The sequence below is a fragment of the Ixodes scapularis genome, unplaced genomic scaffold (assembly GCF_016920785.2).
Source record: "Ixodes scapularis isolate PalLabHiFi unplaced genomic scaffold, ASM1692078v2 PGA_scaffold1__304_contigs__length_218370807, whole genome shotgun sequence".
Taxonomy (NCBI): Eukaryota; Metazoa; Arthropoda; class Arachnida; order Ixodida; family Ixodidae; genus Ixodes; species Ixodes scapularis.
In genome coordinates, this window is record NW_024609846.1 from 213,731,540 (window position 1) to 213,803,628 (window position 72,089).

The window sequence follows — 72,089 nt, forward strand, 5'->3', positions numbered from 1 at the left end:
ATTATCTGTTTTCGGTGCTTGTCAGTCAATTGCAAGCCGCCTCTTTGATGGCAGACAACGCAGCGTTGTCTGCTGGGTCGTTGCCGGCAAGCACTTCATAATTATGGGATGGTTGAGGTTCTCTCACCCTCTAGCCAAGCTGTTGAGTTCACAGTTGGCATCGGCATCGAAAACATTGAAGAACTAAAACAGAATTATGATTTCTTTGCGAAATTAGAGGACGACATTTTTAATTTTATGGTGGACACTTCTTTTTCGCAGATGTGCCACAGATTCTTGCAAGCCTTCAGCATCGTGAAGCAGCGGGCCCCATGCTTCCAGGAGTGCCCGGGAATGTGATGGAGAACACGGTATGTAGACATTCTCTGTTTACTATATGTTTGAACGGAGCCGTACATTGGAAGAGTCTGACCAGTGGGTGGCGGTAACGAAGGCCTGGAGAGGAGAAAAGTAAAGGATAGGGAGGAGAGCAGTGATGGTGATTGTTGCGCCAATTGCGCCAAACTGCGCCAAGGGGCTAACCCTGCTACATCCTGCTACATATTGCCAAGATATGGGTAATTGTGCCAAGCTTGTGCCAAAGGACCAATTTTAGTTGCCTTTCAAAACCGAAACTCAACTAAGAACCGTAATCGAGCTTGCGTGAGCTAGATGGCGCAAGCGGCCTCCCGACTTACCGTACCCTGCATCAATCGTCTATCCGGTCTTGCATGGTTTTTCCCGCCGTCTCGCGTTTCGCGCTCTCGTCGTCTCATGGATCTCGTCTCGCTTCTCGCGTCTTTTAAAAAAAATATTCAACGATAGACGCAGGCGTTTGCGGACGGTCCGACGTCAGTGTGCGGGGAGCCGGACTTGTCGCCATGCTTTGAAAAAAAACCATCAAAACCACGTTTTTGCGTGGCGAGGGTTATTTCCTGAGTTGAAGCGCTCGCGCGACCACAGTCGCCGTGGTCACGCGACGTCGCGTGTTGCCGTCTCCACATTGCTGCAGATATGGGGCTTTCTAAACTGAAGCGCATCGAGATTCCTGTTGTTTAAATCATACACTGCTACAAAAATCTCTATTTAACTCTAAGGCTGCTGGCGAAGTATTGACTACCTAGGTTTCTCTCGATGGGCTTCCTTTCGAGAGGGACCCCGGTACGTGAAAAATCTACCGCGAAAGAAGGTTGATGAAGAGAAGTGAGCTAAAGCAAAGAAGGCAATGTCTGCACGCTGAACCCGCACAGCGCGCTTGTTTGTCACGAGTTCAGTCATTGCATACAGCGCTTCAAGAACTTTTTGACCCTGGCTCGCGATGTGATATATCGGTGCGCTCATGTTCTTTTTTTCTGTGTGTTTAGCCTGTACCTCGCATGCCGGCCTGGCAAGCACGTGCGCTGGACTGTTTATTGTCGTGTGCTTGACAATTATATTTTGCATACTTTTTTGGGAACCAGTTGGCGACGGAGCGGAGTGGCATGGTTTCGGTTTCGATTGAACAGCCGTTGTCTCCACTCGCGCGACGAAGCACGTGCAAGTGCAAGCCTACCGAATTTGCCCTCACGTGCATGCGAACATGATTGCACGACAGATGCACCAGCCGGGACGCTTGCAATTCATTGTTTAACGGTTACTTACTTTTTATAAAAATCTGGCACGTCAGGAGCCAGTAAAACGATGGCAAAGGTTTTTTTTTTTTTGTTTTTTTTTCGAAATTGCTTGGCAGCGCCTACAGCACTGTATACTTGTGGGATGTCTCGTCAGTAAAAACAGAAGCATCGTGTTCCGACACTGCTCGTCACATCAGAAACACAACACAACACAAGGTGCCTTTCGTTTGTCCAGCACTTAAAACAAATATTTATATTTCTAAGAATATCTGCTCCAAAAGCCATTTTTTTTTCACCGAAACACTGTTTTGGCTTCTCCAAAACACTGTTTTGGCTGCTCCAAAGGCCACTTTTGCTGCTCCAAAACACTGTTTTGGCTGCTCCAAAAGGTTCTCCGAAATGGCTTAGGCCAATCACATCACTGGGAGAGTGCTGAAGGAGCGAGGGGGGAAGAGTAGCAGTTAAAGCGCGCGTTGGCTGAGCGAGCGCTTTAGCTGCTACTAGCAGCGAACTTCCTCGCGCCGGACGCACCGAGCGAGCAAAGATGGCGGTGATAGCTTTCAGGACACCAAGAGGCGCGCACTGCCGAAGCTTGGGGAGCGTCGAGCGAATGAAGTAAACACATAGGAGTAGGCCTCGCCCCTCGGCTCACTTCCAGGCAGTGCAGCCTGTACCGCGAGCCACGCGCTCCTTTGTTTGTATTTCATTTTTCCCTATAGTACCTAAATAGCCAGTGAAAAAAAACATTGCCAGGCAACTAGTTGCATGATGCCTATGGTTGTGATTTGCACCCCTAGTGGACTTCCTTGAGTGTCTCTAGGGGTGCAAGTTCTTGTGCATTGAGGGGTTAGCTGAAAGGTTAAGCTGCAGTTGACCATGCTTTAGAGGTGTGTGACAGCCAGTGTGCGTGTAATCTTGAGGGCACACTTGCGTGGCTGTTTGGAATATTTAACGTCGCGGTCTGGCTCTGTTCATGATGCACTTACTTACCACCAGCATGTTAAGGCTGTGCATGCATGCATGGACTTTAATCTAAAAGGATTCATTTGGATGTGACCACTATAGTTGGTTCTATTTCTATCTTATATTTCAGGTACACTTCTGTGATATCGTATTGACCGACGTGCAGATTAAGCGGCTCGACGGAAAGCCGGCATCCCTGAACACACAGGACCTGACTGTGGTGGTGTTCGGGAGCGACGCTTTGGCAGAGTGCTGCCTTTCCGGCTCTGTGACCAAATCATCCCTACCTAAAGAGCCGGTTCAGGACCTGATAGGTCAGTAAATTGCTGTAAAGAAGACCCTAAATTATCATACCAAAGTAATGGCAATGTTTAAAAAAAAAATGCATCGGCTACATAAAATCTGACTTTCTAACGAAATATCATAACAGGTTGAATTTTTGCAGTCTTAATACTTCACAAATTGTCCGAAATGCTATGTTCGGAATTCTACAGCAGCTAAATATCACTCTCTGCATCGAACTGATCATTGGTTCTCACGTATGCTAAAATTATGGGGACAAAAAATAAGTATACCATATTTTCCGGTGTATCAGTCGCATTTTGTTCCAAATTCCGGTCTTGTACAATGGTGCGACTTGTTTAGAAACGTTTTCATGAAAACTTCTCGTGGCTGCAGCAAGTACTCCATCGCCCGCCAAGGAGTGCGAAAGGCATGATAGATAATGGGACAGTTTGAAGGCCACCTGGCACCAGTCTGTTTCATTATCTGTTGGGCCTTCATCTATCCTGAAAACACAAAGCCAAATGCGGAAACTGCTTCATTTGCGTTTATGTTCTTGAATTGTATCGGTGCCGTGCCAACCTGCCGCGACCGACAGCGCGAAAAGCTTGCAGCAATGTTGTGGTGCGTTCCAATGACTTTGCGTGACGCCCCAGCGATGCTGTGGTGCCTTCCCGCATCTCAGTGCACCATAAGACAACTTTATGCGTCATTGCTCGCAATAATGCGTTGGTGGCTGCCACTTGGCCGAAAGAGGGTCGCTTCGACGCGCCGCGTTTCAGTGCGCCATACTACAAACGCTCTGGTGGCTCCCACGCGTCGAAGGAGCGTCGCTGCAATGCGCCGTGCCGCAGAGCCGCCGTGCCGTGTTGCAGTGCGCCTCCTGACAACTTTAGAGACACCACTTGCAACAACCCTGTGGTGGCTCCCACATGTGCCACACGGCAACTTGACACACTGCCGCTCGCAACGACGCTGTATTGTCTCCCACATATGCCACACGGCAACTTTACTTGCTGCTGCTCACAACGGCGCTGTGGTGGCTCCCACACGCGTCTCCTTCCAGTGTGCCGCACGGTAACTTTACACGCTGCTGCTTAGAACGACGCTGTGGTGGCTCCTACATGCACCGAAAGCGCTTTGCTGTAACTCGCCACGCTCCAGTACGCCACATGGCGACTTTATGCGCCGCCGCTCGCAACGATGCTGTGGTGGCCCCACACGCGGCGAAGGAGCGTCGCTGCGACGTGCCGCTGTGATCTCGGAGACAAGCGCGACTTTATGCCAACTTTTTCGTGAAGATGTTTCAATATTGGAGAGCTTATAGTCTGGAAAATACATTACTCAGTGAATCTAAAACTGGATATAAGATGACACTGTTGTATAGTTATAGTTCCTAAATTTTGTGTTTCGTTTTCTTTTCAGATCACGTGATTGCCAAATTTCCAGGGGAATCATCGAAGACGGTGAAAGAGTACCTGAGGAGAAAGTGCAGCAACACCTCACACTTGCGAAAGAAGAATATAAATTAAGAAACAAGACTAGCTTTTTTTCATTTATTTTCAGAAGTTCAGAGATTTTAGTTTATAATGATTTTAGAAGCTTTTAAATTATTTTAGAATGTTCCATGTTTAAGGCAGCGGCCCCACGACGCAAGCTTTAATGTTGGTTTTTTAGGTTTAATCTTTTGGGGGGTACTTAAGCAATAGCTACAGAGCTGTTGTTTTGGAGCTATGTTTCTAATATCGGTGGGTAAATTACAGCAACACGTTATTGACATAACTAGCTTATGTGATCAGAAAATTGGAAATTTAGAAATTGTTTACCACTTTCAAGATTTCTCCTTTAATATTAGAGCTTGCGTTACCATTTTACCGCTCGCATTGTCACGGCTACAGGCTTTGCTCTATGGAGCCCGTTTCTGAAATTTCAATTAATAGGTCAATCAAGTTTGGTTGCAATTTACCCACCAATATTAGAAAAATGCCTGCAAAACGACACCTCTGTAGTTATTTTCCAAGTATCGTAAAATATAAAATTTTAATCGACAACAGTAAAGATGGTGGCCGTGATACTGCCGGCTGAAAGGGCAACTCCTCTTCATTTTTGTTTTTGAAAAAAATGATGCAGTCCTCATCAGTATCATTTAGGAAGGGACCACACGTCAAATCTTGCGATGAAGTTCTATGTAAATGTTTCTTAAACGGTCCGGCAAACATTGCAACTTGCCATATTGCCGAAATCTGCTGAATCGAGCGGGCAAATTGAGGCGCAACCAACAGTGCAGTCAAGGCTACTGCGTGGGCATAGCAAACATTGAGCTAAGCATCATCACCATTTTGCTTGTTTTTACTTCTCCGGGCAAGCACAACAGGGGATGTCAGTAACGTTTCTTCTCCGTGCACCTGCGCAGCGTACTTCTTGGGAGCTGCCTGGCCTCCCCACCGTTACCTCCGTCTCCCGCATCACAACCGCCGTTGTCGTCTTACCGTTTGTGATTATTGTCCCTCGGAGTATCGTCCACACTACGGACACCATGTGCGCAGACTTATGCCGCAGTTATGCAGACGTCGTCGAATGTCTTAGACACCGGAACGTGGTGAAGAGTGCGGTGCAGACGACACTTGCGCCTGGCACACTGCTGACCCAATCCCTCCCGTCCTTGCGTAGAGGATCACGTGACATCTCATACCTCGTGATAGCCATATTCTTGGCGGCTCGAAGACACTGTTGCTGGAGGGAGAGTTTCAGATTTGATTTCTGGTCGTGTTTACTATTAGATTTAAAAATGTACCTCTTTTTTTCGCGGAGCGGATGAAGTAGTGCATTTTACAAGGGCTTTTTAATGCGAAATCACTCATTATCCCGAAATCTTTGGAATTGAGCGGAGTTGCCCTTCAATGCTGTTTTCAAACAAGTCTGATATTTTTATGCTTTGTGTTATATTTGTAACTATCTGAAGTGTTTTTTTTTATACAAGTGCAATATTTATTTATTGAAAAACGTGTAAACAAGTCTGATCTTTTAAACCCTTGTGATATTTTTATGCTTTGTGTGATATTTGTAACTATTTGAAGTGTTTTTTTTTTTACACATGTGCAATATTTATCTCTTGAAAAACGTGTTTTAACTTTGTGAGTTATAAAAGGCAGTGTGACATTAGAGGGAAGGTTAATCCCCAAGGTGGTGTAGAGGTATGAAAATATAACTGACCTCCACTTCAAAGGAACATAACTCACGTGCTCTGGGCGAGAGGCGAACGTCTAAAACCATTCACCTGTGACTTTGTCTATTTTTTTTTTGGCAACTGGCTGAACGGGCTTTATTGGAAAATATGCATTTGTAATGATTTTATTCGATTGTTTTTATTTCAATAAAAGTTCCTACTGCAGTTAATCTGTATTTAATTTGTGCCCTTATTCCATGTCATTCTCTGTAACATAATATGGATTTTATTAGTTACAACAGGGTAACTGGAATTTCAAATTATATTTTATGAAGACCCTGATATATAATTAGTCATGAATAAATTATTGAAATGCTTTAAAAGCCCTACTGGTACCCCAGAATATACCTGGGAGGCTTACTTCAAGGAGCCTAAAATGCTGCTTAATAGCATACTAATAGGCTGCATTAAAGCATCCTAAAGGCCGCTTGAAAGTTTACAATTAACCCGCTTAAAAGTATACTAATAGTCCGCTTGAAAGCATACTAAAATGCTGGCTAAAAGTATCCTAAAGTGCCATTAAAGTAGAAGCAAACCGAATCTTGAAGCAGTCTTCAAGTGTCTTAATAGTATGGAGAAATGTTACTTGAAAGTATGTTAAAAGCTTACTAAAAACCGGCCAATTTAGAGCAACAAGCATACTTTTGGAAGTACAAATAAAGTATACTTTAAGAGCCACGGTTTTCGCTAAGGGAAGCTGTCATTTGCCGAACCGAACACTGAACGCATCACAAGAATGCCTTGGGCTTCTTTGAAGAAATCGCTTGTTGCCGACATAGGGGTAGGACTTTTCGATCGGGATACCATTTACCATAGAAGGGTGATTTCAGATAAGATCGACCAAAGGATGGCTAGTCGACATTTTAAAATCAACTGATGTTTTTATATGTTATTGTCTAGTGTCTGGTATGAACGAATCCCAACTTAGTTTTGACTAGAAAAAATACTTGGGGACAGGAAAAATCGTAAGGCATGAGGTGGTGGACAGTTGCATTAACGCGCACTGATGGAGGGGGCCCGTTTGAGAGTGAATAACTAAAGCGATAACATTAGGAGAACTATAATACGTTTTAGGCGCAAACTGTGGGTATAGCTTGCCTGTAATATAAAGTAATCTAATTTATTTAAAATTCATTTATTTTTCTAAAAATTGACAAACACGCCTGCTTGAACGACAAATGGCAAATTTGGAGGTCTGTATCTCATGAAATAATTTAATCATTATGATAGAATTCGCAGATATTATTCTACTAATGGATAGCTAATATTTAAAAAATAACTAAGGTATCTGTGGCATACAATAGTTAGGATATATTTAGTCAAACATGGAAAAAAAATCAAACAAAGAAAGATTCCGATGCGAATAAAAAAAAAACACCACCCTCGATGTTTTTTTAAATTTAGGTAACTTGTTATACTCTATTTCGGCATTCATTTCCATTAAAACATGTTGCATCATTTTATTGATAAAGAAGATACAACTCCCCAAAGTAGGGTCCGTTTTCAAAGCCTACACTTAGCAGTGTTTCATACAAGAACTGACTCTGAGTTCCAGTTTCATGAAACCAACACACATCTTTTATATATTTTTATTCAGATGAGGCCAATGATAACTAAAGAAATCGTTCACACACTTAAATTAAGGAGAAACTACTGTGTACAAAGAGGTATCATATTACGGACTAGTGATCCGAGAAAAGATCATGCAGCCATCGGCCACTAGGAACTTTGTTTACTTTATTCTCCTGCGACACTATATGCTATTCCCTCTTCCGCTCTACCTTCATCTCTCTCTCTCTCTCATATATATCCCTGATATATATCCAGAACAAAAACATGTTCAAGCATTCCCTTTCTGCGTGGTAGTGTTCTGTGGCTAGCAAAATCCATTTCCTCGCTAAGCTCACGATTATGGCAAAATAGTTGCCGGAAACCACAGACGACACTCGTCGCTAGTTCTGGCAAAACGGCCGATACAATCTTTTTTCGCATTTCCCCGCTCGCTGTCAAGGACAAGGGGGTTCGCTTCAACCAGCAAAACATGGCCGCCGACGCCTGTTTACTGAGCAGTCATGCCTGTCGCCATCTCACTCGCTGGCGTCACGGGCGATAATATCAGGCACAAAGGGGCACACCAACCGGCAGCATTATCCCCAAATACTCGAGCCTCGCGTAAATACATAGAGTGTAAACTCTGTCGCCATGTTATCGTAGTAAGACCGCCCCCCCCCCCCCCCTCCCCCAACGGGGGACTGCAGTACGCGACTGCGTACTAACACAACGGCGACGATATCGACATCGCGGGCTCCGAATTTTCCCATAGTTCTACTCCACGGGCATTTCTCGAAACGCTTGATATTGTGTACGCCCGCCTGGAAGGATTTCAGGCGCGTAGTTAAGATAAGGCGGTTCTCCGCGGCAAAAGAAAGCAATTTCACAAAAGCTTAAAAGCGGCGGCGACGCGTGTGCGGTGAACGCTTGTAGTTTTGGTGTAGACAGGGTGTGTGTGTTCTCGTTGTTGACACCAGCCGGCGATAAGGCACTGCAGGCGGTAGCTCAGTACAGCAAGGGCTAATCCGAGTGACCATCAACGTAACCCCACCGCCAACCCCTCGCGAACCGGTCGCCGACATGGCTCAGGCTGTGTCATGAACCACGTGGTAGAAGCTCGGGTGCTTTCATATCAGCGCGTGGAGGGACGACAGTGCGATTCCGGAAAGTCTTTTTCGAAGGCCGCTGACCACAATTTTTTGTCTGGAGACTTTCCCTCTTTCTTCCTTTGACGTGGATCAAGCTTTGCCGACAGCCTCAGTTGTGACCTCTCTTTTCAAATGTACGTTTGCAGTCAGTGAGCTCCTCAGCCTCAGACTTGTCACTTGTGCACCCAGTAGTTCTTTCACTTGGCAATTATATGCCATCAGTTGGGGTTTAATTTCTATTATTTATGTATACATTATGAAGACGTCCTGGAGCTCCGAACGAGTGTTTTGTGCAGATTACTTTTGCAAACAGAAAAAGACTATACCAAAGCAGCGGAATTTTCGAAGTGTTGGCGAGTTGGACCTAAACTCGTTGAAGCAAATTCTTCCGCCTGACTGTTCCACCAAAGTGAGTGCGACGGACTACCTGTGCTACCATTGCTTCATGCACATCACTAAGGAGATCTCGATGCGAAGCTCAGAGCAGTGCCCTGACATATTTGTGCCAGCTGAAGAAGCAATTGAAGATCTAAATCGCAGCAGACTACCTACAGATGTGTCGCCACTGAGACAACCAAGCGTCGTAAGAAGTCGGGACAGGCCTGCCTATGTCAAGAGAAAGCAGACAGAACTGGAGCAGGTTGCTGTCAAGAATATACGCTCAAGGCTACGTATTGCGTACGACAGGGACGCACCATCGGGGTCGTCCGAACCAACATGCTCCACATGCACTGAGTGGGTGGACAACTTTCGGCAGGCCTTTGAAACCGCCACCTCTCTCCGGGAACGTTGTCAACTGCTTACACTCCTGCCGTCAACACTGACGAAGAATGAGGTTCAAAAGATGATTCCACAGGCCTCAATGTACCTCATCAGTAAATCCCGAAAACTCAAGGAAAAGCATGGCGTGTGGTATGAGCCGGATCCTTACACGAGGTGCAAGGTGAGCCCTGAGGATCTGTCTGCTGCCCTAGAGTACTTCACGAAAGACGAGCTACAATGTTCGCGCCAAAGTCCCAACCAGAAGGACCTCATCTCTGTCATGCTCAACGGAGAGAAAACGTTCGTGCCAAAGCGCTTCATGACACGCTCAATACGAGAGGCCTTCCGTATATACAAAGACAAGCATCCCGATTCCGGCGTTGGGCTAACGAAATTTTATTCGTTGCGCCCTAGATGGGTTCGATGTATTCCACACCAGGAAGTGTGCGTTTGTGTGCGCTGCGCCAATTATTATCTTTGTATTGCCGCTCTAGAGAACGTTACAGGCTCAACATTCAACACTGGTGAAATGAACTTGGCATTTCTGTGCGACCCAGCAACAGAACTCTGCCTTCAAGGAGACTGTGATCACTGCCCAAAAGGCCAGTTTCTTACACTCCAGGAACTTGATATCCCGGAGGATGAAGAGATTGCGCTTGCAACATGGGAGTCCGGCGACCTTGTGAAAAAAACTTTGGAACCTGAGACTTTCCTAAAAGTCATCCAAGTGACGGTTGGAAGTTGGGTACTTCACAACCATATCCGGCAAACGCAAGGTAAAGCGATCTACGATGAAAAACAGTGCATGCAACGCGGGAGCATTGTCTTTCATTTTGACTTTGCTGAAAACTGGACCATCGTGCTTCCTGACGAAGTGCAAGCATATCACTGGAAAAAAAAAACAAGTTTCGATATTTACATGTGTAGTGACGACAAGAAAATCTACAAACAGCTTTGCCATCATCAGTGACGACCTGTGTCACGACGCCGCTCACGCTTGCTTGGCTCTAGAAAAAGTGAAGGAGTGGGTTGAAGACAACGTAGCGGTATACTCGTACGTGACGTACGTAAGTGACGGCGCCGCCAGTCATTTCAAGAATCGCTACCAGCTTCACCAAATTGAAAAGGACGATTGCCCACAAGCCCAGTGGTTATTTTCTGCATCTGGACATGGGAAAAATGCATGTGACGGAGTTGGCGGACTCGTGAAGCACCAGGCCACGCTGAACAACCTGAGAGAACGTTCAGTAAGCGCAATTCAGACGGCCAGGACAATGGTGAGCGTTCTATCAAAGAAACTGAAAGGCGTGCATTTTGTATATCTGGACGAAAATGAGGTTGTTCGGTATCGTGAACAAAAAAAAGAAGAGTGGCTGACGGTGCGCGCCTTCCCTGGCATTCAGTCTTGGCACGCGTGGCGGCCCAGCAAGTGATCAACAGAAGGGACCTGTGACGTATATGTAGCACGGACAGTCGGATCTGCTTCGAAGCAACTTTATTAAATGGGTACAGCGAGGAAAACATTAGCGTAAAGTGCCGAATTTGATTTCCCAACGACTGCTCATTTTGAATGCAGGGACATCTTATTTATCACATTTTTCTTCACGGGGTATTTAACATACTGTTTTTGTTGGTGGTTACTAATAATTTTTATCTGATCACTATAAAAAAAAATCCCAAAATGTTATTCTCGAGCAGGATAAAATATATCGGCTTGCCAAGATTCATTCATACACCGAGAGCATCGAAGCTGCTCCAGTTAGGCACTATGGCATCCGTCAACTGAAATCGTTTGTAATCGTAAATACACAGCCAACCTAAATATTTTACTATTATATTTTTGTTTTTGTGTGTGGAAGTAAAGTTATTTATTTTACTCTATATGTAAAATATACCGGAAGGTACAACTTCACACTGCAGCATCTTTTCTCAAATCATTAGTCTCTAATATGATACCACTTTGTACGCTTATGTAAAATGCTGTATATAGTTTCTCCTCCCTTTTACTGTGTGACCGATCGCTCTTTTCATCAATGACCTCATCTGAATAAATGTATATAAAAGATTTGTGCAAGTTTCATGAAACTGGAACTCAGAGTCACTTCTTGTATAGGACACTGCTAAGTGTAGGCTTTGAAAAAGGACCCTACTTTGGGGAATTGTTTCTTCTTTCACAGTGCAATGATGCAACATGTTTTTAATAGAAATGAATGCCGAAATAGAGTATAACAGGGTACCCAAATTTTAAAAAAATCGAAGATGGTGTTTTTTTTTTATTTGCATTGGAAATTTTCTTTGTTTGATTTTTTTCCCATGTTTGCCTAAATATATTGTAACTATTGTGTCACTCAGATACCTTATTTATTTTTTCAATAATAGCCATATATTAGTAAAATAATGTCTGCAAGTTATGTAATAATGATTAAATTATTTCATGAGATACAGATTTCCAAAGTTTGCCATTTGTCGTTCGAGCAGGCATGTTTGGCAATTTTTAGAAAAATAAATAAACTCTTAATAAATATTATTACTTTATATTACAAGCAAGTTGTACCCATAGTTTGTTTGTAAAAAGTTTTAAAATTCTCCTAATTTTATTGTTTTAATTATTCACTTTCAAACTTGGCCCCTCTATCTGTGCGCGTTATTGCAACTGTCCACCTCTCCCTGCCTTACGATTTTTCTTGTCTCCAAATTTTTTTTCTGGTCAAAACTAAGTGTGGATTCGTTTATACCAGACATTAGACAATGTCATATAAAAACATCAGTTGATTTAAAAATGTCGACCAGCCACCCTTTGGTCGATCTTATCTGAAATCACCCAGAAGCGAAATCCACAGCAGCCCCGCGGGTCACAGCAGCCCCGCGGGCCACAGCAGCCCCGCGGGCCACAGCAGCCCCGCGGGCCACAGCAGCCCCGCGGGCCACAGCAGCCCCGCGGGCCACAGCAGCCCCGCGGGCCACAGCAGCCCCGCGGGCCACAGCAGCCCCGCGGGCCACAGCAGCCCCGCGGGCCACAGCAGCCCCGCGGGCCACAGCAGCCCCGCGGGCCACAGCAGCCCCGCGGGCCACAGCAGCCCCGCGGGCCACAGCAGCCCCGCGGGCCACAGCAGCCCCGCGGGCCACAGCAGCCCCGCGGGCCACAGCAGCCCCGCGGGCCACAGCAGCCCCGCGGGCCACAGCAGCCCCGCGGGCCACAGCAGCCCCGCGGGCCACAGCAGCCCCGCGGGCCACAGCAGCCCCGCGGGCCACAGCAGCCCCGCGGGCCACAGCAGCCCCGCGGGCCACAGCAGCCCCGCGGGCCACAGCAGCCCCGCGGGCCACAGCAGCCCCGCGGGCCACAGCAGCCCCGCGGGCCACAGCAGCCCCGCGGGCCACAGCAGCCCCGCGGGCCACAGCAGCCCCGCGGGCCACAGCAGCCCCGCGGGCCACAGCAGCCCCGCGGGCCACAGCAGCCCCGCGGGCCACAGCAGCCCCGCGGGCCACAGCAGCCCCGCGGGCCACAGCAGCCCCGCGGGCCACAGCAGCCCCGCGGGCCACAGCAGCCCCGCGGGCCACAGCAGCCCCGCGGGCCACAGCAGCCCCGCGGGCCACAGCAGCCCCGCGGGCCACAGCAGCCCCGCGGGCCACAGCAGCCCCGCGGGCCACAGCAGCCCCGCGGGCCACAGCAGCCCCGCGGGCCACAGCAGCCCCGCGGGCCACAGCAGCCCCGCGGGCCACAGCAGCCCCGCGGGCCACAGCAGCCCCGCGGGCCACAGCAGCCCCGCGGGCCACAGCAGCCCCGCGGGCCACAGCAGCCCCGCGGGCCACAGCAGCCCCGCGGGCCACAGCAGCCCCGCGGGCCACAGCAGCCCCGCGGGCCACAGCAGCCCCGCGGGCCACAGCAGCCCCGCGGGCCACAGCAGCCCCGCGGGCCACAGCAGCCCCGCGGGCCACAGCAGCCCCGCGGGCCACAGCAGCCCCGCGGGCCACAGCAGCCCCGCGGGCCACAGCAGCCCCGCGGGCCACAGCAGCCCCGCGGGCCACAGCAGCCCCGCGGGCCACAGCAGCCCCGCGGGCCACAGCAGCCCCGCGGGCCACAGCAGCCCCGCGGGCCACAGCAGCCCCGCGGGCCACAGCAGCCCCGCGGGCCACAGCAGCCCCGCGGGCCACAGCAGCCCCGCGGGCCACAGCAGCCCCGCGGGCCACAGCAGCCCCGCGGGCCACAGCAGCCCCGCGGGCCACAGCAGCCCCGCGGGCCACAGCAGCCCCGCGGGCCACAGCAGCCCCGCGGGCCACAGCAGCCCCGCGGGCCACAGCAGCCCCGCGGGCCACAGCAGCCCCGCGGGCCACAGCAGCCCCGCGGGCCACAGCAGCCCCGCGGGCCACAGCAGCCCCGCGGGCCACAGCAGCCCCGCGGGCCACAGCAGCCCCGCGGGCCACAGCAGCCCCGCGGGCCACAGCAGCCCCGCGGGCCACAGCAGCCCCGCGGGCCACAGCAGCCCCGCGGGCCACAGCAGCCCCGCGGGCCACAGCAGCCCCGCGGGCCACAGCAGCCCCGCGGGCCACAGCAGCCCCGCGGGCCACAGCAGCCCCGCGGGCCACAGCAGCCCCGCGGGCCACAGCAGCCCCGCGGGCCACAGCAGCCCCGCGGGCCACAGCAGCCCCGCGGGCCACAGCAGCCCCGCGGGCCACAGCAGCCCCGCGGGCCACAGCAGCCCCGCGGGCCACAGCAGCCCCGCGGGCCACAGCAGCCCCGCGGGCCGCACGACACGCGAAACGCACGACACGCGAAACGCACGACACGCGAAACTCACGACACGCGAAACTAGGTCCGCAAGTAGCCTCATTCCGGGATTGGCAGCGGTTAAAGCGTCATCCATCAAACCACGTAATCACGCTCCTTCCGTTACATGCGCACAGAGAGCGGAGTGAAGCGATAAAAAGTCTACGGTTGATTGGTTTGCCGAGTCCGCACCTTCTGCAATGCTTTTAGCTTAGGGAGAGAGAGAAAACAGAAAAATTGAAAAGCAGAGCTCCTTCAAGGCCAGAACGGGGGTGCGATCACAAAGACTAATCCTCAGGGGCATACCAACAATGAACACCGCGAGAGAATGTGTCACTTATATGCTTTTGACAGTTCGAGCCAAGGTTGATAGTGCAGTGGATGCTATGTGTTTCCTTGGGCTTAAAGGGGTACGGAAACCAAATTCTGGAGCTCATTTCTTTGTTTCAACACGACGCAGGTAGCAGCACAACCACAGAAACATAAATATTGCGCTAGAAAACGCAAGAAAACATATTTTAAAGTGAATTAAACGATAATCAAAAACCACCTGGTAGTTGGTTATGAAGCTTCAATGGAATGTCGTGACGACAACATGCCTCTGAAAGCAGCGCCACAGCGGTATGTCCGCTCACTGGTATAGATTGCCTAGGCCTGAACGCAATACCGAGGCGTCTTGGTGGAAAGAGCCAAAACGAAGTGAGCCACCTTGGTTTCAGCTCTCGCGCGACGTGCAAACGCGTGCTTCGGTTGTTCTCAGGTTTGGTGCGCGTGTCTTTGTCGTGAAGTTTAACACGCATCATTTTTCTGCGAGGTTTTTCGGCGACTTTACGACGGGATGCCAAAATATTGTGCGGCAGAGGGTTGTGGGAACAGTGTTGTTTGTTGTGAGACGTCGGCACACACGTTTCCGAAGGACGAGAAGCTCTGTTACCTGTGGAGTCGTCTCGCTCGCCCGTCCTTTCCAACGTGGGTTCCCTTGAAAAGTGATCGTCTATGCAGCGAGCATTTTCGAGATGAGGACTACATCAGGAGCCCCAGTGAACTGAAGAGTGTGCATTTGCCGACCAAACACAATCGGTTGAATCCAGGAGCTCTTCCGAGTGTGTTTTCGAAAAAGCGCAAACCGGAACACCCGGTATAGTGTAGAAGATCCAGCACTCTGGTTCGTGCAGGTGGAGAACAAGTTCCGCCTGCACCGAATAACCTCCCAGATAAGGCAGCACGAGCTCCTCATCGACGCCCTCCCACCCCAATCGGGAGACGACTGCGTGCGAAGTGCTGATTTTAGCTGCCTGTGAAGGCGTTCCACGAGGCCATTTGCTGCAGGATGGTAAGCTGTTGTGCGCGTACGGGAGCAGCCGAGGAGGGACGTGAGTTGACGAAATAGAGCGGACTCAAATTGGCGTCCTCGATCGGTCGTCACCGTGGAAAGTACTCCGAAACGGCTTACTCAGGTAAAAAGGAAAGCTCTGGCGACCGTCTCGGCCGTTATGTTCTCGTTTACGAGGAGATTAAAGTTTCGCAAGAAATCGGCACCGACGATCGCGTGCTCTACGTCAGCTACCCAGAACAACCACTGACCCTGGACCTCGGTCTCAGACGTCGGTTTCAGTGAGATTCGGGGTGACGTGGTGCACGGACGTTCTACGATGGCCCGCTCCTGCATCGCAACTAACCATTTGTAAATATTGTAAATATAAATGTAGTTACACAAAACCAAGCACGCTACAGTGTTATATAAAAACCTTTCTTATCTGGTAGTTTTACCAGTTGTGGATATTAAATATTGACTGGTGACAAAAGCATGATTTATTAGTCTTCCAATTTCACTAACACCCTCTTTAACATGCCCCCCCCTATCATTACAATGTTACATGCAACTTTCCCCCTGTTGAGAATAGTGCTGCAGGTTACCATGTGCTAACCCCTCTAGCAGAGATGTAATTTTTTCCTTTACCTTTTCTGCAGATTCTGCATTGCCATTTTTCTTATCGGTGACATGGGAGTATTCCAGTGCAGAAGTTGTCCGGTATCCAGACTGTACTAGAAAATCGAGGTCTTATCACATGTGATGATTTTTTTTTAGAAAGTTGAGTTTTGCTGTGAATCGTTCCATGAAGTTAGTACAAATGTGTTTCCAGGTGCCTTTCTGTTCCTGACTGAGCAAAACGTGAAAATTAGTAAAATTTTCTGCAACAATTGGTGATCAAGTATTTGTTGGTAACAGACATGGGAAGCGCACTTGAACCGAGTTAATGGGAGGACTTGCAGCAGAACCAGACTCAGTGAGAAAGGTCAAGACGTGTTGCAAGAAGTATATTTTTCAGTACAATACGGAAACGGACCATCTTGTATATTCGACCTACATCACCCTGTTCTGGTTTTGTGTTGTATAATAAATGTGTGTTGATTCCAGGCCGTTTTTGTCTAGCCACATCAGTTATAGCATGATGTAAAGGAGTTCTTCGTATGGCAGATACCTTTTATTTCTTGAAACCGACATAACTTCCATCGGTGGATGGGAACTCTCGTCGAATTCGTTGCACGGCGCAACTGGGCAGTGGCATCCGGTTACCGCGCCCAGGGCCGTAACCAGGGGGGGGGGGGATAGGGGGTTCTGACCCCCCCCGAAATTTTTTTCTGTGTACGGCCCTGGTCGGTGCACTTGCAGCCAGCCGATTTTAATCTCCACCTCTGCGCACGCGCACTGGCGCCGGTCGGCTACCGGGTACCAAACCGGGACCGGTTCTCCGGTTTGCTATAACTCTCCATTATATGCCACCGATGCACATGATTCATAGGCGAAAATAAGACAATAGACATTTTCAAAATGGCCGCCGTTTTCCCCGAAAACCCCCCCCCCCGAAATGTTTTTCTGGGTACGGCCCTGGCCGCGCGACAAGAGTAGTGGCGCACTAAAGTTATCACTCCTGGAGCAGGTACAAGGCTGGGGCTAGATAAGAGGCGGGAAAATCGCGCGGGCGCCTTACCGCATGTGTCGCGGAGGCATGTTTGGGGAATTTTACAAAGATTGGATCGACGAATAATAAATATTAGTTGGAATGTCGTTTTACCGACTTGCATATATATCACTATATATATATATATATATATATCGAAGTTCTCTTTTGAATACTTTGAGAGTGAGAGTGGTTCAAAAACGCCACACACGAAAATCGTCAAATCCCACCATTGGCATTTGCTCTTTTTTGGCATATTTAGAGGCTTAAAGCTCGAAACCAAGGCAAATACCTCTACCGGAATGTATTCTGGCTAAAAGAAGGGTGTAAAAAAAACGCGACGCGAAAAAAAAAAAAAAAAAATTAAAAATGTTTTTTTTTTTTTTTTTTTTTTTTATACAGCGTGCTGAAATTGAACGAAAAGTGAAAACCCTCTGTTTCATAATTTATTTCTCAGTACTCGTACATGATAAAAACGCAAACTTTGCTTAATTTGGAAGGCAATGAAATGTTCTACACGTGATATTATTTTAAAAGCGATACTAAACATAGTCGACTCAAAACAAAATCCGCAATTTAGGTCACAGTTGTTCGTGGAGGCATGTTTAGGGATTTTTACAAAGATTGGAGCGACGAATAATAAACAGTAGCTATAATGTCGTCTTTCCTACTTGTATATATATCACACAAAAAAAATATAGACGTTCTCTTTTGAATACTATGAGGTTGGGAGCAGGGCCGTAACCAGGGGGGGGGGGGGGGATAGGGGGTTCTGACCCCCCCCGAAACTTTTTTCTGGGTACGGCCCTGACCGCGCCCCAGGTTATGGTGAACCCACCAAGTGAATTGCCGGAAGGCAGTGTAGCGGTGCCTCCTAAAATGAGATGATTGCATGAAGTACCAGTCAGTTGCCAGTTCAAGAGAATATAATAGAACCTAACTGCAATTTACAAAAATTTTCTCAATATCTAGTTACATGGTAGCAATATCGATAATGCAGGAAGAAGCATACCTTTGTATTTTTTTATTACTTGTCATCACCGATGTCAATCAGTCATTGGCATTTATAAAAATTTACTTCTCGTTACGCAATTTTGTTATTTTTTCCTTGAGATATCGCACCCAACCATGCTGCAATGATGACCTGTATATGTACCAGTTGCTATCTGTATTATCTGAAATGCTATGAATACAGCAATGGACGAGCTTGAAAGCAAATTTTTATTGAGTAGTAAACTCTTCATAGATTGTGCATGTTTACACATGCGTTTTATTTGGTGACAACTATTTTCTGCCATGTTGCAAAAGATAGAGTAGCTGCGATAGTGCTTTAACTGTCAAAGCTAGTTGTGCGATAGCATTTGATTGAGAATAAACACAAAGCCATGTGCTTTTGCAGCAGTGTGTAGCTTAAGCACGGTGGAAGCTACATTTGCCTCGACAATGCAGCACAAAACAGGTGATGCCGAGTACAGTGCAGGCAATACAAGTTACAGAACTCTTCTATGGTGGTTTATCCTTTTATCTTACAAATCCAGAAAAAAATGGAGCATAAGAAAACTGGAATCATGGAATGTTGATTTCTGAAGGAGAGGCAGTATCAAGTGAGAAAATCATCTTGCTTACATCATGACTTCTGCTAGAATTACAATATACATACTCTTGTGGGCCCCTTTCTCCTGCATCAAGAGAGCAGAAGTACCGGAGCTTGAGGTACTCTAGGTCCAAGATGTCGGTGTTTAGGCAATACAGCTCGAACAAGGGGTGCTTTGTTACACAAGGCACCCCCTGGTCACTGCACATACGCACCACATTGTGCAACTCCCTGCAGCACACCGACTCCTCGACTGTCTGCATTGGTCTGCAGACGCTGCCACAGGAGCACCTGTTAGTACAAAGAGATTTGTTTTTCTATTTATTCACCCTTAATATTCTCGAGACCTACAAAGTGTGTGGTATGTACAAATATGTTCGTGAAAAAGTACTAAATTCGCACAACCTTCACAACGTATGTTCTTTACATCTTTGGTTTGCAAGCACTCACAGTAGATTACACTCCTTCAGGGAAGATTAGTAGCCGAGCATGTTGAACGGAACATGAAATCGCAGAACCAGCTGGGGATGCTGGGCTCTGTCCATCCCTCTCCTGTTCGATCTCGATGAGCATCGTACCGCCGTGTACCGTTACTACATGACATATTGCACTGACGCAATGTCTCGGCTACAGTGTGAAGCACTGTTGCTGCACCACGGCAGGCAGTCTTCAGCGATAAGTGTGAGCGAAGATGCTACCAGAGCGAGCGCGATGCTTTGAGCGGGACCGCTGCGCACGCGCGAAGGGGAAACGTCGTGCAAAACCACCTCGGGCTTGTAGCATGGTAGCACTGGTTACGTACGCACTTGCGGCGGAGCACCCGGGCAGATTGTGTTGCTACATCACGAAAATAAAAAGCGCGAAAGACGAGGACAAGTGGAAGACTACACAGGACAAGGGTTTGTCCCGTCTAGTCTTCCACTTCTCCTTGTCTTTCGCGCTTTTTTTTATTTTTGTGATGTTTACCCAACTAGGCCAACAAATTATTTCGCTAAAGATTTTGCCTGCACGATCCAGCCCACGCGCGGGGAAAGCTCTTTCGAAGGCCACACGCGCTTTTTGGTTCGAAACTTGCGTTTTTATACATCTTTCAGTCCTTCCATAAAAGCGTTTCGCGGCACATTCATTGCCGTGTTCGTGCGTACGTACACTTTTGGATAGCCGCCGTTGCAAGCGTACTTTAGCTACTGATCTTTGTTAACGCGAGCGCTCCTTCGACAAAACCACGTTTCGCAAGCTTACGAACAGAAGTTACACGCTAATACAACGACCTGCTTTAGACAGCGTACTTTCATCATTCATGACAGCGCGGCTAGCGCGCTGTCATTAAATCGTCTCGCTGCTTTATTACACGTGCGCGCGCGAATGCATTCGCGGACTCTTCTGTGACTAGGCTCACCTAGTGTGCCTCAATGTCCTTCTGTTTAGGGTGATGCCACCCTTTGTAGTACCCGATGCCGACAGCACGCGCTCACGGGTAAAATACAAAGAAATCGACGAAAACAAAATGTCGCCGGAGCACAGTCAGCGCCACGAGCGCGTGCAGGGACACGTTCTTTCACGCGCTTCTGAACAAAAAGTAAAAATAAAAGTGTGAGACAAAATGGCCAGATGTCTCCACCCTAAGCAAAGCGCACATGAAGGCACCCTATAGGCTCACCAATTCGCCGTGCCGACGCGCCGGGCTGCTGGTGGATGTGGGCTGCCTGGCCAGCCTGGCGTTTCCGGAGAGTCGGACGACTCCTCGTCTGTTGCGGACGACGATGCCGAAGGATCGTACAGATATGGCTCTAAGCCGAATCGCTTTTCCCCCACCATAGCCACTAGCGATCTGTTGACGTCTTCGTCTTCGCTAATGTCATCGTACCCACTGCCGCTGCCACCACTCTCGTCATGTAGACACGCCATCGCACACCCAAGGCAGTTGAAGCAGCTCTGACACCCCCGCCCCTCCGCGCCTCTGCTGCCTCTGCTGGCCCCGCGATATCTACAGCCCTTGGGTACTTCGACAAAGCGAGATTGTAACGCGTTGACGCCTCCAAGTGGCAAAACTCGTCTCTACGGTACGCTTGGTCGTCCGAGGCATGATGACGTCAAGGCGTCTGCCGGATCTCCCGAGATGCACCGCGCTCCTCCATGGCTGATTTTGAAGCGCTCGCCAAAATCGCGGCATTTAGAGCATAAAATATAGCCATCTGCTCAAAATACAACCGTGCGATTATTCATTACAGGCTTAGCTGATGATATTGAACTCATTTCTTGATGTTTTCTCTATATTTCAAGTTTCGATTCCGTATCCCTTTAAGGCAGGTGCCGTGTCTAGCGTTATCACCAGCTTCGAGACAGTTGTCACGGGACCCTAACCGGAGACATGATTGGCCTCAAACACGCATAGCGTCTACGCTGCTGTCTTTACCGAGTGAACAGGACAGCTCCATGAAGGCCCCCCAGCTTTTGGACTTCTTTCTAAAGCTGCACTTCCCAGAAGTGACCCAAAACGAGGCAGGTTTGAAGATATCATATTTTACGCCGTGTAGCCCACATTATATTTTAAAATAAATAATTGATGTCGAACACTTTTTTTTTGCGCAGTATGTCCACAAATAAATAAATAAATATCTATATATATATATATGTATATATTGTGAGGGTGTTTTTGGTCGCTTCAAGAAGAAGACAAATGCCGGTTGTTTCCTGGTCGAGATCTATATCAGCACGCGCTACCCGAGTCTCGTGTCCCAGCCCCAGCGGCGCGCAGTCCCGCGCACTGACGATTGTGCTTCCCACGCCACAAATGCCCCCTTCGAAGGAAAGGCCATCCTGGCCTTAAGAGATCAGGAGGGAGGGAGACGCTGATAAAACATCTTGAGGCGGCCAACATGTACGATGTGTCGACCGGTGGTTCGACGATCAGATGGTGGGTTGACAGGCTCAACTAGGTAGTTGACCGGGGAGGTCTGACGAATGACTTTGTATGGGCCCTTGAACTTTGGGAGAAATTTTTCGCAGCGACCAGTTTGACGGAACGGGAAGAAGATTAAAACGAGGTCACCTGGAAGATAGTGTACGTCACGGTGTTGGGCGTCGTAACGACGTTTTGATGCGTCTTGGTGTTGCAGTGTGCGAGATCGTGCAAGCTGACGAGAAGCTTCGGAACTGGACGTGAATTGGGTCATGAGGTCGTTGTCGGGATGTTCGTTAGGATAAGGTAGGATTGTGTCGAGGGTTGAGGATGGGTCACGGCCGTAAAGCAAATAAAATGGGGAAAATCCAGTCGTTGTCTGAACTGCCGTGTTGTAGGCGAACGTAACAAAGGGAAGAATAGTGTCCCAGTTGGAATGGTCCGAATTGATATACATTGAAATCATTTTTGTTAGGGTGTGATTAAAGCGCTCGGTGAGGCCGTTTGTTTGTGGATGGTAAGGCGATGTCGTGCGATGGTCCACCTTGCATGCTTGGAGGAGAGCTTCGACTGTTTGTGCCAGAAAGGAGTGTCCCCGGTCTGTGATTAGGACCTGGGGGGCGCCATGTCGTAGGATGATGTGGTGCAGGAGGAATCGTGCAACGCACTCGGCAGTTGCATCGGGAAGGGCTGCCGTTTCCACGAATCGAGTGGTGTGATCGATGGCTACGAGGATCCAACGGTTCCCTGTGGTGGACTGGGGAAGAGGGCCAAGGAGGTCCACGCCCAGTACGTCGAAAGGTTTTGGCGGTGGAGTTAGCGGTTGCAGGAGACCAGTGGGTGCCGATGATGAACGCTTGTAGCGTTGACACTGTGGGCAGGAACGGACATATTTGCAAATGGTGCGGTACATACCGGGCCAGAAGAAACGGTTGCGGATGCGAGCGTAGGTCTTGAAAAGACCAAGATGTCCTGCAGTGAGGTCGTCATGAAAATGATGAAGGATTTCGCTACGGAATTCGGATGGAACAGCCAGTAACCATCGCCGACCTTCGGGCATGTAATTCCGGCGATAGAGATGACCGTCAATTAGACAGAAGTTTTGAGTCTTCTTAATAAATCTCTGTTTAGTAGAGGGTAAGGTTCCATTGAGGTGTTGAAGTATTGGTCGTATCCAGGGGTCAGAGTGTTGGGCGGAGAGAAAGTTGTGAGATGAAATGGTCGCGAGAATCGAAGGTAGGACGGTGGTCGACACTTGTGCGTCGTGCATAGTGCTCGGTGGAACAGGGCAGCGTGAAAGTGCATCGGCATCATTGTGTTTACGCCCCGATTTATGTATTACTGCGAAGTCATATTCCTGAAGACGAAGTACCCAGCGTCCAAGACGGCCGGAGACGTTCTTGATGGACGAAAGCCAGCAGAGAGCGTGGTGATCGGTTACTACCTTGAAGTGGCGGCCGTATAGGTAAGGTCTAAATTTGTTTATTGCCCACACTACGGCAAGACATTCTCGTTCAGTAGTTGAGTAATTCGTTTCTGGTTTCGTTAGGGTTCGACTGGCATATGCAATGACCTGTTCTAGAGATGAGTTATTTTGCTGCTGCACCAGCACAGCTCCTAATCCGTGTCCACTTGCGTCTGTGTGGAGGGCTGTAGCGGCCGTGGGATCGAAAAAGCACAAAACAGGCGGTGATGTGAGTATGGCTTGAAGAGAAGTAAACGCAGTTGAGCAAGGTTCGGTCCATACAAATGGCACGTCTGTTTGAAGCAGCCGATGCAACGGAGCTGCGATTGTTGCAAATGCTCGGACGAAACGACGGAAATAGGAAGCGAGGCCTAGGAAGCTTCTCAGTTCCCTCACGTTTGTGGGGCAAGGGAATTGGGTAACCGCACGAATTTTTTCAGGGTCTGGGCTAACACCTGCCTCGCTGACGATGTGGCCGAGAACTTTCACTTTTTTGGCACCAAAGTTACATTTCTTGGTGTTGAGCTGAAGACCCGCATTAGTAAGGCACGACAAAACTTGGGATAGTCGAAGCAAGTGATCGTGGAACGTAGCAGAAAACACAATAATGTCGTCTAAATAGCACAAACAGGTCTTCCATTTCATGCCGCGAAGAACTGCATCTATCATTCTTTCAAATGTGGCGGGTGCGTTAGAAAGTCCGAAAGGCATTACATTAAATTCGTAAAGTCCATCTGGCGTCGTGAAGGCAGTTTTCTCTTTGTCTTTCTCGGCCATTGGGATTTGCCAATATCCCGATCGTAAGTCAAGTGATGAGAAGTATAAGGAACCTTGTAAGGAATCCAGGGCGTCATCAATACGTGGAAGCGGATAAACGTCCCGGCGGGTAACTTTGTTTAGACGGCGGTAGTCAATGCAAAAACGTACCGACCCGTCTTTTTTTCGGACTAAAACTACAGGTGATGACCATGGACTTGACGAATGTCGTACAACACCTTTTTGAAGCATCTCGTCAACGTGTTCTTGAATTATTTTACGCTCGCTGAGAGAAACGCGGTATGGTCGGTGTCGGATAGTTGCGGAGTCTCCGGTTTCAATGCGGTGTTCTACGAGATTGGTTTTTCCGAGAGAAGGGGATGAGTTGTCAAATATACTTCTGTATTTGTTCAATACAGTAAATAGCTGGTGTTGTTCTGCACTGGATAGCGATGAATCAATTGTGTTCCAAAGTAGGTTTGATGTAGACGGCGAGAAAGGCGTTTTAGCCGACGTTGCAGCTTCCTGTTCATTGAGCGTGGCGATGGTTGCATTCTGAGTAGACTCAGCATTTGCAAGAGAAAAGCTGACTGGTAAAAGTACGCGTTGATTAGTCGTGTTGGTGGCGGCGAGCGTAACACGCCTCGAAGAAACAGTGGCGAGTGTATAGGGCACAATTATTCCCTTTCCCAAAAGGACTTCGTGGTGTGGTGCCAGGAGGATATCCCCTGTCAAGTGAGGGGGTGTCTTCAAGTAAAGCAACGACGTTTGGTGGGGCAGAAGTTCTATATCTTCGATGAGGCGTAGCTTGTTGTCTTGTTCTGAATGAACCGCGTGAGCGTACGTATCTGCGTCTGTCGATAATTCTAAAGTTCTGTAATCAATGATCGCATGTGCAGATTGAAGAAAGTCGCAACCAAGAATAATGTCGTACGCACATTTTGGCAAAACTATGAATTCTACAACGTAGAGGCGGTCTTGGATGACTATGGTGGCTGTGCAAATGGCGGAGGCTGGAATCAGCTCGCTTCCAGCGCTGCGTAGGAAAGAGTTTCTCAAAGGAGTTTTTACTTTGCGTAGTTGGTTGCATACGTCGATGTGCATAACAGATACTGCCGCGCCGGTATCCACAAGTGCAGTGAAATGATGATTATTGATTGTAATGTCGATGAGGTTTGTGGGGGAACGAGGAGGGTTATATTGGAATTGAGTGCTTGCAGTTTTACCTCCGGAAACTGCAAGGATTAGTTTTCCTGACGAGAAGACGATCGGTGGCGTGCGGGGATCATTGGCGAGATTGACCGATGTCTACGACGAGGAGACGGTGATCGTGGGCTTTCGTAGCGTGGAGGTGAGTCTGGGCGCTGGTGTTCGTCGTTGTAATTTCTGTTGAAGTAGTATCTCTTCGGCCATGTTTGAGAGGGCTGGGAGTTGTAGTGTCTTTCGTAGCTTGGTCTGCTTTGCCATGTGGTATTTTCATCAGCCTGACGACGTCGACAAAATCGTGCTACGTGCCCAGGAATGCCGCAATAAAAACACATTGGGCGGCTATTTGGTGTCGTGTACGTCCTGAATGATGAGGGACGTTCGTAATTAGAGGAGGTAAAAGCTGCGACTTGTGGGATATGTGATGAAGCTTGGTTTGGAGTGGGTGCTAGCGGCGGCTGCCGATTCTCTTCGTAGGCGGGTGGTTGTGGGGTGAATGACACAGGTGTAGCAATGGAAGGACGGGCAACCTGCGTAAGTTCATCTCTAATAATGGTACGCAGTTCCGCGGTGGGAGAGGTGTTGAGGGTTGGGAGGGGTCCAAAATATCGTGCGAGTTCCTCTCGGATGATGGTTCGGATAGTGTTGTGGAGCAGATCGCCTTGAGGCAAGGGAGAAATAGCTGCCTTGGATGCCGGCAACGTATCGGTGGTGGAGATCCTTTGCCGTCGTGCTGCCTCTAATGATTGGCAGAGAGATCGGATGGAATTGACGTCAGTGGGAGGCTGCAGTACAAAAAGGTGAACTGCTTCTTCGGCAATACCTTTTAAAACATGGCGCACACGGTCTACTTCAGGCATAGCAGGGTCGACTTTGCGGCACAGGGTAAGAATATCTTCAATGTAGGAAGTGTATCCTTCAGTCGGAAGCTGGGCTCGGACAGTCAAGCGCCTGCGCGCAGCGGCCTTACGGTCCTCAGGGCGTCCGAAGACCTCGTGAACACGAGATGAAAATGCCTCCCATGATGTGATATCGGATTCATGATTAAGGAACCATGTCTTGGCGACGTCGCTGAGATAGAAAACAACGTTCGCCAATTTAGTGTGGTCGTCCCACTTGTTGTGGAGGCTTACTCTTGAGTAGAAATCCACCCATTCTTCGACATCTTCGTCGCCGATGCCAGAAAACACACGGGGGTCTCGTTGGCGAGAGGACATGTAGAGCAGCGGTGGCTGCGGTGGAATGCCCATCAGATGAGGAGGAGTTGATCCGAGAGTTCCCGTTGCCCCGATAGTCGATGTGAGTGGGGTTTGTATTGCCGGGGTGAGGGTAGGCGGGGAGGTGGTTGGTACCGTGAGCGGTGATGAAGAAGTGGACGTCATGACAGGAGATGTTGTCGACATACCTTGTGCTGGGGGTAGTGTCCGAGTTCGTAGCTCCAGGTTGGTCAAATGGGAGCGGAATTCAGCCGATCGTACTTTCCTCTGGAGTATGGGAAGGAAAACTCCGCACCTCCACCAGATTGTGAGGGTGTTTTTGGTCGCTTCAAGAAGAAGACAAATGCCGGTTGTTTCCTGGTCGAGATCTATATCAGCACGCGCTACCCGAGTCTCGTGTCCCAGCCCCAGCGGCGCGCAGTCCCGCGCACTGACGATTGTGCTTCCCACGCCACAATATATATATATATATTTTTTTTTTATTTTTACCAAGCACTTTTGAATTATGTGTACACTCTTAGGTTCGCATTTTTAAACTTCAATTTTGGAAATCTTTGCATCGTTGTGGCATTTATGATTGCGTGGTTTAAGAAATTTGTGCCGTAATACGTTTTTCATCCGTGAGTTCAGTCTATATCACTGTCATCAATTACAATCTCTGAGCACCATGATGACACATGGTGGGGATGCGTGCTCCAAGAAGCTCTAATGACTTTAATGTCTCATAATTTAAAGAAAAAAGAAGAAAAATTAGCCACAGCGCTTGCTGATTTGTTGAATTCGCAGAACAGAGAGATAATAGGACGCACCTAGGGCAGCGAGTGCCTAATGATACTCATTTTTTTCGGCTGTTATTTGTGTATATTTCACCGTTCTCGACATGGGCGTCGACGGACATTGCACCGCTGCTTACGCCCCTGCCGGGGTAAGCTTTTTTGTTGTCACGACACTCTATCGCGCTATAGACGCGTCGATTTAACGCTCATGAAGCCTCGAGAGAACTGTAAATTGTTTAGCCAGAGCAACGACGCAGCAAACGCGAAGTGAGAGACGACTGCGCCTCACTCTGATAAAATGTGAGCGTGGGACTCTCGAGCAGCGTTAACTTGCTGATGATGCAGGACGCTGCTTTGTCGTTGAGAATCTTTGTCCTGCGAACGCCGGCGAAAACGTTCCAGTGCTCGGCGTACCCTAGGCAGCAGCGCCTGTCAGCGACCGCCCGCGCAGCATCGCAACCTTCCTGGAGCCTACAGGCAGTCTGCGAGCGCCGACGATTTATCGTCGCGACTTGAGTGGGAGCATTTTATGAATTCCAGCGACGAACATGAAACACCGCGAACATAAACTCCCGCGAACATAATCCCCGCGACGGCGAACCGCCGGCGCTCGCAGACGGAGGGTTCCGATGCTGTGCGAACGGTTGATGGAGGACGCTGCGTAGGGTATACGCCGGGCGCTGGAACGGCTTCGAAGCCATTCGAAGCGCAAAGAATTTGCGGGGACCAAGTAGTGTCTTGCATCTTCAGTAAGCTAACGGGGCTTGAGAGTCCCAAGCTTACATTTCCACAGAGCGAGCGCGGCCGGCCAGATCGAGGCGCAGTCAGCACTCGCGTCCCGATTGCTACGTCGTTGCTCTACCTACACCGATGACATGTGCACCGGCATTCGAAACCACCCTCCCGAGACTTTATACGAGTCCAATAGACGGCTTTATAGCGCGATAAACCGTCGTGACAAGAGTAAAGCTCACCTCTGTTGTGGCGTAAGCAACGGGTTTATGTTCGTTGACGCCGCGTCGAGAACGACGAAACATACACAAAAAACATTGAATATATTTAACACAGCAGGCAGAAAGAAATACAAACATGGTAGGGACACGGACAAAGTAGAAGGCGCGCTACGAGATACATATACTTACAAAATACACTGGAAACGACAGATAATTAGAGCTAAAAAACGGAAGATTGAGATGACGTCAACGCCGAAAGAAGGCAATGCGCAGGGAAAGCAGCCGGCAAAACTGCAATAGTCCTATAGGCAGCTAAGGACGCTTTTGGGATAGCTTTGGTGACATAGAACACTATTGATTCGGCTAAAACAAATTCAATGGTCGCGATTCTATAGATTTAGGGACATACACCACTCTATAGTCGGCTAAAGCACATTGAATGGCCGGAGGCCTATAGCTTTGGTGACATAAAACACTATAGGGGCGGCTAAAGAAAATTCGATGGTCGCAAGTCTATAGATTTAGGGACATACACCACTCTATAGCCGGCTAAAGAGCATTGAAAGGCCAAAGGCCTATAGCTTTGGTGACATAAAACGCTATAGAGTCGGCTAAAGAAAATTCAATGGTCGCGGTTCTATAGGTTTAGGGACATACTCCACTCTGGTATTCATGTTACAAGGCGCAAAACCACGGACACGAGAGATAAAGAGACAAACAGGCACCACTCACAACTATATTTGAAAAGTGCAGAAAGAAAGGAATACAATCCTCGTCATCTTCATCTCGTCCACGCACGCGCTTAGCCATGTGACATACGCTTATCGCCCAATTTACAAAAACTTATCAAATAATCTAACCTCGGCATTGTAGAGTGCAACAGGTGTGTCACTTACGCATTGTGCACCAAGTTTTTCTAATGAAATACGCCTCTAATAACTCGCGCTTTTTGGCACTTGCCTCTGCCCAGAATCGCTGTCTCAGAAAGACGTGGCTCACACTGGCATTTGCTGCAGTGTTCAGGCAAATGTGCCCCATCATTCTTTTTTAAGTTTTGCGCGTGCTCCCTTAGTCGGTCGTTCGCACACCTGCCCGTCTGTCCTACGTAGGACTTCCCACACGTAAGGGGGATTTCATAAACCACCCCCGTGGCACAATCAACATATGGCCTGGCATGTTTTGTGGTGCAGCCTTGCCTCTTACCGCTGCCACCGGTGATACGAGAGCATAGTTGGCCGAGTTTGCTCGGTGCTGAGAAAACGAGCGGCACTCCAAAGCGGTTCGCCACCTTCTTGATGTTGTGCGACATTCTGTGCACATACGGTACCCCCTCAGGTCTCATTCGACACCGCGCCGTTTTCGCCTTTGCCGTCGTGGTATGGCCTTTTACCTTTTGAAGAATGCCTTCTACGACACTCGTCACGACCTTTTCAGGGTAGCCCGCTGACAATAGCATTGTCACCTGGTTCTTAAAGCTTGTCTTCATCCGGTGTGAGCACGACCTTTTAAGAGCCGACTCTAGGCATAGCATAGCGATACCTCTTTTTATCACCTTAGAGTGCGCAGAATCATACCGCAAGAGTTCCTTTTGGGACCGCGGGGCGTACATCCAACACGTGTGTCGTACTAAAACCTTAAAACTTAAATCTAAAAACTGTAAACTACCCTGCTTAGGCAGTTCATGGATGAATGTTAATCCTTTCCCATTGTGTCTAAAAGCTTCTAAAACAGAGTTTATATCGTCAAGGTACGTCAAGGACGAACGGTCATTAAAAAGAATAAAAAAATCATCTACGTATCTAAACACTTTAAAAACGTTAAAATCACTGAGAGTTTTTTCAAGCGTGCAATCGATCGTTGCTAAAAAAATGTTACACAGAATGGGAGCCACGCACGACCCCATGCATATGCCTCTTTTTTTTAAAAGCAGCTGGTTATCGAACGATATGAAGGTGCTATTAAGGTACGCTTCTAGTAGAGTTAAAAAATTGTCAACAGTCACTCCTGCCTCATTCTGGAAAGGAATGATGCCACTTTCATCTATACATGCCCTTATGGCCTCAAACAATTCACAGTGAGGAACCGAATAAAACAGATCCTCAATATCTATGGAAAAGGCATACCCTATGCATTGGATATCTTTGAAGAAATCAGCCACCTCGTCAGACTTTTTCGTGATGAATGGGTCTGTCACCTGCAGGCTGTTCAACGCTTTCAAAAAATACCGACTTACATGCTAGCTGTTGCCAAGTGCCTTTTTCACTCACAATGGTACGGAGTGGCACATCCGGCTTATGAGTTTTAGTGGAAAAAAACACACTTAGCGCATCATTTTTACATTTGGATACATCTCTCGCCAGCCTATCCAAATCTAATCCCTTACACAGATTGACGAAAGCACTTTTCACTCTCGAAGACTTCGTTAGGGCCTGGTTAAAGTTTTTTCTTATAGCAGCGTCCTCCTTTTCACCAAACGCACCTTTCGTTATTGCCACAAATCCACCCTCTTTGTCCGACTCCAGAAGGCAAAGGTCATTATCTTTAAAGTACGGGACCACACCCTGTAAGGGACACCGCCCCGCACTGTCTTAGGAGCACACGTCAAAAGACAATCCACACCTTCGAGTAGACAGCGTTCTTGATCCTCTTTCTCTGCCTTGGTGGCCACTCTCCGGTTCAACGCCACACGTTCATGTGCCGCAATATTGTGATTGACCCCATACTTGGACCTTTTCCAAGAAGGTTGGAGATGTTCTCTGGTATTTTTCCGGGGTTATCACCTTCGCTTATCACCGTAAGACCACTCCCTCGCACGTCCCTCTTTTTTGTCCTGTCAGATAATTGCAGTGCTTGGCTAAGAGTGAAATTCCACCAGTACTCCGTCATCCGGGCAGCGAAGCTTTTCAGCCGAAGCAACTTTTGTTCCGCGAGCCATGAAGACAAGCTTTAAGATGGATGAAGACAAGCTTCAAGAACCAGGTGACAATGCTATTGTCAGCGGGCTACATTGAAAAGGTCGTGACGAGTGTCGTAGAAGGCATTCTTCAAAAGGTAAAAGGCCATACCACGACGGCAAAGGCGAAAACGGCGCGGTGTCGAATGAGACCTGAGGGAGTACCGTATGTGCACAGAATGTCGCACAACCTCAAGAAGGTGGCGAACCGCTTTGGAGTGCCGCTCGTGTTCTCAGCACCGAGCAAACTCGGCCAACTATGCTCTCGTATCACCGGTGGCAGCGGTAAGAGGCAAGGCTGCACCACAAAACATGCCAGGCCATATGTTGATTGTGCCACGGGGGTGGTTTATGAAATCCCCCTTACGTGTGGGAAGTCCTACGTAGGACAGACGGGCAGGTGTGCGAACGACCGACTAAGGGAGCACGCGCAAAATTTAAAGAAGAATGATGGGGCACATTTGCCTGAACACTGCAGCAAATGCCGGTGTGAGCCACGTCTTTCTGAGACAGCGATTCTGGGCAGAGGCAACTGCCAAAAAGCGCGCGAGTTATTAGAGGCGTATTTCATTAGAAAAACTTGGTGCACAATGCGTAAGTGACACATCTGTTGCACTCTACAATGCCGAGGTTAGATTATTTGATAAGTTTTTGTAAATTGGGCTATACCCTACCAAAAAATCCGGTATAACTTTTCGCTATCCGGATTATGGAACCGGAAATCTATCTGGATTCTATCTGGAGTCTATCTGGAATTTAGGTTTTCAGACATTATTCCTTTGTCTGCAATCTGGATTTCGGGTTTCCGGTAAGAAATTTCCGGTTCCATAATCCGGATAGTGAAAAGTTATACCGGATTTTTCGGTAGGGTAAGCGTATGTCACATGGCTAAGCGCGTGCGTGGACGAGATAAAGATGACGAGGATTGTATTCGTTTCTTTCTGCACTTTTCAAATATAGTTGTGAGTGGCGCCTGTCTGTCTCTTTCTCTCTTGTGTCCGTGGTTTTGCGCCTTGTAACATGAACACCAACGTTTACCAACTAGCCCAACTACAAGTTCTTATACTCCACTCTATAGCCGGCTAAAGCACATTCAATAGTCGCGAATCTATAGCATCAAGGACATACATATTTTTATAGCTCGCTAAATAATATTGAATAGTCGCGGGTCTATAGCTGCATAGTCATAAATTATTCTATTGCCAGGTATAAAAATCGGAATGGTCGAGAGTCTAAAGCTTTGAAGACATACATTTTTCTATATGTGGCTATAGCGTGTTTTATGGTTTCTTATGGCTGACCATAGAGGGCCATAGAAGGTGATAGCTCACCGTAGGCTTTTCCATAGACGTCCATAGACCATTTTCGTATGGTTTTTTTCAGGGCTCTGTATTAAAAGATGGGGGCTATTCCAAGAGACAATTCAAATAATGTATTAAGTACGATTAATATTTGCTCCGCGTCTCCGTGTTTTTGCGACAAATGATGGGTCCCCGGCAAAGTCGGATTCAAAAATTAGACTCCCATCATATATACAGCTAGTGAGAACATAGCGTTTGTATATCTGCGTTGTTGCCGCTCTGTGGGGAAGTGTTCTGCTTGTGTTCTGTGTGTTCAGAGATGTACGTATGCCTATACATAGATTTACACATATATCTATACATAGATATACATACACCATGTAGCGTTCACAAGTCGGGGAACTTAAAGTAAATTTTTTTTTTAGGATTTGCTGGCTAAAGAGAGCCATAGGGAAAGCTATAGAGAAGTCTTTAGCCAACCTTTAGAAAAGCTAAAGAGCGCTATGGCTGGACAGCGATAGGGCCATGGACAAAGCCAAAAAGCCCATAAAGGCGACCATAAAACATGTTAAAGACAGCCACAGGAAATTCTTTAGCTAATTGGGCCAAATAGCTAAAGCCGATTATACAAAGAATTTTCTATAACCGACCATATAGGACATTTTTGTATGGGGAGCAGGACCGCGAGAGCAGCCGATGCCGTTAGATAACAAACCGAAACCTCGAAACGCGTACAAATTGAGCGCTTTCACGGAACGCCGTAAAATGCTGCCCCTGCCTCATATCTTTCTAAGAAGAGTTGATTTAGTTGTTTTCAATGATGCTTAGAAAGTTTCTCGGTGGAACCATATGTTTATTTTCACTGACTAAAATATTAATTAGTAAATTTAAGTTAAATATATCGCTAATTAACATGTTTCTGCAATCATTGACGTCCGCCAAGCCTGATAGTTTGTTCCAGCACAGAATCTGTTTTCCCTCGAACACCATATTTTTAGGAATTTTTGAAAGCTTTCGCAGGAACACCCTGTACACCTAAGATAAACTTTCGTTTATAACACTACCAAAATATTTTTTTCAGGGAAAAAAAAGATATACTGATGCGCGAAAAATATAAAAATGTACGAAAATTCCAATTTTTTTAACGGCTAGCTGATATGGCACCAGTGATTTACCTTGTCATAAGAGGTCACAAGACCTTTTAAGGCACTCGGGTGTAAACAGTCGCATGTCTGTGGTTTAAAGAAGAATAACGTCAGTTAAAAAAAAAATTGCCTTTTTGCTGATACCCTTTTGCGGATTTGTAAGATTCCTTACAATTACATATGTGAAGGTAAAAGTTAAGGTTAGATAAAATCTGTCTAATTTTCGGGTCGCAAAACCGCATAGAAGTATTAATCTGAATGCACCGCCGATACACGTTGCATTAGATGCATTGAGGGATATATGTGCACGACGTTTGTACACTACAGTCGTCTAACGGGTGTGAGGTACGTTGTTTAGTGATCATTACCTTTTTCAAATTACGATTTCCAAACCATTTCATAAATCAAAATGGGTAATTTTGCGCGCGCGCCCCTACGCGTGCATGCGTGTGTGTGTGTGTGTCACCGCGCGTGTGCGTGTGTGTGTGCGTGTTTGTGTGTGTGTGTGTGTGTGAGCGTACATGCGTATGAGCGTGTGAGTGTTTAATGTGGCGTATTGTTATTATCGACTCTAGATGTATTTCTGTTTATTTTCTAACACCTTAATTGTTTCTGGTTTTTGTTTATATACGTTATTTTTTACTCGAGGAAACAATCTTTCTTCACACCTACCTCCGTCTCCGCTAGATGGGCTTCATAGAAGTCTTCCGAAAGTTAATTTAATTTCCAATTTCTTTCCGTTTTTTTTTCTTAATTTCGATCTTTGTAGCGTGAATGCTTTATATACTTTCTGTTCCCTTGGCCTTACATGTTTTTTTAACCTTTTCCACTTCTTCCTCATTTTCAGAAAAAGAAAGGTAACACCTCTATCCCAAATCGTTTGTCCGCTGATGTTGTGTTTTCTTGTTTCTTTTTCTACTTGATTTTGTTGTCGCTTTCCCTAGATCCCCCGAAGGCCAGCTATCCACTATGTACGTTATTCCCCTTGACGTACAGAGGCATCGATTCGCGTCGACGCCGTCAAATCCCCGAGCAACAGAAGGTATACATTTTGGCCGCACACACTCACGGGCAGTGCGCCTACATTCCAAAGTGCAGCCAACTGCTCGATCGCGAACCCTTGTCTTATGGGCCGCGTTTGCAATACGAGCTGCAAAGAGTTGACCCAAAGCGGCGTTGATTGTCCGCCAAGCAGAGCTGGCAGTAATGCAATTACTGTAATGAAATTACAGTAATTTAATTACTTGTTCCAGTAATTAGTAATGTAATTCATTACTTTTTGGAGCAGGTAATTTAGTAATGTAATGAATTACTCCAGCGACGGTAATTGTAATTAAATTACCTAATTACTTTTTCGCACCAGGCATATTTTTTGTGTCCACAATACACAAGAGCGCTTTTCTTTTTATTTTAACCTTTCTTTTTCCTCTACACCTTTCCAAAAAACGCTCTTTGGCCGCCGCTATGTTGCTGATGCTGGGGGATCGGTGGCCGAGTGGGCTAAAGCGCACACCCAGCTCGACGCACGTGGAGCAAAAACTCGCGCTGCAGAACCCAGGAATCCTGGGTTCGAGCCCCACCCCTGCCCGTTTTCATCTGGATGAGCATCGTAACGGCGTGCGGTCGTGTATCACTACTGCGTGGTGCACGTTAAAACCCCAGGCTAGCGGTTGTACCGCACTGGCTAAATTGCTCATATACAGTGGGTAACAATGTCGCCATGTTCTGGCAGACTAAACTTCTGCTGTATAAACAACTAACGACTGATTTGTTTTTTGCTGATGCTAATGGGGGGGGGGGGGGGGGGCGGCTGGTGCGACTCTCGCTCCCGCTATCAGCTAGACATTTTCTGCCACTCTCTTGAACTGTGAAAACCCCCTCAGTGCGATTCTCTACCTATGTTTTGCGGTTTTGCATTCGACGTTTTCTGGCCCCTCTTGAAAGTTTCCGCTCACTTTTTCTGATGCATACTCCGTACCCTCTCTGTGTTATCTTCCACTGTAAGAAATAGGGCTGGTAAGTGCCTTCCATTCGAGCTTTTCTGCTCGACATTCTCGGGAAACGAAGGAGGGGAGGTAGGTCGAACTAAGGCCCCAGGTGGAACGGCCCTCGACGCGATTTTGTCATTGTTCTCGCCCCTCCCAGAGATAACCCGCGAAGGGTCCTCAGTCATCTCCAAAAATAGTTGTCCGGGTTGGGGTGGGAAACGGATCAGTCGCGTGCGTTCCTCTGTCCATCGGTATACATGCAACAGAGTTCTAGCTGTGTGCCATGAACTGTGTAAATAATGTAAATAAAGTTATCTGTAAAAGGAAGTTACCAATAGCTCCTTTATATTTAAAAGTATACAAAAGTAATGCGAAAGTAATGTCATTACTTTTAAAAGTAATTTGTAATAGTAATTAATTACTTTCTGGCTGTGGTAATTTGTAATGTAATTTAACTACATTTCAGCAATTTTCAGCAAAGTAATTAGTAATGTAATTTAATTACAAAATATGAGTAATTTGGCTAGCTCTGCCGCCAAGCGTCTCCGCCCCGCTTGCCGCTCTCCTCCTCGCCTCGCAACAACGCAACGCCTGCACACTTGCGACCGATGCTCGAAACAGGCGTCCGCCATTACATTGCAAACGGTCCCCATGGTTTGAGCTGCTCACTCTCTTATATCTAGGCTCTTCACTCAGAAGTAAATAGGACCCCCACGTTCTGTATCTTTTTTCCCCCCTTTTTTTTTCTTCATTTTATTTATCTCTGGCTCTGGTCTGACCCACGAGTAAAAACGCAGAAAAACGACACTCCCGATTTCCACTTTGTTGTCATTTTGGAGCCTCGCACCGCTCGCCCGTATTTACTTTTGGGGGTTCCTGATACTCGCCATTTATTAACGCCTTTTCGACTCCTCGCACACCCCTCGCGAAGAAGCGGGCACCGAACGGAGTGGGGACCTAAACGAATTTGGCAGAGGCGGCGATGGCGGCCTCCCGCAAGGATACAAGCCCGGTCGACTGAACGCCGCGTTTCGTTACGCAGTCGATCGTCACGCATCTTTATTTACTTATTTTTATTCCTCCATCGTTCCTGGTTTTTTTATTATTATTACTTTTTTGTTTTTATTTCCGCGCCTGTTGGTTGCCGGGGATAGCTACATGTCGAGAATGTTCTCGCCTTGTTCGATACGTTCGTGCGTTCGTGCGCTTGTTTATAGCACGTATGCTCGTCGATACCTGCATCGGTCTATTTTTTTTTTTAAGGTAACGTTTTTGGACAACGTTGATCGGCAGTTTTCTAAATTGATACTCGTGAAGAATCGTAGAAAACTAAAACGATAAGGGAGGCTCGGTACTGGAGCCTCGGTACTGAAGCAGAGTATAGCGTGAAAAGTGTATACCCTTCAGGCCATCATTTGGATTCAAACTTGTGTGTGCATTACTAGTTCGTTTTTTTTTTCCTCTCTTGCGTTCTCTGCGTAAATGGCGTGTGCTGGAATACATGACTTGAGCCATACACTCTAAGCTCGGTAACCCTCATTATAGGTGCACGTTTTCAAATTTTAGTATACCTTTATTTTATAAGATACATTGTAACCATTAGCGCTGTAACCTTTAGTATAATGCTTCAGATGTTTTAGAGGTTACATTATAGGCTTTTATTGTTTGCCATTAGTTGTAACCTTTAAACGGTGCAACAAACAGAAAAGTTACAAAAATATTTCTTCCACAACACAAAAATAAACATATGGTGAAACTTTGATGAGACAATGCTTTAGAGAAATATGCTATCTTGACAAAGCTCCTTCGAATTTAATTGACTTGTTTTAAGCATACATAAGAGCCCATCCGCTAAAATATACTTATAAAAAACACATCCCCTAAAATACGAGTCAACTTTGTCACAAAAACATATTTTTCTAAGTAGTGTCATCAAACTTTCACCACAATTTATGGCGTCATAAAAAATGTAGTGGGCCGTTCCGCCAATATTATGAATCACAGTGCAAAAAAAGATAAATAGTAAAAACATTTATTGGTAAAATCGGCTTAGATAATATGATACACTGCAGCAAAATACACTCTCAATGTGGCTCTTGCACGAGACTTTCCGGTATTAAATCATAAAAAGAAAATGCAGCAAAAGTATAAAGCTAGAGCTCGCTGAAGAGGGAAAGCTGAAGGTTGACAAAATGAATCGTGGGTAGTCACTTTTGCTTACATGTCTATGTAAACAGAACTCAGAGAGGGCCCTGTTGAGCTGACTTAAAGTAGGCCATGATGCTTTCCTGACCATAAACTCGCTAAAGAGTGACAACTCAGAGGTGACAACTTCCTCTAGCAAGATATGCATAGCGTCGTACAGAAGGTCTGTCAACACTGAAAAGTGAGTGATATGTGCAAGAAAAGACCTCGAACAAATTTCAAATTGTGCTGACAACTCCACCAACGTTTTATTTGACTCTGTTTTTGCAAGTTGCAACAACTGTCCTTTATACTGGACCTGTGTGCGCAGTGGACGCTGTATCTCAAAATGAAAGTTGTGAAATGAACAGTGCATGTTCTGCAAGCTAAGCCAACATTCTTGCTGAACAATTCCTTAAATCCTACTACATTATGGCATGCCAAGGAATCGCCATAGTAAGCAAGAGCCCAAAAAATGTTTCTTCGCCACACATGGTTTTTAGCTTGCATTCTTTTTCTAGATCATTTACAGTGGAAATGAAGTCTTCAAGGAGCATGCTCTTTTCTTCTTTTGACTTTAGGTCTTCTGATTTTCCAACTGCGAGCAGAAAAATGTTGCTTACTTTAGATCTTTCTGATGGTTCTATATTTAGAAATGACACAAAATATTCTGAGCTTGCTTTTAGATCCTTTCTTCACACCGAGCGGATTGGCCAACTCAATGCCATCACAGTGCAACACCATAGATAAAATTTGTCATAAAAACTTGCAATGGGGTGTTTTTTGAAATTGGGTTCCATCGCTAAGATCCTCCAGCAGGTCGCTGTTTGATGCCTCAAGCTTAGATTGAAAACAGCTTGGAAAACTTGGATGATCATGTTGCAACGAATTTTCAAGACGGCTTTTTCATGGCACAAAGTATGCCTTTCCCACAGATGGAAGCAGTACTTCCTGTGGAGCGACACAAATCCCTCAATATCAGTAGAGCGCCTTCCTTGCCTTGTGATTATCTGCGACTGCAGAAAGATTAATAACACACCCGGCAGGCGCCAAAATGTCTGCCACTCCATTCACAAGCACATCAATGGCAGTTTTCGAACTGCGGTGCTTTGATTGGAGATGTCTAGCCAAACATAACAGCTTAGTGAGCAAATCTGGGCTTGACAGGGTTTCTACATTTTCCACGGAGCTGCCCAAATCCACAGTTCCAAAATCGAGGGATTCAGTTTAAGAGCTGTTCTCAACAAACACAGTTGGAACATTGGATGCTCGTTCATCAGTGTGAGCAGAATCGATTTGGTTTTGAGGTATGCCCGCAAAACTACACACTTCTATTTTTTCAGATGTTGAACAAACACTACCAATATGACATTTGTAGTAGGTTATGCACAAAAACCGCTTGCGACATGTTGTGCACACCAATGTGACATTGTTCATGTGCACATCCTTCATGTGGCGTGAAAAAGCATAGAAATGTCTAGTGGTGAATCCGCATGCGTGCAGACGTGTTTCCCAACCTTGCTTCTTGTTGGCTGTCTCGGAAGCTGGCTCTTGTTGTTACCAGCAGCAACGTTTGGGGGGCGCGCTTGTTGTGGCCCTGTGAACAGAGACAGTAAGTGTCGTCATAAAACACACATATATATCTTCACACAATTTCCAAGCCCTTAACCCAGTACCATGCTTTTAGTACGGACTTTCCCAATTTGGTACTGCAACATTAATGAAGGGCCAGTTTCACCCAAGGAAATGATGCCGAAAGGAAAGTGCGTTGTTTTTCGTCACGCAACAATAAATACAGAGACCAAATTAGTCCAATGGTGTAAAAGACAGATGTACAGGGTGGCACAAAAACAAATTTAGTTTTTTTTTTGTTTTTTTTTTTGTTTTATCACAAAAATAAATTAGGCATTGCCGAACGCTCATTCTCCGCCCAAAGGTAGCGCTAAGGTTTTAGCGAACGCGTTTTTGAAAAGTATTTTCACGAAATACCGGGAGAATAAGAAAGTGTTTTACCGGAAGTTGTCCCGTAATTTCAGACAGCCAATGGGAGGTGAATGCCGTTACAATTTCGGAAAATTATTCTCCCGGCTAGCGGGAGAATAGATACCGCCTTATTTTAAAACATCAGTTGATTGAACAACTGCATTACTGCGAAATATTTTTTAACACTCTAAGCGCACTCGACAAAATGCTAGAGAAACTGCAGAATACAGCCAGAAAGTTGTTCGATATCAACGCTGCCGACGTGTAAATGCCCGTTCAGCTGCGGCGTCTGGGGCGCGCGAATTACGGCGTGGAAGCGAAGCAGAGCTTCGGGAGGCGAAGTCAAATCAGTAAACGTTTCGGCAGGTTGAAAGCCTCTGTTGTCTTCAATGTCCCTCTTTCGTTAGAGTCAACACGCTCAACCATCTACACGCCCAACGAGTTCACGCTCTTTTGGTTTCCCACCACCGCCAGCCACGTTTATATCAAAACGTGCAACCAATCGACGCGTTACCGGTAAAACGCATCGCGTGTAAGTTCATCATCGGCCTATGCAGTTTGAAGGAGCAAACGAAGCCAGCACATTGAATCAAAAGTCGAAATCAGTACCACGTGTACATACTTACCCAAGTCGCATATCTTCCCGTGCACGTTGGGACAGTGGTCGCAATAATCGCACTTAATCTTCAAAGGGCCGAGGACCGTGTAGCACTGGCAGTCGCAATGTGACTCGTTAAAACGGCCATGAGTCACACCAAACAAATCTTTGATCGTGAGAGCCATTCCTGGACATGTTCGGACTCGAGAAGGAAGAGAGGCCGTGTTCCAAAATGCATTCGATCTCATTCCAGAGTGAAGGTCTTGTGCCCTTGCGTTCGAAAAACTTAGAACATAGAGCATAGTTTTGTTTGAAAAAAATACATTTTTGAAAGTACAATAGCGAGCCGGTGAAAGCCTCAAGGGCTTGTGGACCTGGCTCGGCAGGTGGCGATACAAAAGAAAGACACATTGTAGTAAGGTACGTTCTAAAAAAAAGTGGAAAAAGTTATCTGACTTCCAAAATTTACACGTTCTCGGAATCACAAGGTACACTTGTAGGGCTAGAAAAGAAAAGAAAAAAACTTTGATAACCATAAAAAAAAAACAAAAAAAACAACAACAACAACAAAGCTTAACCTCACAGCTCTAAATTCCGTAACGCCTTCCGGAGCTTTTGCCTCGAAGTTATGGATTGAAAGGATTCCGGTAGGCTGTTAAGTATTTGCGGAACGTAATGCACTCTCGTGCGCTCACCATACTTCGTTCTGATCCGCGGCATTTGGAAGCGGAGCGATGGCCTCATAGGTCGCTGCGCAATGTAGGCTTTAATAAAACTAGAATTCCCGAAATGACGGAGCACAACAGTTTCCCTAAAAAGACCCCCGAAAGATGGCAAACAGAGCTCTTGAAATATAAACGCGCTTGAGACATCTGGCCTGTCAAACGAAACACTTTTCAAAATACCTCTTAGCAAGGAGTCGATTCTCGCACGTCAGAAGAGGGAGCACCCCATAAAGATGGTAACACCGTATCGCAAATAGCTGTAAGCCACTGCACATATGCGTTACCATTTTTTTTTGCACAGAAAAAGGCAGAAACATTTTAACATTATACAGACAGCATGCAACACTTCTTAATTTTTTACATAGATAGGTCATATGCGTGCACCAGGACAAATCACTGTCGAAATATATTCCTAGGTATTTAACTGTTTTCACATATGGAATAGTTTCGCAATCGCACGATGTGCAATTGGAAGTGTGCAGCGCTACTGGTACGGAAAGTTCGACATGCTTTAGTGGGGGCCTAAAACAGACAAGTTTTGTTTTCGACACATTTACTTCAATAAAGTTTGCCCGAAACCAGTCCATTGTAGAGATAATATCATTTTGAAGATTTTGAATGGCTACATGATAATCTAGATGATCCGACACTAACAGCGTGTCATCGGCGTATTGAAAAATTTTACATTTAGAAATAACAGCGGGTAGATGGTTCACGTATAAATTATAGAGTAATGGCGATAGAACTGAGCCTTGCGGGACTTCAGCAGTTAAAAGGGCCTTACTGCTCTTCAGATTTTTAACCACCACCACTGGGAATCGACCTGAAAGATAGCCTTTGAGGAGTGACAGAAACGGACCTCTGAACCCCACTCTGTACAGTTAAGAACAGTGGACGTCATGACTTATGCTGTCAAATGCTTTCGAGACATCCAAAAACACTGCACACGTAAACACACTGTTATCAAAACCAGTATTCAAGAAATCTCCAAAATCTTCCAGTAATGCCTGAGTACCCCGCTCTGCAACAAAACCGTACTGACGATCGGAAAGTAAGTCGAACCTTTGACAGAAGCTAGCCATTGCCCTTAAAACGTGTTTTTCCAGCAGCTGCGAAATGCATGATAAGATTGAAATGGGACGATAGTTCTTGAAATCATTCGTCGCCCCTCCTTTGTGGAGCGGTTTTACACTAGCAATTTTCATTCCCGTTGGCCAATTTCCGGTTGCAATTATATCATTCAGCAGAGCTAGAAGTGCATTTTTAAGTTTTTCAAAATTTCTACGGAGATCCCGTATATGAATTTCGTCAATGCCAGAAGACTTTCTTTCCTTGGAAGAAAATAAATACTCACGCAGCTCGTGTTCTCTTATCGAAGGGAGATACGCAGAAGCTAGATTGTAGTCGTGCAGCGTAACAGTTGGTGCTCTATCACTATCTTGAACTGCACTTTAAGTGCGAGAAAAAAAGGCATTAAAGTCCTCAATGATTTTCTGCGTAACTGACGCAAAGGACTTATTTATCACGTCATCAATTGAGCGTTTTTTTGTTCCACCCCGAATCTGATTAGCTAACTGCCAAGTTTTTGCTACGTCAAAACGGTTCCTTTCAAATTCTCCCCTAAAAAACCTGCGTTTTGAGGAACGGACCAAGGCGCATGCTTTATTTCTGGCTAACTTGCATTCGGTCTTGAGTGTTAGTTCACCTGGAAAACGCTTGCAGCGCTTCCAGAGTAAGTCCTTGTACTTTATAGCTGCCAAAATGTCTGACGTAAGCCACTTAAAGGCCGACTTACAAAACCATTTTCCGCGGGAGAAGAGGTTTCCTCCTTGCCACCCAGAAAGGAGGAAACCCCTTTTCCTTTCCACGGAGACTAGCTTCCGGACCCGCCCTTTTCAGGGGAGGAGGAGGAAGGAGTGCGAGAGGGGAGGGAGCGAAGGTCGTTGGGGAGCACTTTCCTACCCTGCGGAAAATGGTTTCGTAGGTCGGCCTTTAAAGTGCGCTTTACGTCGTCTAATCATTACTTTCCTTTTTGACGCAGATGAAAATTTTGAAAATAAATCAACAACTGCGTCATATAACTGTGAAGCCTCGACTGATGCTAATAGGCCATCCCAGTCAAATTTGTTTACTTTGTCATCGAACCGCGATTGATCTGTTATCGTTATTTCCTTGACATCATTGTCGGAGCTCCAATTATTCTTTTTTGATTTTATCTGGCACGCCATATAATAGTGATCAGCCAGTTTTTCAGTTATCACCGCCGCCTTAACCGAGCACTCGAACATGCGTATATTAATGTGATCAATGCACGAGGACACGAATTTGTCGCCTAAAATTTCTTCCCGAGTCGGTAGATGTATTGTACTTTCGATGCCGTACGCTGACATTAGGTTGAGATAATCGCATACAACATGGCGTGAGGAATCCAATGTGTTTATACTTCGTTTCAGCTTCGTTCCGAGCGCGGCCGATGTTATGATCCGAAGGGCCAATGAAACGTCGCAAAAAGCGCAGCGTCATGGTGTGCTCTCTGCGCTTGATAAGACTAGCCGGCGGAGGAGCACGCACAGAGGGACGGCGAATACCGGCTGGTCCTATCAACTGCAGAGAGCACGCCATGACGTTTGCCTCTTTCGCTGTTTGATTGGCCCTTCGGTTCATAACATCGGCCGCGCTCGGACCGAAGCTGAAACGAAGTATAGATTGAAATCGCCCGCTAAACACAATTGACTTGTCGAACTGAACTCCGATAATACTTTATCCAGTTCATCAAGAAACAGGTTCGCGTTGCTTGAAGGGGGGCGGTAGATAGCTATCAGGCTGACACAGAAAGGCTGGCCAGTAATCTGCAGGCCTATGCATTCCGAATAAGTCATCGTTATTGGAATCGGGGCTGTGCTCCAAATGTTTTGATGAAAACACAAATTCCTCCCCCCCTACCCGACGCTCTTGTCAAGGCAAAGCGTTCGTAACGAGGAATAGAAAACTGAGTGAGCATATCGTTAGTACTGTTAACTTCAGTCAAAATAAAAACATCTGTGATCGCACCCAAATCTCGGACAGTAATCATGAACTGATCCCAGTACTTCCTAATACTTCTTATGTTAACATGAAACACACTAAACGGAAGTTCCGATGATCCTTTGAATTTATTTTTCAGTAACGAAAGACTTGAGAACTCAAGACACTCCATAGCAGCAACTATACAATTTTGTCCAAGTCAGCAACACGATCAACGCGCAACAGTGACGAACTCTCGTCCTTTTTCACAAAAAACCTTTCCCCGTTTCACCCACGCGAATTTATATTGATTTTCTTTTGCTTTTTCCTGGGCCAACCAGAACAGCTGTCGGTTCAGCTTCGTAAGGTTCTCGTTGATGTACAGCTGCGGCACAACAGCAGCCGCAATAAGAGTACGCAGTTTGCCACGCGCGCCGAGCCACCGATCTTCCGTTTCTGTTGACTTGAATTTAATCAGCACTATTGGGGTAAACCCAGGCTTAGCAGGGAGACGATGTACTGCTAGGATATCTGAAGTTGCAAAGTCGGATATCCCACGCTGTACCGCGAGGTCGTTTACAGCTTTTCTGAGATCTTCGTCGCTTGCTGGTGGTAGCCCGTGAATTTCCAGGTTTGCACGACGACTATACTGCTCTCCGTTGTTAATTTCTTCTCGCAGGGATTGGACCGTCTCCGCTTGGCCACTAAGAGTTTCTTGCAGCTCCGCGTGTTGCCTTTCTAGCGTACAGATCTTGTTCCCGTTTTCCGTTGCGCTTTCTAGAACAGAGTTGTAGTTAGCCGATAGTCCGTCTACCTTGCTGTCCAACTCTTGTATAGGGGCTTCGAGCCTCTCGACCGTAGGCTTCAGAGTCAGCAACTTGTCCACCTTAGCAGGTAGTGACAGTAGCGTGTCAACACTTCGCTTCATTGCCAGCAAGGAATCTAACTTCAGTCCAAAGGACTGCAACTAGGCTGAGACTGCTGATTGGCTCTCGTCCGACGAGTTGTGTACGAACACGCTCCGCTGTGGGGCCCGCTTCTACTCTCCTGCGTGCGACAGGTTTTGCAACGCCACTTATCGCGTTTTGCTGATCCGATACTTGCACAGGACGCTTCATTAACTCCAGCACACGACTGGCCCAGGTGGTACACATTTTTGCACACTGAACACAACAAAAACTTTTCATCATTAACGATCTTTTCCAGACAAGCCAAGCACTCTTTCTCATTATTCATGGTGCACAATAGTTGCAGGCAAACACTTCAGTCGGTGGCAGAAAGGGAGGCAAATTTTCGAAGAAAGTCTTTGAAAGTACTCTCACCTGGTGAAGAAAATACAATCGAGTGGGTAAGATTGATTCAAAGCGCTTCGCCACCGAGTGCGTTGACGACTTCGCTGAAGCTGAATTTTATGGTCTTGTGGGCGGCGACGAGCATGCGCTGTTGACGCTGGCACTGCGATGAAGAGGGGGGCGTGAAGGGACCATGCGAAGTCGATTTGCTGACGTTGCTCAGCCTCGTCACGGTGCCAGCATGTTCCGTCTGGGAGAAACCGCAGTGTCCCCGCGTAGAAAACTGGTGAAGAAAATACAATCGAGTGGGTAAGATTGATTCAAAGCGCTTCGCCACCGACTGCCTGGACCCGCGTCCAGCGTTGCTCAATACGAGTTGTCAAGTGATGTGATCTGCCGGAGTAACGGGAGTAACTCGGGTCTATGCGTGTGAGTTTTGGAACCCACCGCCGCCCAACAAGGCGCAATTTGGCAGCTAGCTGACAAGCTACGCAAGCGACAAACTTGGCGGCTAGTTGGACCGCAAGACAATTAGCGCCATCTATGGGCACATATATCAACCAATACGTGGCGTGGCGTACGCGATTTCCTCTCGTCCCTCTCATTTTTTTCTTGTTCTTTCCTCGACTCTTCGTTCGCTCAACCGTCGTGTGCGCGATTCCATCGCTGCGAAGTAAGTTACCTTTATGGTCTGAGAAACATAAACGTGTGTCAGCATAACTCTATAATATATATGAGCCCGAAATTGTAATATCATCGTATAATGAGTAGAAAGTCTGATCTCCGATGGGAAAATTAATCAGCACGCAAGTTAACATTGCTGTAGTTCTTCCAATATTGAGTTATGCGATATTGTAGGTTCTAACTCGTACAGATAAATGTGTTTAACTTATATTGGTTTGCACGATTATTATTTTTTTTAGATATTACGTTTGTACGACAACATGCGTTTAGCATGAGTAAATTATATGGAAGTCAAATCTATCACTGCATGATAATAACTACATCACCAAAAACAATTCTCAAGAAACAAGTAACGTGTATCCTGAACATTGTGTCTGAACACTTTGTGACCTGAACATTGCAATGTTCAGGACACAAAGTAAGTTCAGTACTTAAATATATCCCACAAAACCTTTGTGACTAGTGATGCAAGGAATGCAACTCCCGTCCCATTTGTCACATGCTGTCAACACCTCCAGCCAACAGCAAGCAGCGCGTTGCGCCTCGTGACTGCAGTTATAATTTCAAGTTCAGCAATTTAGTTCAACTCGATTTCTCCATTAATCTTGGCTATATAGGTTACAGCGCTTTTTATAGGTTACTGTGTAGAGGTTACACGTCGGCTGCCGTTCAAGTAACCTATAAATCGGCGTCTTGGCTTTCAATTTGGCCCTTGTAACCTATAGTCATGTCGAAAATAATAAAAACATCAAAACGATCGTCGTTGTAACCTTTATTTTATAGGTTATTTGGGCTTAGAAGTTACATTATAGGTTACCGAGCTTAGAGTGTAGCCTCCTTTATACTGACAAAGTCTGGCAGATCTCCACGAGACGCGGCCACGGAAAGTGAAAAGATAGAACGGCAGACAACGAATGAGAGGAGAGACATCTAACGGGCGCCCCGCTGCGGCGAGACGCTGAAACATACTTGTCCCGAGCGATGGAATGTCCGCTCGTGCTCCTCGCGTTCTTCGGGCTAACGCTTCTTTTCTCGTCGGGTTTTACAACCATGTTTCGGGTACTCGCCGCTGCAGAAGCTGTGCGCTGAATAGCAGACTCACCGAGAAATGCACTGGGCTACCAGATCCTCTCGCTCCAAATCTGCGACCGCGCGCTCTATGGCTCCGTCGTCGAACTGCCAGGCTTTGTGAGTATAGAGGAGGCTATGCTTGAACCCATAGTGCAATGCCCTACTCAGTGTCACGCAAGTGTTACCATAACCGACGCTTCGACCTAATCTAGCTGATCACGCAACGCACGTCGTTGTTTGTGGACTCTGTGCCGATTTCGGACATGAAACAATATGATCACGGCGCATTCACGGCGCGTGATTAGTTCACATCGAAGGCAGAAACACAATGTACGCCGTAAAGATTCAGGTTTAGCCCTTCTTGACCGGCTACATGGAATCGCAAAGTCGGCTGTTGTCGGACTTCCTGTGAAGCAGATTATGTATATTTTGTGAGTAGATAAGCGTGGAAAGTGTAGAATAAGGCCAGAAGTTGGATTAAATGTGAACGTGGAATACTCGAATTTTTCCCGCATCTTACGTGCAAATGGCACTTGCTCATTCGAATGGTTTGAACGTGACTTCACTGCGCAATGACGGTAAACATTCCTATTTGTATTGCAAAAAAAAAAAAAACTATAGTATTTTTTATTTATTCCTTCAGCGGCAAGGCCGACACAACAGCTGCTAATATAGCATAAAATTAAATCAAGCAAAAGAAAAAGTAAAACGTCTTGAAAGCTTTTTTTAGCGCTCCAAGAATTCTTTCAGCACGTGAAGAACAGTTTCGCCTCTTATAGGTTTTTCACGAAGAACTCTATAGGCCCAGGGGTACTTAAAAGAGGTTTTAGGGTGGGCATTATGGCCCCGCTGAAGAATCCCTAAACAATATTTCATGACCAGATATCTTTATTTGTGTATTTTTATTTTTATGGAAGAAAAGGGACGTTGCAATGACACGCAAAGTCAACGCCCGCCAGGTCCCTCTTGCTGTCCTGAACATTGTAAACTTCAATCTGGATTTTGTCATCACTATGTCCTGTCCCTGTTTCTTCTGATGGGGCAACAATTCACAATAACATTATAAATATATAAATTTCTTGCCTCCTCACGCGCCTCTAAGATGTATTCGTTTGCGGACGTGCGCGTTCATACACCTATACGATTCCAGGTTTGTTACGGAGACATATCAGCGTGTGTTGGCATATGGACGCGAAGACGAACCCTCTCGAGACGGTACTGGAATATATTTAGATTTAACGTTCAGATACACTTTAAACACTATAAAAAATCAGAAGATCAGATATACACTGAACGGAACAGAGTTCGAAATAGAAATTAGCATTTACCAAAATTTGTAAAAAGAACTCAGACTCGGGGGGTTAGGCTTTCCCGCGGAAGGTTTTATTTGAGGAGGAAGCCACCATTTTGGAATTCTTCGCGGTGAACATTTACAGGATAATCCACCTACCTTTTAACGTGTAGCCAAACTCTCCGCCTTCTCAGCAATGCGTTTTTGTTAAAACGTACGCAGTTTGAAATTCTGCGTGCTAAAGGGGTATCCACACGAAGGAGAAATCCGCCTCTTTCCTCCGCGGATCGCGCATCACGTGAGACATACGTCATCCCTTTTTGACGCCTCGCGGCGCGTTCTCCTCCGTGGCGGAGGCGCGGAGGCTATGTGCCGACAGCACGAAAGCTCCGCAGGTGCACGCGGCGGAGCCGGGGACGGAGTTTCCCGGGATGTTGACGTCACGACATCCGTCCGCGGAATTCTCCTTCGTGTGGATACCCCTTAAGGAGGGATCATAAACTATTCTATCAAGGCGTGTTTTTTTATTAACGTAAACATTGCCCACAAGCGGTCTCTGCCTAGGATTTTTTTTTTTATATCCACTGGATATGATAACTAATTTTGAAAATAATTTTCTTATGTTTGTTTATATTGTTACAAGTATACGCAAGTGCGTGTGCGAGGCTCTGTGACATGTGAACACCAATTTACAACTGCGCATTATTTTAGCCATCTTGATCGGGCAAATGACCATATAGAAATAAAATAAACAAGAACAAAGTTTGGGATAGGTGCTAAAAGAAATATACTATATGTACAAAGTCCGGCGAGGCATTTTACTTCAGTATCACCGTTTGTGCTGTACAGCATTTTCTAAAAATGAGCAAGACCATTATTGCATAGAACTCCAATTTCGCAGCCTATTTGAACAGCAAGAGCAAAAGTAAAAGCAGTTTTGCAACACACGACGAACGCTTAAAATATCACCTTGTTGGTCTTGTTCGTGCTGCAGCTGTCTCCAGAACGCATATATCAGAATGTACCTTGTCTCACGATTTTTGCTCAAAGTCATGACGTTCGGTAATCGAATGCAGCTATAAATCTCCGGCAAAAATACAAAATATCCTTCTTTTCGTGTGCTTAGGAATAAAATGACAACGAATGTAGAAACAATAGCGAATACATTTGTACTGCCGACAGTAGTTGAAATTGAAGTCCTCTTTGCTGTCTTACACAATTGCACGTATCGGTGAGTGTGAACATGTACATATACTTGTGTGGGTCTGTTTGTTCGTGTGTTCATTTGCGTCTGCCTATGTGTATGTTCTTGTGTTTTTGAGTGGGTGTATGCGTGTGTCTGTGCTTGTGAAGGCTTTTGAGTGTGCGTGTGTTTATAGGCTACTACGCTGGGCCAGTTGGTAAAGAGCAGACATAATGGAAACTTTTAACAAACCGCTACCGTGGTCTGCGTACTGCACTACAGCAGGCTTTGAAGCATGCTTTTAAGGGCGCGCGCTAAAAGCATGCTTCAAAGGAACCGACAGCTCGCCCTTGCCATGGCGGTGGCCAACGTGAAGCCATTAGGCTCCGTTGTCAGGTTGTTGACCGAATGGGGGCCGTCGAGACGCCACAAGTTGAACTTACGCAAAAAGCAGGTACCAACGAGCCTTGGTGGAGGCATACGTGATTTCAATTTGAGAGCTTCCATGCGACAGTGCGTAATGCTTTTGCATTTAGAGGTATGTTTGATCTCTGCTGTACTAGATAATGCCCTCAATGTTTCTAGGCTACTTTCAACGCATTTCGTTTATTTCTATATTAATTCAGATTTTTTTAAACCCGTATAAAAATGACAAAATTGCAGAGCCCTTCTACCTCAGGGGGGCTAATCTCGGCCCGGAGAGATCAGGGTGAGTTGTCCGCCGAACTCACCGCCCGCCGCGATTGGTCGGCGCCGTGCATGACGACACGCGACGTCATTCCCGAGATAGTGACGTCACAAACGGAGGGTTTGAGGCGGTTGGAGAGTGGAATATTCGGGGGAACTCGCGGCGAGATGCCGTGACGTCATTGTGACATGGAAGAAGTCGCCGCGGATAGGAAAGGCTTGCGGGCTCCGACCTAGGCGAGTATGGTCGAGTTGGGCGCGAGATGAGGGAGAAGCGTCCAAAATGGCAGCGTTTTTGTTCGTGTTTTGCCATCGGTGTAGATATTTAAGCCACGCCAATGGGTTTGACTTGGACGACGTTGATGTTCGACAACACTATCGCATCTCGAAAGGCGTGGTAAGGTGGCTGTGCGATAAACTGCGTGGTGAACCGGGCTTGAGACGATGGAGCCGTGAATGGACCGTCGTCCCCGCCGTGAATCCTACAAACAAAGTCTACAAAGTGAATCCTAGAAACAAATATGTTTTTACGGCAATCTGCAACCAGGAACGAAATTTAGCATTACTTACAGGCTTTTAAACTTATAGGGATGGTTCGCTTCACTGCGTAGATGCATGACAACAGTAAAACAGAGGATAGAAGAAAAGCAATGTACATGAATGGCGCAGACTAACAACTGTGTAATTTCTTTCTCATCTTTCTCCCTCCACACCGTGTTTTGACAAACAAATTGGTCGTTAGTTGTTTATGCAGCAGGAGTCCATGCCATAACATGGCGAGATTGCTACCTGTAGATAAGAAATTTAGCCAGTGCAGTACGACTGCTAGCCTGTAGTCTTTAACGTGCACCACGCAGTAGCGATACACGACCGCACGCCGGTGCGATACTCATCCAGATCGAAACGGGCAGGGGTGGGGATTGAACCCAGTTCTTGGGTTCTGCAGCGCGAGCTTTCGGTCTACGTGCACTCTATTTTGTGAAACTTATTGTGGCTGTGTGGCGATGTGGGGGAAGAAAGATGAGAAAGAAATTACACAGTTGTTAGTCTGCGCATTCCTGAATGTTGTTTTTCATCTATTCTCTGTTTTAGTTTAAGTCTTCATCGAGTGTGTTTTTCTTGCATCTACGCAGCGCAGCAAACCACCACAATGTCTAACCAACTAGCCCATATCCGAGCAATATTTGTATAATTAGCATCCGTGCTGTTACAGATTCTTATTTGTCAGTTACAATTTAAATAAAAAAATTGTGTTATGTGTATGTTTATACAGCCACGGGTATATGTTTATACCCGTGGCGCACGGACATGGCAAATGCCATTCTGGGCGAATCTCATTCGGGCGCCGAATGACATTACATTTCAAGCCCGTGCTACACGTACATTTCGAATGCCATTTCGCGCCATGATGATGATAGCGCCTGCTCTCTGAAGAAAACTAATTGTAAAGTTTTTTGTAAGCTAAATACGTTTGTTCAGGGTTATGATCTATAAAAAGTGTCTATAGGTAGTTTTAAACAAATTTTGCAGTCAATTACTTTGTTTGTTTGTTTTTGCGTTTCCGCTGTAATTCATTTGATGGTAAAGCTCTAGTCGTTCTAGCCGCAGTAAGCCAAAGCCAAAGACAGAAGCTGACCAAAGCGAAAGGAAATGGCGCCTGTACAGTCGCGAGTGTCGGTCCTTGCACGAGAAGATTGTAAACGGGTGCGACGGTTAATGAGCGCCCTCATTTATTTACGCGCCAAGCACCGTGCCGAGCAGCAAAGGCTCGAAACCCAAGCTGAGGACGCTCACTCTCGCGTTTCTCTTGGCACGCCGCAGGTCACCGAGCTTGTCCTCCCAAGCTCTTATAAGAGCCCTTGTTTCGTGGTCGGACCACTGAGTCTTCCCCTTCCCGGTTACCTTGCGGCGCTTACGTCTCCCGAAAAAAACTTCTAAGCTAGAAAAAAAAAAACTTAAAGAAACCGAGCAGAAACGCGAAAAAGATGGTGGAAGATGGTGACGCAGGCCATCTTTTTCCCTGTGTCTACTGGGTTAAAGAGTAGCCGCTTGCTGTTAATGTAAGAGAAGGAGTGGGAAACTCGCCGGGGGCGGAGTCAAAACAAGCTCCTCCCCCTTACGTCACGTCGTAAAGATTCCCGCCGAAGGCGAGCTTAGCCCCCAGGTGAAGATGGAGGACTAGCGAAGCTGTTATCTTTTCGACGTCTAGGACAATGCCTAAAGGACGACATCTAGGACGACCTCAAAGACGACTTCTTGGACGGCCTCAAGGACGACGCCTAGAGGACAACATCAAGGCCGATGTCTAGGACGACGTCAAGGACGACGTCTAGAGGACGACCTCAGGGACGATGTCTAGGACGACCTCGAAGACGCCTAGGACAATCTCGATGATGACCTCGAGGATGATATCTAGGGTGACCTCGAGGATAACTTTTAGGACAACCTCGAGGAAGACCTCAAGGACGACCTCAAGTACGACGTCTATTACTACCTCAAGGACGACTTCTAGAACGAGCTCGAGGACGACGCACGCCTAGAGAAATTCAGCTTTTCTACTGTGGTGAAAGCCAGAGTGGAAAGGCTGGAAAGGTTGCCGCCATCTAGAAATGACGGCGACAACCAGACAACCGGCAAGCGGGTTGTTTGGTTGCTGCCGTCGCTCATAGACGGCGGTAGCTGTTCATAGTTTTGTGTCGACATTTGTTTGCCCGCGGACGTGATACTGGGGAAACTAGCCCTTAACAGCTTCGCTGTAAAAAGAATGAGGAATACAGCACGAATCTTGAAAATTTCAGCGATGGAAATTTCGTGTGTCGAGGCCATGGGGGGCCGGGCGGCCGTACATTGGCCAGTGGGGGCCAAGGGAGAAGAAGACGAGCATGGCCTGGGGCAGAGCTCTGGCGGGGACCTCGAGTATGGTCGGCAACGCAACGACCGGAGGGCAATGCGCTACCTCCTGCTCGCCTAACTGTGAGACAGTAAATGCGTTCGTACCTCGCGTTATCTGGTCTCCTTCGTGGCAGTGGAGACGGGGCCTAATCGGGCGTATGCCAAAGTGAACAACTCACATTATCTGTCGCTCGAACGTCTTTCCCGATCAGTTTTTCCTCGCTTTCGGTCATCCCTTGAAGATCACAATCGACGCGTTCCTCGACCACTTTCGGGAAACGGCGCACTGAACTTGCTGAACGCTCGTTATCGTGAGAGCCAAGGTTGCTTATCGGTACGAGGTAAAGCGTGGCCGCGAATAGGGACGCTTTCTTAAAGGGACACTGAGGGGGTATTTATGCTCGCCAAGGTTTTCATTGGTACATTACATATGAAAGCCCAACAGAGTTTTCGGCTCGAAATTCGGTTTCTTCCCGCCCGAAAACCGCCGATCGAGAACTGGCCGGTTTCAGTCGCGCTCACTCTCTTTTCCGTTGTCACGGGCCGTTTTCTAAGGTCTAGACACAACCACAAAAGATAATCAAAGTCGTAGGCCTTCAAAGCACGCGCACAATATTAAAAATAGAAAGGAAATGGGATACCCATTTTTGTGGCTTCTAAAAAGGTGCAAATGCTTTGGTTGGGGGGGGGGGGGGGGGGGAGGGGGGGGGGGAGGCATATCACGGCCACGTGATTTCCCGCCATGTCTCTCCTCCTCTATATTTCTTCCTCCTCCCCAGTTCAGTTTCGGTTTCAACTTCGGGCAGTTGCGTTTTTTTACTTTATTAAAAATATACGTGGCGCTGTAGCAAAATATTGATTGGGTAGTCTTCTGACACCATATTAAATCGCCTGGCAAAAAATAAAAATAAATTAAAATATAGGGGTAGTCAGTGTCCCTTTAAGTGCGAGGTTCAGCGAGGGTCGGACGCCGCCGGACTTTTTCCGAAGAGCGAGGTCATGGGTACCCAAGGTCTGTCGGTGCCTAGAACAACAGCTCCTGCGGCTAACGTGGTGTCAGTGAGCTCATGCGCACCATGACGACTATGTTCGAGACACTTTCGCGGGTGTTGGAAATGCCGTGCCTACGTTTCTGCCCCGATCGTGGTTCAGCGTGGTGACGTCGATACATTCAAAATGCTCTGATGGAAAATCGGTCCACAATTTTCTAAATGAGCTGGATGCGTAAATAGCTTCTTTCCGCCCCCTGAGGACATCTTGGAGCCCTGGTCCGAGTGGACAAGACCGACCGCGGACTCCCAGGTCGGATATCGCAGCAGTTTCAGAAAGCTGCACGAGAAAGCAGAGTGTCGTTACTTGGGGTGAAGTGGTAGCGCGGGAACGCTCGTTGAGACCCAGAAAGCAGGTCGGACGAACGGGCAGGTGCATCAACCACCGAATCCGAGAGCACTACGTGAAAGTTTGAAAAGCTTAGGGAGACTCTCTTCATCCCCACTGTCAATCACCCCCGCACGTGTTGTGGCTGTGTTCCGAGTTTCGACCAAACGAGGATTTTGGGAGTGCACAATAACAAGTTTATCAGAAAACATTTTAAAATTTTTCTACGTTAATTAAGTTAAGAAGAATATTTCGGCGCCTTCAATAATTTTAACTAAGGATGAGGTAGAATTCCTAACTCCGGAACTGGCATAATTTCATTTCATCTTTTAACCGACAATGCTATATTTGTTTTTCTGCTACTTTTTTTCTCTCCCCATTTATCCTGTATTTACTATCTCGCTTTAATTTTCGTTATAATGGTCAAGGATGGGTTCAAAAATACTCCGCTTGGAGATTCACTGTATCTGCGTTATTGCGAGTTGAAAGAAGTGCACGTCGTATCTTTGTCTTAAAGTGCGTTATTCTTTAGGACACTTTTGTCCAAAAACCAACACGCTCCCAAGTTTATATAAAGAGGTTTCTGTGTCCCTTAGGGAACGGTTGGTGTCACTGAAAATCGTCTGCGTCCGGAACGCGCAGCTCTCGGCGTGAACGTCCAATACGTCGAAAATGGGACAATTCACCTACAAACAATGGCAATGAGAGGAATGTTCAAGCGACACTGCGGAACGTTTGGAAAGCGATATCTTCAAGTACCTTCGAGGTACGACGCCTCCCTATAGCAGGCCTACGGTATAACAATCGACAACGGAGCCAATATGCTGAAAACATTTGCTCTTTTATCGGAAGGATCTGCTGACCCGGTCGCAGCGAGATCTGACCAGTCCGAGTTGGAAGAGGAAGACGTCCACGCGTACGGTGGCGCCTCAGATGGTGCCTTCTAACTCGAAAAACTAGAAGAAGCTTTTGCTGATTTAGATGAGGGACCTCTTTCTCAAGGAATGAGGTGTGCTCCGCACACGCTGCAGCTCACTGTACATGACGCTCTCAAATACACAATTGTTAGTGCCATCGCACAGAAGGCCCGAAAAGTTGTGAAAAAAATTATGTCGCAGGCCGTGCTGTTCCTACTTTGGAAGCTCAATCTGCGGAATTAAATCCTGTATTGCGTAAAGAGGTGGATTTTCAACATGACAATGATGTGACGATTACTGGAGCTGAGAGAGCTCTGCGACGATTTACCGCAGACGATGATGAACACCGCCTTACTCAAGAAAACTGGCAAATCAATAGGAAACGTAGTTGCCTCCTTATGGGGTTGGACGAGGAAGCACCAGTGCAGCTTCAAAGGGAGAAACTAACCTTTAAGGCACTTGTAGACAGCATGGCTCACGTGTCGAATTGAGACGGGAAAAAATTACACCCCGGTCACGAATCAGCTGGCCCCTGCCATAAAAAGGCGAGAGAAATTGCGGTTCAGAAGCGACATATTCTGTGTGGCTATATTTTTGGACCCTCAATACCATGTCACGCTAAAGAGTCTCAGAGCGAAGCAGCATCCGCCACTGGCGTGAAGGAAGGTTGTTCGCGCGTTTACAGATGATGTTTAACCACAGCAACCTCAAGCACCATGCACAACGGGGAGTTCCACTTGCCCTGATGACGACATCGAAGCGTTCCTCGTGAAAAAAGAAAGCATCTGCCTGAAAGCATTTAGCAACCACTCTTCGATATTTGGGGAGATTCATATCGTACTGGACGGCTTTGAAAAGGTGCTTCAAATTAGCTAGGGTAGCGATGTCCAGGAAATTTGGGAAAAGAAAAAGTCCCGGCGCTCCGAATGACATTCACTTGGACTCCTCGCTCTTGCAGTATTGGCCAGGCAAGTCAGCGTGGAAAGGTCTTTCTCGGGGTTAAAATACATCCTACCATGCCAACGAACGCGATTGAGCAGGACTAACTAGATGACGTCTTTTTATCGCGTCCGCATCGAACAAATTTGGAGAGGCACTCGTCCATTCCTGCAGTAGGTATATAGAATTATGTGTGCGGTGCAGGGTTGTAAAAGTTACTTCAAAAATGTACCTAAGATACAGTTACAGTTACTCATACGAAAATGTACCTAGGTGCGTATCTAGCTACTCGCTTAAAAATGTACCCAGATACAGGTACAGTTACTTCAAAGGTACTTTTTATTTTTACGTCAAGTATTTTTCTCGAATTTGTCACATTATTATTGGAAGTAAATCCTTTGTATACCGGGATGTAAACAAAAACAAGTTTGATAAACGTGCTTTATTGGTGTCAATGAGAGAAATAAGGCAAAACGCTCTCACCAGAGCATTCGGAGACTGTCTTTTTCTCTTGAGTGCTCGATTTGACCTCAGAATCAGGACTTCTTCGAAATGTTCATCGGACATCTTCGATCGCAGTTTGGTAGCAATTGTTCCTCCTATGCTAAAAACACGGTCCACCGCCGCACTGCTTGGAAGCCCTGTGTTGAATTTTAAGAACACGTTTTTCAGCAGCGGCATGTGCTTGAGACAGTCCAGACTTCTTGTCGGAGCAAGTTCGGTGTACTGTACAAACTCCTGCTCCCATGAAGCAAATGAGGACGATGTTTCAAAATTAAATAAGTGCTCACAGTCTTCTTCATCCTCACCACTTTGTTCGCCTGACGACGCTTTTTCTATAGTTGATGTTCGCATAAGTTTGTTCTTTAGATAATCCCAGGCCCGCTTTCGTTCCACTTCGTTGTCTATCCATGCAACCTTAAATTTTAGATGGCATACGGCAGATATTATCAAATGTTTTTCTTCCTCCATACCTGCAAACCTCTTATTGATCGCCGCGATTAAGCTGTCGACCACCGGGAGGCAGTACCTCAAATTTCCGTCAGCAACGCGGACATTTTTTTTGCAAAGTGAAGCCACTGTAGGCAAGAGATATGCCATGAACATGCTGTTTTCGCGCTGGAGACGAGTTATAGCTTGTGTGAGAGGTGTAACACTTGAACATACTCATCAGTAAAGTCAATGTCTGACTTCATGAATCGCGGAATTTTAAAATTCTCACAAACTTCCTTCAACTTTCTCTCACTGTGAACAAGCATTCCGTAAAGCGATTTGAGGCAATCGTATGTAGAGTTCCACCGCGTGAGGACAGGCGTGGCAAATATCCTTCACAGCTTGAAGAGATGGCGTCAGCAACCACATTAGACCTCGCTTGCTTCTTCCATAATGCCGAGCACTTGCTGAAAGTCTGCCTTATTTGCTCCTTCAGCTGCGGCGACGATTCTTCAGCGTTCTCCGCGTCCTGCAGAATTAGAAGTAACATCAACCGATTGCCGCTGTAAGAGTTTGCCTATTTACCTTCGTTGCGATCAGATTCAGCATATCGCACACACAGGGCTGGTGGTGAGGAAGTGAGTAGACCCCATCAGATTGATCACGAGCTTCGAGGACGTTATAGATTGGAACAGGCGCACAGATTTCCTCCTCTATCTCACTCTCTGATGATGTGTCTGTGTAGCCTTCATACTGCCGCCCAAAACGGCTGTATAAAATAAAAAAATAAACATCTATTCTGGCGAAATTGCTCGAATTTTCTAGTAAGAAATATCAAAGATTTCATTTTCACCTGAAAGCGTTTATGAAATTGGAGCCGCTGTCCGTTGTGGTATAGGTTATTTTGTCGAGGATATCCTACTCTGTGTATACGCCTTCTAACGTAGATGCAAGAACATCGAATGTGTGCCTTCCTCGAATGCGACGACAGCTCAGCACGAAAGAATACCTTTCCAGCGTGTCTGGGTCGATCCCATGTGCTGTCACTCCAAGGTAACTCCTTGAGACACCAAAATAAATTATGGCACTGAGAATACCGCCTAATGAAGAAAAACCACGACAGTTACCTCGTATGAAGTGAACAGCAGTCCGCAGTAGAAGAAACATACTGAAGATCGCCAAACTTTTTCTTATCACTTCCTTCGTCTCAGCCGCATCCTTACTGATTTCGCTCATCAACTTCGGTCGACTCACCACGTGCTGGTCAGGGAAGCCGCACTGCATCAGATGCCTGAAACTCCTCTGTTCCACGAAGGAAAACGGCAGGTTGGCATTTACAATCAGTTCCTGAACCATTTTGTCTAATGCATCTGAAAACCAAATATCAGTTCATTCAATAAATGCAGGGCTGCTCTTCGGTAGCAGTACGAATGTATCTTAGAACGTATTTTAGACAACTTTCCATCTGTCAACACTCAATTATGTTAACGAACTCCGGCACGTAGCAAGGATCTTGTTGCGGGCGGGAGGGCGAGCGGGGTAGGGGGAGGGGGGGGCGACTATGACAAGATGCTATAGGTGGGGGAGGGAGAAAGGAGGTCCCAGCAAAACAAGATTTGAGGGGGGGGGGGGCAAACCCCTGGCTACGCCTGAAGAAACTCCCTTCTGGTTTCTAAAACACCCCCTACAAATACTACTTCCAGAGTCACAGTTATAATTACGTGCGGAAAATAGTATTGGGAGACCTTAGATATGTAAATGTTTATTTCACATAATTAAGCAAAACAAACCTGCAGGTTTCGTTGTCAAAACTTAATGCAGCAGTAGAAGGATACAAACATCAAAAGAAGATAATCTAAGTACTCGTACTCTGGCCGAACGGGGACTTCGAGCTCGTGACGTAGACTGCCACTGATGGCTGGACTGCTGCTATTCTATGGTGTGGATGCCCCTGCTACATTCGGGTCTTTCCTTGGGTGCCGCGGCTTTCCGTTTTACCCCGGCGACATTCGTCTTGCTCTTGTCGACACTTTTTAGTGCTTCCTTGTGAGACATCTGGAATAAGCAAAGCATGACTAGTTAATGCTTATCGCACCGCATCAGAACAGCTCAGCGGCGCAGGACACTAGTCCAACTAGGTTTCAGCATTAGCACTTGAAACGAAAACGATATTTCTGCCAGGCGCCAAAGATGGTCAACAGCGGCGGAAAATTCCGGACGTGCGGGCATTAAAAAGGGAAAAAGTGGTTGCTTTCAGTAAAACTAAAATGAAGACGATATCTAATTGACCAATGACAAGGCAGCTTACAAATAATTGTTGTGGGTCGGGCTACAGGCTACAAACAACCTATTCGCTAAAGCGTCATTCGCGAAAACGTCCATTCGCTCAAGTGATTCCTATTCGCTAAAGTGTCATTCGCTAAAACGTCATTCGCTCATATAATGTGGACCACTTACCATCAGATGCTTCCTGACATTAGACGTGCTAGTGACGGACGCCGAGATGATCTTGATTTTCGGGGCGAACTTCAGACACCTAACATCAATGTTCCCATTCTCTTTCGTTTTCACGAGTTTAAAATAATCCCTATAAAAGGGGTCATGGTACGTCTGATTCGCCTTCTTTTACGCTACTGACGATGGCCGTCTTATTGATGATCGAAGACATGACCATGAAGGCAAATTGCGTCCGCAAGTCAACCAGGCAATTGAGACAATGGGGCTGACTCAACCGACTCAACACTCGACCAGAGAAGGCAGCACGTAACGTAGCCACGTGGCCACGTAGCCTTCGTTGTTGTTGTTTCCTAGAGACCTCTGTTTTTCTTTTTCCTTCTGCTCTTCCTCGCCACAGCGGCACGCATAGAGCCCAAGTTGCCCGGGCGCCCGGGCCCGGATAGTGGCAGCGCCCGAGAGTCCCGACAGTCCGGAGCCAGTCGGCGAGAAACAGCCACCGGAAGAGCCTCCAACTCGGTAGAAGTTGGCAAATGGCAAAACAAAAGGGCCCGGGGAGCCAATAAGGTCACTGGAGCGAGGCACGTGACGGCGCTGCACAGATGTCCACATCGCAGTTGAGTCCCACCCTCACGTGTCTTACTCTAACGCTCCAATTGGCTCACCGAGGACACAGCTTCCACTGTTTACGACGTCCCGCTCAAACTCGCTTGTTGACGTGGCTTGCCCTTCAGCGCCAGCACTGGCATCGAAGCCATCGGCGGGCCCAGAAGACGTCGGCCACATGTAGAAACGAAGAGTCGAGTGCACACGCACCTAACCGTCGCAACGCAACGACGAGCGAAAGTCTTCAAGCTTTCACGTTTTTTCTTTCGTTTTTAGGAAGGAAGATAATATTTTAACGCGAGCGTGTTTAGCAGCTCGTGTCACAGAAAATCCGTCGGATGTCGGTGGCGTCAATGGCGTGACGGGAAATTCCTGAATGGTCGATAGGGTCGTGACGTCACAGACACCTGACTTCGGGCGGGAATTTCAAACAACCCACAACGCTTATGTGAAACGTGACGTCACGCGTGGAATGAAGGTGGTTAAAGACGTACGAATTAATGGTCGCCGCATGTTTCAAATGATCCCACTTGATAAACTAATTCATTTGCCTTAAAGAAATATTTGAAGAATTTACGCAGGATCGCACCCACGACCCTTCGGTTGCGAGCCAGACATGCTACCGACTAGGAAACGGAGGGCTTGGGAATGGCACTGCGATCCTGCCGTCATTAGAGTGCCTCGATGTCTGTCTGTGTCAGGGTAAAGGCATTATCGCATCGAGTGTTGTTAGCGCGTGCCGAGCAAACACATAAATAAACCTTGCGGGGTAAAATGGCATCAAAGCACTGGCAAAAGCTCCTCGATCGCGCCGGAGGTGTTGTATCATAAGAACTAGGTCGTTGTGTGACTCAAGAGCATGAGAAGCGATTGAGAAGGCCATGCGAACGGCGCCCGATAACCCTATCGCGTTCAACTCTTAAAGGCGAAGCTTAAGGGCTCATTCACACTGGAAGCGGATCCGCGTTCGCAAAGCGGTTGCGAACGCGGTTGTATAAGGATTCAGTACAATTGCACGCGCATTTGATGTCATCAAATGCGCGTGCAATTGTACTGAATCCTTATACAACCGCGTTCCCAACCGCTTCGCGAACGCGGATCCGCTTCCAGTGTGAATGGGGGGTAAGAGGCCCTCCCCGATTTTTTTCTTCACAAACATTTTCAGTTTTGTAAAGTGGAAAATTTGAGTTCGATTTATTGCGTGGAAACACTACGTGATGTTAAATTGCTTTACGACTGTAATTATAATTTATTTTCAGTTATATGTTATATTGTATTTTCTACGATCTTGACGAAGTGAATAGAAAAGTACTATCGTGGACACTGTTAGCTATAACACGGCAGCGGCGGCCGCCCCGTACCTTCAGCGCCCCATAGCAGGCGCCGTCCCAAACTCCGCGCATGCGCCGTGTGGCGTACTCGCTCTTCCCGCCTGCGAGCACACCCTCGCTTTGTCGTCTGCTAGGCACAGAGCAGACGACGCCACAGCGCTCGCCAATTTTCGCTGAACATGGTTCAGCCAGAGCCTTTTATACTGGGAGAGTTCGGCGGTTCTTTGATCCAGCCGCCAGTCTGGCAGCACTGATCAAACAGTCTGGCAACTGTGCGCATCCGCCATGATGTGCCTCGCCGTCTAGCTTGATTGCACCTTTGCATTTAATTGCATTATAATTATAACCTTAATTTGCAAGCTTCACCCTTGTTTGGTGTAAGGCTGGTGGCGGCTGATAAAACCCGTTTGCCCTACTGACTTGAGCCGGCAGTCGGCTCGCTAGAGTCCATGGAGCGAGAGACGACGATGAAAAGGATCGTTCTGCGCTGCGCTCTGCCAGACGTTAGATGAAAAAGAAATGGGGGGCTGCAGTACCGTTGGGTGCCCGAACAACGCGAAAAAGGGGTTCAGAATGTACCGGTTCGCGCAAGGAAAAGAAAACCGCGCAAGGCACAAGATCTGGGAAACCAAACCAAGAAGGGCTGACTGGAAGCCGAGTTCTCGATTGTGCGAGGTAAGTTTATGATTAACGTAGGATTAACGTAACAAAATGCTTGATTTTCGACTTTCTCCTTACGCCAGCAAAAGCGCAAACGGCAAAACCTACACGCGTATACATCCCATGTCAATGGGGACCCACTCGCCGGGAGGCACATCATGGCGGAAGCGGCGCCCGCTGAGTCCGCTAGACCTAGCGGGACGTAAGCCCCTCCCACCCGCCGAACTCTCCCAGTATAAAAGGCTCTGGGTTCAGCCAACCACCGCGTATGAGGTGCCCACGGTTGATTCCCTGACTCCACTGGCTAAGGATAATCATCGTATACTAAATGTAACATCACGGTAGATTAAAATTTTTTATGAGACAAACTTGCAGTCATCATCCGTTTCACTTTAGGTCTAAGTGCTGCGGACGCTACGAGACGATATGACCCACCAAGCAGCGACAAAAGCACTTTTTGCACTTTATTGGGTCCCCCGGGGATGCACTCCGTGACGTTGCACCTTTGCCGCTATTTGATTGGCTCTGTCGTTTTGAAGCGTACGCTGCGGTCGGACTTAAGGTGAAATGAAGTATAACAGTCTATTTCTGTATCGCACCTGCTGCGCTCATACTGGTTTGCGAACGCATATCGGTAAAAATGCTGTTTCTGACAAAACAAAATCTTAAACAGGAGTTATGCTTTAATCACTCTGCAATCTGCCCCAATACAAATCGCCGGTTGAAAATGAGTTTGAGACCAGTTCGCTATAGCGAGGGTACCAGACGAGCAGCACTGTAGCATCGCCTGCTCTGCGCCTAGCAGACGGTAAAGCGAGGGTGTGCTCGCAAAAGGGAAGAGCGAGTCCGCCGCACGGCGCATGCGCGGAGTTTCGGACAGCGCCTGCTATGGGGCGCTGGGGGTACGGGACGGCCGCCGCTGCCGTGTTACAGCTAACATTGTCCACGATAGTACCTGTAAAAAGTAACTTCACTTAGTTACAAGTTACTGGAAAATGTACCTAAGATACAGATACAGAGACTGAGAAATGAAAGTACCTAGGTTTGTACCTCAGGTACAACAAAAGTACCTAGATACCGATTTACAGTTACTTGTACCTAGGTACTTTACAACCCTGGTGCGGTGCATAATAAATTGGTACCCAGTCCTATGCGACGTCTTGAAATTTAGAAGATCATTCCAATAGACAGATGGAGTATACCAAACCAATAAATGAGTGCTTTGTTTATTCTGTAGTAATCCACTTTATGGTTTATCCACTTTATTCGGTTAAGTTTTTCACATATCTTTGAACCGGTATATAAGACGGTTCGAACCGTTATTTCTTCCGGACTGGAGCTCAACCTAAACCGAACCGAAATATGTAAACCGTGACCTGAACCGAACTAAAACGAGTTTCGATTCAAAACCCTGTCGGGCGTTAGCTAAAGTGCACACCCCACCAATTGCGGGTGAAAACTTCATGCGTAAATATTACAAATTGTTTGGTTGGCTTCCCTTTTCGTAAGATCAGCCAGTTAAAATGCGTGTATCTGTGCTTCTTCAAGTTAATAATCGTTCTACGTGCATGTGAAAAATTTAAGTTTTGTCATTCAAAGCACATCAGTTAACAGTTCAAATAAAGGCCTGCTATCGGAAGCAGTCAGATATTAACAAGACTAATAACACGTAAGACGAGAGCGAGAGCCAAAATGTATGCCCAAACGGAGTGATACCATAATCTTAGTGGCAAGTGTCACGTGGAGTCATGTATACAAAAAATTTATTACTGCAAATGTCGATCTTACACACGCTTGGGTTTCCCGATTGCTATCTGCCGATGATGATGAGATAATGCTCCGGTTAATCCAGTGTAGTGATTTATTTAGCGACGACGACAGTCCTCGCTTGTCCCGACCCGACTATTTCCGGTGCATACTTCACGCCAGCCTTTTATGTGCCACAGTGCAGAGCAAAATATTAACGTCTAAAGAGTACGTAAAACTGTACTAAACAGAGTCAAAGAATACATACCCATTTTTTTTCATTGCCTTAAGAAAATGACTACAGCACCATCTTCTTCCAGTTCATAAAATTGACTTCTCTCGTACCAGAATTACGAAAGTATAATTATTCAGCTGCCAGCAAGGGGACGAGAACAAAGGAGAGCTAAAGATCTCTCTAGCCAAAGTATCGTCTAGGGCGTTATTTTTCCCCCTTAGGGTCTCCGATATTTCTGAGTGGGTTTCGTTACGATTCTTGATGGAATGCAGAACAAATAAGAGCGTGACAAAGTCGCCGTTACTAACGAGAACCAAAAGCGACGCCTCAACTTTTCGTGGCACTCAAAAAAAAAAAAAAAGAGACAGTTTGGGAAAAAAAAATACACCAAAAACACTCTTGAGCGCGCGGGCTGCGTGGAACGAAGAGAAAGAAAGGAAACTCCGAACAATACAGCCCACACAAAACGCGACTCAAAGCTAAAAAAAAAAAAAAAAAAAAAAAAAAAAGCAAACACGAAGACAATTCTTGAGTGGGAGGTTGTGTGCGATGGGGGTTTCTTCGATTCAAAATTGCAATCTGGGAATGAAAGTATGGAGTTTCTTTCTAAACGGGACGAACCCGTCTTTTTTTTTTTTTTTTTTTTACCTTTTTTTTAAATGGATTTCGGGATTGTTGGTTTAGTCGCAGGAATTCCTTGGCGAAGCCAATTTCGGATTTCAGTATGAGGGGGTGTATGCGTGGAGTAGCAATGGGCCATCACGGTTTAGAAACGGGTGGGCCGACTTTCCGTGAAAAGGAAAGCGGCCGCAGACCCCGGTCGAGGGAAAGGAAGGTGGGATTGGCTAAGACAAAGATTGGCTGACCCAGTTGCGCCGTCTCTGCTGCTGTTGGCGCTTCGCTCACCGTGTAGGCGCCGTGTAGATCTTGAGTTGAAGAAACGCGGAATGAATAGTGCAGCCTCTAGATGATTCTAATGTCCCTCGATACAATTCAGGCTTACACAAGTACCGCCAACAATCATTGTAGAAACGCGCAAGACACGTGCCACGAGCGGATGCTCCGCCGCCATTCCTTTCCAAGGACCACTCATTTCAGTGCTGCGCCGTTTGCTTCCAAGGGCCGCTCGAAACACGGGCCTCGCGCACTGACAGATATGACGCTACTTGTAAGACGAGCGCAAACACATCCAGGGCTTTTACATTATTCGCCGTTGGATTATCCGCTTTGCCAATAAAACAAATTGAATTGAATTCAAATGAATTTAATTCAAGAGAGCGTGTCACCTCGAATAAGGGGTTGCATTCTGATATTACGACGGCATGTCGTCAGTGTTGCACCGCTAGAACGGCTAAATTGGGGTAGATCAGAGCTGCGAGTCGCTTGCAAGTTACGTTCCTGCTCAAAGAAGTCTCGAGTGTGGAGCTAACAGGATCCGATTGATATTTTACGCAGACATCCACGAAAGCTTCAAACGCGAGCTTCTTGCTTTCGATCACTCCTAGCTCCACTGAGCGAACGCTCGTGCATAAAGGGCAAGAGGAATAGCTCGTGCTTGCAACTTTGGCGGCAGTCGACTTTAAAGAGCTTAAAGTCACCGAAGAGATTCAGAAGTTTAACGAATGAAAGGGGCTATGCAGGGGAGTTGGCTTATTTGTAGAAATTGCTAATACAGCGGGGAATAAACAAGGACAGTAATAGGCAGCAGACACGACGAGCGCTGAACACATTCATTAACACTGAACACATTCATTGAAACTAGATCGCTATTCAAAGGACGAGCGCGTGAGCATGCTTTGTCACTCCGGTCAACCTCAGGATGCCACCCTACATTGCACTATGGTTCATGTTGGTGGCAGGCAAGCTGTGACAGCATCACTACATTGGGGAGCGACTGATAGACTGCCGGGAGAACTTTTCGAAGCATACGGTATATGAAGGAAAAAGGGGGGGGGGGGGGGGGGCGGTTATTGCATTAGCGAATCACCAGTTTATTTCTACAAAAGAGTATCTTGCCTTCTTGAACACGCATTGGCGCAATTATGTTGCAGTTTCAATGTTTCATGTAGTTTCAATAAATGCTTAGAAGTTTAACGCCTGCCTTGAACAGTGCCTATCTTTCTCCTTGTTTCCAGCGCGCTCTATCCCCAATTAGTAAGAACTTTAATGGTCGAACTTGTATACTTTTGCAAGTACCCATCTTGGAATCACGTGATGCGGCCGCCATTAGGTTGCTTTAAAGCGCGAGACAGATCCGCGTCAAAACTTACAGATCCGACGTGTGAACTGTCGGAAAGATGGCTGCTCCGAATCGCCGCACTCGACAGTTGGAGACACCTGCGCTTCCGACGCGTCGTGGCGTCCTTCCGTTCAGCATTGCATAACTCGCTAAAGCATCTTCAACTCGACCTCTCTTGGCGCAGACAGCCCGCCCTCTCTGACGACGCACTTTTGGCGCCGTTTTATTGGTACGTTTCGCTTTGGTACCTTTCGTTTGGTGTCGCCGACGAGTTTTCGTACTTTCGTATCTCCGAAGTGTTTTCGCTCAAGGACTTTGGAGGTCGACACAACGATGAGACAGATAAGGCTTTCCTCTTAAGAAAGCTTGGTGATGCCGCCAAACGATTTCGACAGCTTGGGCTTTAGTTTCTAAATGCAAATACGGTTTCGGCGTTTTGAAAAAAAAAAAATTGCTACTGAGAGGTTACCATTGGAATAGTAACTATGACCCGGAGTGCATGACGCAGCTTGATTTAAGGAGTAAACTGATTCAAGATAGTCAGCGAAAGCGTTTGACACACATGGATGTTCGCTTAGCACTTTATCCTATATATTCGGTAGGTTTGTCACGGAGCAGAACGTGGTCATGCGATCCTTGACACACCGCGAGAAAAACTTAGGGGCACGTTTTAAGCTCCTTTAACTCGTTGGTGAAATTTTTTTGTCCCCCTTGATGAACAATTTAGCTGATGCCGGTGATTCTGAATAATTATTGTACCAAAATTGTGCTCGCGTAAGCTTGTATTTTTTAAGATAGTGCAGTTTTTTCCTAACGACACACCTAAGCTCGTGTGAAGACCAATGACGATGGCGGGATCACTGATGACACTTTTTTGCTTTTTAGCGCGCGCCCCACGGTCACGGTATCACTCTAAGCGCGCGCGCTTAAAAGCATGGTTCAACGCCTCCAGTAATGCTGTATGCGAAACATGGTAACGGTTTGCTAAAAGTCATTATTCGCAGAACTATGCGTTGTAGAATGGAGTTTTTTTTTTTTTTTTTTTTCAGACGCACTGTTTAGTATGAGGAACCCATATATGTCTAAAAACGTTTATTGAATATTTTAAAACACATTAAACGCGTTCTATTAAACTATTAAAAAATAAAAAAATAAAACATTTTAAAATGTCGTTAAATTTTGTATTTTGAGCTTTTCTTAAGTTTACAGTGTTGCGTCTTGTTTATAACCTATACTTAAATTAACAATATTATAAATTTTAAGTGTGCTCATACGCAAACTTTCATTTAATATGTTTCTTGCGCATTAAATAATCGCACATCCAAAGCTAGTTTGATTAAAGCTTCATGCATTATAGACCCCTTCTAAATACTGCCCTCCATTGGCAGCTGTGGAATCCTTGCACAATGCCGGACTAAGACCTCAACGGCACAGCACACTGCAAAATGCACACCCAGAGAAAAAAGTGATGAGCGCAGTGACGTTGCGCTTCCGGCGCGGTTTGATTGGCTCGTCGGCTCGTAGTGTTGGCCGGGTTCCAACGGTCGCCATCTTATGGAATGACTTGCACGTTCCTCGATGCAGTTGTTCCGCCATTGTTCAGTGCTTCCCATCTTATACTCGGCAGGTGACTTTCGTAAGGGGTATATTGTCAACGGTGCAAGATTTAAGAATTTTTATTTCATAAAAAAAAAACCTTGTAGAGAACTTTAGCCCTTCTATATGAAACTTTAAAGCAATACAAAAAGTTATAATTGTGAAAAAAAAATGGCGGCAGAAAGCACTATTGTTGGTTGTCCATGAGTTGCGATAGCAGTCGTCATGTTTACCTCCTTCTTTTGTTACGAGGTTATGGACGACGTCAGGACGGCGTCGAACACGTCGTCGAGGACGGGGTTAATAACGACGTCTAGGACAACCTCAAGGCCGATTAGACGTCCCAGAGGACGACTTCAAAGATGACCTCTAGGACGACCTTTAGGGCGGCCTCAAGGACGACCTTTAAGAAAACTTCTAGGACGGCCTTAAAGAGGCCCTGCAAGGACTTTATTACTGGTCTTTAATTTGCACCGAACCTGAGCGCACTGAACGTAGTAACAAAATAAAACTTTTCTATTCTCGAATTTCTCTTTATTTTAAGAGTTATAGGCAAATTAGAATTACAAAAGCAAGCAAAAAATAACCTGCTTCATGATGTCCTTGGTCGCTTGAGTGGCCGTGAACTAGATGAAGGGGTAGTGAGCTCAGCCAGCACTCACGGCTGGCGCACTCCGAGTCGACGGCTCGAGAGGGCGCCACGAAAGCAAGTTCTGGATAGGCTATATGAAGCGGGCAGCCAGGGCGGCTCGCATTGCATTTGCTGCGCGATTAAACACTAATTCGGCATGACACTTTGTTGGGCACAAACGACGGCGAACACGGGGTAAAGATCAGTTCAGAACGGGAGCCACTTCGCGCTGCCATACCGCCAAAAGGCCAAAACGCAAGCCAAAGCTGCTCGCCAAAGGCCTTGGGAACGCTCGGAACCGGTCGGATCCTCCAGTCCATACGACCGCAGCGCCGCCGCGTACATCCGGGGCCTTTCTACACTCGCCGCGCGTTGGTGCCTGATCCCACTACACCTTTCTAGTATGCGCCGCCTTTTCCACCGCATGGTGGCGGGTATGTCGACGGGTCATTTTTTGTTTCCGTTCTTTGTAAGCTGCATTTGTTTCTTTTCTAATCTAAAATAGTGAAAAAAAAGCTACTTTATAAATAATTTAAACGGTTTGCGCCGTCTTTATTTTGTACTTCGACTAAAAAGAAGCTTTTAGCGGCTCTGACCAGTAGTAAGCCCAGGAACAAAGACGTCACATATCGCGCGCTTTCGGCACCGCGGGTCACCCCCGTAGGTGGAGGAGGTTCCGCGTCGTCCTGTTAAAATATGACGCACTGATATTTCGTTACTCTCTCGGTGCCCGCTGGCTTGCCCGAACCCCAAGAAACGTGGAAACCGCAAAAAAGGTAGACGCTTAAATATGATTTCAGGGCCCCTTCAAGGACGACATCTAGGACGACGTCGAGGACATCGACGCTAAATCAACGTTGTGTTGATTTAGCCTCGATGCGTTCTTGATGAATAAATGACTTGAAGGTCGCGATGTGTTTTCCCGCCAAATTTAGAGGGGAAACTGAATTGGTGAATAGGCCACGTGACGTCGACTTCTTATCTAATTTACCGGGGAAACGAAATTGGTGTGTAGGTCACACGACATTAATTTTCCCGCCAAATTTAGCGGAGAAACTGAATTGTTGCATAATTCACGCGACGTGAATTTTTGCGCTAAATTTAGGGGGGAGCCTATTGCGTATTAGGAGGCCAGAGAGGTCTACGAAGCGCCGGGGGGGGGGGGGGGGGGGGAGGTTACCTAAAGAATGCTATCACCTTAAAAACAATCAAAACGCTGTGAGACTTCAAAATATGCCACTTATGAAAACAGGAGAAGTCGCAAGACTTATCTTTTGGCCGCCTGAAGCCCAAATCTCAAGAAAAAATGTTTGCCCCAGTTCTAACTTCCAGTTTTGTTCTCGTCGCGCATTTCTTCAACAACGTATATGTTTTCCAAAATGTTTCGAGGACTCATCTTTTCTTTCTTTTCTATTTTTACGATTTCAGATGAAATTAGGCACATTGTAAATTAGGTCATCAGACTAGCTCTTCCCTGTGCATTCATGAATTAGTCTCTTTATCGGTTTATTTTTCTAGAAACTATTGTCATCAGGTGGGGACTTAGATAATAGTAATACTCCCTTTCCTGAAGTTTAGTCGTTTTTCCGCCGAACCTGACCAAAATTAGTGATGAACGGGATTAGAGGCACTAAAGTTGTTCGTGTAACATCTGAAATTTAGTCTCGAAACTACTTCGCGGTTGTCAAAGTGGATCAATATTAGCGTTTGATCGGTTGTGAGCTACGAAAGACAAAATTGTAATATAATATTAAGCGAAGACGACGTACAAGAGCAAAACAGCCGCGTGCACGTTGATAACGAAACCAACCATATTGAGCAACTTGATAGCCGTGACTGTCTCAGCGTCGTCTATCGGCGTCCGGTCAGACAACTACCCACACGAAAAGATATATAAAAAAGACCTAAGCAGAGAGATAAAAAAAAGAAGAAAAAAACAATATACATATTTGTTGTTACACTTTATTGAGATAAAGATGGCGCGACGGCCTGGAGAAGACGGTTTACAGGGGGGCATTAACGAAAACGAAAATTATGGTTATATCCTTCGGTCAATGCCCGTCGCGCGCAAAGTTAACCCCAAGGGTTAACCCCAAGGATTAATCCTGGGGGTTAATCCAGTCCTCGTAGATACGCACATTTGGGGTCTAGAAAACAACTCCGTTTTGTTTGGAGCCCCGCACACTCCCACAGTAGATGTCGAACCGTAGGGGGAACGCCTGTAGAACATTTAGAGCAGGTCACCGCCGGGCTGGGAGCCTCGGTTGACTGCGCTGACTCGGAGGGGGAACTCGTGTGTGAGGTGGACGTATCGCCTGAGTATTCTGTAGCAGACGGGCGCCCTCTCTTGGGGGTGTAGGTTCTCCATCGGGCCAGGACGTCTTCAGTAAGAGCCGCCCCGGTGCGTGCTTTATGAATGAGCACTTGTGCACCTCTAGGCAGACCTCTCGGTAGGGATGAAGGGTTGGCTGGGGTCTGCTCCTTGAGACTAAGGCGATCCGCCTTCTTGGCTGCGGCCTTTTTTTCTTAGAGATCGGGGTCCAGGAGTGCAGGTGGGACCGAAATATCCGGGTCGAACCGGATTTTTGACTGCGCGCTCGCACACGCATGAGCGGCCTCATTAGAGAGTTTTAGAATAGGGGCCCCCACAGCTTGGGGGCCCCAAAGAAATAGGGGATCACCACGGCGCATGCGCAGAACCCAAACTCGGTTTGGGGCTTTGGGTTGGCGCTTGGGCCCTTGGGGCCGGGTTGCGTCGGCAAACATGGCTGCGCCCTTTCCGCTCGCTTCGGAGCAAATTCGTCATGGTCGCTGCAGTATTAGCCCTTTTCAATGCCAATAAATAGTGCAACCGGCTTTCGCTTTGCTTTATCTCGCTCAAGCCACAAAGAATGAGCGGTGGGCTCGCCCCATTTTAAAAATCGTCCCCGATTCTGTCCGCTTCTGAGCCTAAACATACGCGGTAACCGTTGACATGGCAACGTATTGCTACTCTGTGGCTCCGAGTAGATTTCGTTCGTGGCACGATACCTGCATCTTCAAAGTCGCTCCCGCTCAGATTTAAATTGTGCAGCTGCTCGCAGAGTATGCGCGCTCGCGTTCGTCTCAGTCTCGGCATAGTTGAAGGCCAAAATCTTCGGCTGCATATGTTCAAAGCGCACACGAACGCCCAAGAAATTCGAGAACGAGCCATACCTAAAACAGCGCGCAAGCAAAGAAAAAGAAAAATAGAAAAAGAAAAAAATTAGTCGTTAGTTGTTTATACAGCAGGAGTTTAGTCTGCCAGAACATGGCGACATTGTTACCCACTGTAGATGAGCAATT

At 46.9% G+C, this 72,089-nt stretch overlaps 1 protein-coding gene across 1 annotated transcript; it reads right to left on the minus strand.

The window, feature by feature from the left end:
- Positions 1 to 16,775: 16,775 nt before the first annotated feature.
- LOC120850683 (P2X purinoceptor 7-like) lies at positions 16,776 to 20,778 on the minus strand. Its single transcript, XM_040223296.2, has 4 exons — positions 20,714 to 20,778; positions 18,913 to 19,137; positions 18,085 to 18,126; positions 16,776 to 16,887 (listed from the first exon to the last, which is right to left on the minus strand). The coding sequence occupies exons 1-4, from the start codon at positions 20,752 to 20,754 to the stop codon at positions 16,776 to 16,778; spliced, it is 420 nt and encodes a 139-aa protein (XP_040079230.2). The 5' UTR covers positions 20,755 to 20,778.
- Between the last annotated feature and the right edge of the window lie 51,311 nt (positions 20,779 to 72,089).

Bases quoted from the DNA above. Each gene is read 5' to 3' on its own strand.
- LOC120850683 (XM_040223296.2), bottom strand. From the start codon at position 20,754: ATGGCGTGTCTACATGACGAGAGTGGTGGCAGCGGCAGTGG. The intron at 18,127-18,912 runs GTATGTATATTG...ATCTCATTTTAG, and splicing joins GGAGAAAGGGGCCCACAAGA to GAGGCACCGCTACACTGCCT. The intron at 16,888-18,084 runs TCACCATAACCT...CCCCCCCCCCCC, and splicing joins CGGCAATTCACTTGGTGGGT to TGGTTACGGCCCTGGGCGCG.